This window comes from Hypanus sabinus, unplaced genomic scaffold (genome assembly GCF_030144855.1).
Source record: "Hypanus sabinus isolate sHypSab1 unplaced genomic scaffold, sHypSab1.hap1 scaffold_553, whole genome shotgun sequence".
Classification (NCBI taxonomy): Eukaryota; Metazoa; Chordata; class Chondrichthyes; order Myliobatiformes; family Dasyatidae; genus Hypanus; species Hypanus sabinus.
Window position 1 is genome coordinate 49 of NW_026781414.1, and position 72089 is coordinate 72137.

The 72089-nt window shown below is 44.6% G+C and overlaps 2 protein-coding genes across 4 annotated transcripts; both read right to left on the reverse strand.

The window, feature by feature from the left end:
- Positions 1-527: 527 nt before the first annotated feature.
- LOC132389385 (probable G-protein coupled receptor 139) lies at positions 528-2832 on the reverse strand. The gene is made up of 2 exons (XM_059961912.1): positions 2688-2832; positions 528-1360 (listed from the first exon to the last, which is right to left on the reverse strand). Exons 1-2 carry the CDS (start codon positions 2752-2754, stop codon positions 1008-1010), a joined length of 420 nt encoding a protein of 139 aa, XP_059817895.1. The 5' UTR covers positions 2755-2832; the 3' UTR covers positions 528-1007.
- Positions 2833-18729: 15897 nt separating this feature from the next.
- On the reverse strand, positions 18730-46761 carry LOC132389384 (zinc finger protein 16-like). Of its 3 annotated transcripts, none has more exons than XM_059961909.1 (4): positions 46615-46761; positions 40986-41162; positions 30238-30363; positions 18730-21307 (listed from the first exon to the last, which is right to left on the reverse strand). In XM_059961909.1, exon 4 carries the CDS (start codon positions 20780-20782, stop codon positions 19643-19645), a length of 1140 nt encoding a protein of 379 aa, XP_059817892.1. In that variant the 5' UTR covers positions 20783-21307; positions 30238-30363; positions 40986-41162; positions 46615-46761; the 3' UTR covers positions 18730-19642. The 3 variants fall into 3 exon arrangements, with proteins under 3 accessions (XP_059817892.1, XP_059817894.1, XP_059817893.1); XM_059961911.1 differs by having other exon boundaries at positions 40986-41158; positions 46615-46758; XM_059961910.1 differs by lacking the exon at positions 30238-30363.
- Between the last annotated feature and the right edge of the window lie 25328 nt (positions 46762-72089).

Sequence of the window (72089 nt, forward strand, 5' to 3'; positions counted from 1 at the left end):
ATACCATCAGCTAACTCTCTCTGCGGTGCTGCCTGCTCAATCTGCGCAATCCGAGCCGGTCCCGATCTGATCTCCGGTCGCTCAGTGAATTCCGCCCCATCTCCGGATGACGGCAGTATTTCCGCTCGGAGACTCGTTTCCTTTCCGTCGCCGAGATGCAACGGCTTTGTAGGTCAGATGAGCGTTGCGTATTTACGCTGTGATGAGGGATACATTATTAAAAGAAGGATGGCGGTAAGGAGAGCGGGAACATGGAGAAAAATAAAGGTAAGAAATTTAATGAGATTAATAACTGGTAGGGGGTCGGCGTCGCCGGCTGCGGGTCTTTTCCCGTGCTGTGTCTCTCGGGCACGAAACCAGTTTTATGCTCCCTGCAACCCCACTCTCCTGTGACAGCCCGTTCTACAGTGTGCAGATGGACAACACTGCGATTGCCTCTGAGAAGAACTTAAATAGTTTGTTTATTAATTAGTTGAATAATTGACATGAGCGGATGCTTCGCAGCGCTGATGAACTGCTCTCTAAACTTGTTCTGAGTTATTCCATAAATAAAAGTGTTTGTGCAGCAACTGAACACCAGCAGTATGTGTCCAGAGTGTTCAAATATGTATTCCGAATCATTGTAATTATTCTGATCCAATCCGGCGATGGTGTAATAAAGGAATTCGGCAACATTCACCGACCACAGGATGATGAAGCTTCCGGAGATGGTGAGAAGTAAGATCACAGACCTCCTCCTGCTCTCCATCTCCGGGTCACTGCGGTTCTCTGTCTTGTTCTGACCCCTCAGCTGCTTACGGACGCGACTCGTTACTAAAATGTGTCTGACTGTCAGCGCGTTGAACAATAGTATTAACACGAATGGAAGTAACGGCGTCAGAACGATAGAAAAGCATCTAAATCCCACCCACCTGGGGTCCGTATAGTAGCCCGGCTTTGTAATACAGTCCCAGGGTATATTGCCGATCACTTTCAAAGGACGATATCGAAAGAAGTAGGGCACATCCTTAAAAAAAGAGCAGGACGCCGGTTGTTGTCAGGACTACAGCGGCAGTTTTCCCGGTACAATATTTTGCTTTCTGATTCTGACAACAGATGGCGACAAACCGATCAAACGTAAAGCTGACGGTGAACCAGACAGAACAGTCGGTGGCTGCCTTTCCCAAGGCGGAGATCACACTGCACACGGGGGTGATGTCCAGGAAAGTCCCGGGGAAGTAATAATAACTGACTCGCCAAAATATGACCTCAAAGATGATGGTTAGTAGATCCGCCGTCGCCATGGCTACCAGGTAGCGAGTGGTGCAGGTAGAGAGGCCGCACTTTCCCCGGGACAGGATCGCAATCGCCACTAAATTCACTGAGGGAACAACAAAAAGAAAGAGTGAATTACTGTCTCTCCGTTCCGTGGGTCTCAGGGCAGAGACAAGCTGGAACTTTGGACTCTATTCATTTCTGGAGGTTTAAAGGTTGCAAAGCGGGAGACGCAGATGCCACACACGCGTGCCTGCTGGGTGAAAGGTAACAGTTTTCTGTACTGGATAAAGAGCTGCGTTTGGGAAGGATGCATTGTCAACTGATCGCTGAGTGTGCGTTGGAGAAATAAATATAAATCTCCTGCCATCAGTTTTTCGACTGATGTGTAAAGGCTGGATACCTCGGCAACTTTCTCAGGGGTTGTGTTCAGATCCCCCTTTCCTTACACATTCTCTATACGGCGGAGTCCCTCCCCCTCCGCCTCGGTCGATTTACAAAATTCAAAGCGTTGATTTCACCTGTTCGCATGTCTTCGTCTCCTCCTCGACTCTCCTTTCTCCCCCACCCAGAGGCTCGCTTCTTTTAAATTCTACAACTGCTCTTACCCGCGGTTCCTTCTCATTGTATCAGAAAATTCCCAGTTTCGTTTTTTAAATATTCTGGACTTTTTAGACATCTTTCATTTGGTGGTTAAAGCATCTAATTTCTGAAGCAACGCCAATGTAGATGCTTCGCAGCAGCTTCTCCTTTGGAGTTTGCCTCAAAACACTGCAGATTATTCTAAATTATTTTATTTTCTGAGCCGAGTATCACATGTAACACAGACCGTCTGACCTTTAACAAACACCGCTGGTTTGGCTCTTAACTCCCACCCCACTACACGAAAAATAGAATATGCAAACTAACCCTGTTACAGTAAAACACCCACAGACCCTGATTTGAATTTTCTATGCTCCCGATGTTTCGGAGTTTGAATCACAAACGATGTTTACCGGTCTCCCCTGAATCCCGCCGGTGATTTGCTTTACCCGTTCCATTCAAACTTGCAGCAATTCCTTAAAAACAGCGCAATACATTTAAAATTGAATTTGAAGCACATTGCTTGATCAATACGAAATAACACCAAGGAGCCGTAAAGGTACCGGTCACGATGAACTATCAGAGTTTACTTTGCCAGCGAATTTCCATTGATAAATCAAAACTGTCTTGCATGAATCCACTTGCCAAATCTTCCGCTCTACATCTCTTTAAGCTACCGGTTTATTTTCAGCCGAGAGCACTGCAAGGGGACTGCTGAACGAACATGCAGTTTGGCCGCAGTGTCTGCACCGCACTCACTGATACACCGGCATCACAACGCTGTCGGTAATTGACCGAGTCCAAGTACTGTGCCCACAAATCTGCAAATGTTAGTTCGCCTCTGTCCTTACCAGGAACACCGATAACGGAAACGATCAGGTAATATATCTTTCTCACACGGTAAAATGTTTCAATCATGCCGTGTGAGATTCAGCCTGTCTTCCAGCCGCCCGCGATCTCGCTGAAGAAACTCCGAGCTGATGAACCTCCACGGTCATTCATTTATACTCGATCCAGCACACTGAATATTCAATACTGCACAAGGCTGACGTTTTATTGCCCAACAGATAGGGTAAAAATAAACATGATTTCATTCAAGTGAAATCCCAATTGTGATGAGGTGTGGGTAGCTTGACACAAAATTGCAGAATCTCATAAGACGATTCGAGAAGTCAGTGAACGTTGTTGGGAAACGCTGTCCGGCTCATCTCTCGGTTTCAGTATTGTTGCTCATCTGGTCCCTTCCAAGGCTTTGCTGTCCATCGATTTCGTCATCAAAGTTGTAACATCATGGTTTGCTCTGTTTCACTCCGGAAATTGCTTCTGTTACAGGCGACAACAATAGAAATATGGCGTTTGTATGTTGCTGTTAATGCAATAACCAACATAAACTCTCGTTCCTCTGAATGAGGAAACAAAGAAATAGCGGACGAATTCAATAACTCCTGCCTTTTCCCACCGTGAGAGACGCCAGCCCTATGCCAGTCGAACGAGACTATCAAGCCATAGAAGTTGCTATTACTGAGGAGAAGGAGCCTGGGAGGCTGACAGATGTGGAGTTAAATTTGTCATCTGGACCAGACGGAAGAGACTTTAGTATTTCGAAACAGGGATCTGCCAGACTGTGGAAGCATTAGCGGCGAACTTTCAATACCAATTGGAATTTGGAATAGTCCACATCACTAGAATGTAGGAAACGTCAATCCACATAACTTGTTACGAAGAGAGATAGTCAATAGACAGAACATTATACGGCAGGTAGCCTGACCTCAGAAGTTGAAAAGACGAACCTTTATGAAGGATGAGGTCTCGGTGACATGGAGACACATAATAAAATCGGCCGTATTACGGAAAGTCCGGCCTGAAAGCTGTTGGAATTCTTTGTCAACAATAAAAGGCAGATGAGATAAACGGAGATCAATGGATGTTGTTTCATTGGATTTTCAGAAAGCCTTTTACAAGATGCCACACACGAGAGTGCTAAAGAAGGTAGAACGCCATAGGTATTACTGGAAGATGCAATGGTGCATAGAAGATTGGCTGAATGACAGGAAGCAAGGAGAAGAAATAAACAGGACTAATTCCTGTCGGCGTCGTTTGAGAAACGGTCAGCCCTGAAACGCCGAGAACGGGTCCCATTCCTCGAAGAACCGAAGTCAGCGTGTAACTCCACGACAGGGTCTTCAAAATATTCTGAAAGGAAAAGAATAAAGACATTAAAGATGGAAATAGAACTGTTTCCGAAGATGCAAGCAAATGATTCGCCGTTTAGAGCCTCCTTAACTTCGCCACGTATTCTCGATTTACTCTGGAGCATGCGTCGCCGGCTCTCGTAACCTTCCATCATCGCAAATGTACGTCAGTTCATCGATCTCTGCCTTCAGTGTGTCCAACCAGCGGCTCTGTTACCTCCTGCGGTGCCCAGCAGTCCCTCGACCTCAAACTCACTCATCGCCATGGATTTCATAATGGGATTAGTACCTTCTGATGGGGCCACGTGGTCATGAGAGTGGTAGATCAGTCGTTCAAACCGGCCATTTAATTGTCCTACCCAGGCTTCCGTCAGCCGATGAGACGGTGATCTTAGCTCTACATTTAGCACACCTCCATTGCTTCCGTCAGGACAGTATGCAGTGCCGACGCTCCGAATTCGTCTCCGATCCAGAGAACCTTCTATTTCCTCCTCCGACATCAGTGGAGTTCTCCTCTGGTGATTATCCGCCGACCAACGGTCAGTCAGAATGAACAAATCAGCAATTGCATGCGTTTTTCAATGATATACCGTCTCTGACCTTTCACATGGAAGAAGTATGTTCCCTTCACCGAGCAGTCCCACAGGCAATACGCCTACTCTGAAACTTGTATATCACCCTTTGATGTCTTCCTGGCTACCAGCCTCCGCTGTTCCCTGCGGAGGAGCCCGCGTTGGAGGTTCCGTTAGCCAGAGTCCTGGTACGCTGCTGCTCAGTACTTCGATGAGGACATGGAGGGCCATTCCAGCTGCCATCTATGCCTACTGCCGCCATGACAATTGTTCTGCCGCCCATCTAGACCTAACAGGCTTGGGGAATTGTCTGGCTGTCCACTTGATATCCGCCCCTGCACAACTACTTTCTCTCTCGTTTGAAGATAATCCAACGCATCATCCCAGTCACTTACCGTCTCCAGCCGGCACCGTCCCTCAAGATCACACCTAACAACCTCAAGGTCTACCCCAAGCCAGCTGTCTACCCCAAGACGGCCCAACCTACCCGATTCTGCACCTCCGGAACCTCGGACGGTTAAATGTGCTCCAGTGTACACGACTCACAGGTTGTTGGATGATCAAATAGAAGGGATGGTGTTTATTGGGTGCCGTTGTTGCATCTTGGATCCTTCGCTCAACGATGATTTCCATCGAATGGATCCGGTATATCCTGGAACGTTAAGGATCGGCCGTCGTTCGTTGCGGGGATCCTACCAATTCTGCTCCCGATGACATCTCCAAGCCTAACTCTTACTTGAGCTGTTATTTGCGCTATCGCTTGCGGCAGTAATGCCAATGCGAATGCCGAGAAGTAAAGCCATCGAAGACAATAACGAGAAACAGAAATGCCTAAAATACAGGTATGAACTTAGTTGATCTCTTTGATCTAGCTCATGGACGATCAGCTGACTGCAACAATCGTTCACGGATTTGTATAAATCACTAGCTGAATATTCTACAAAGAGGATAAATTTAAAATATGGATTCTTAGGACTGCATTTCGGTGAATGACCAGCGTACGCTGTGACATCATCACTTTGGTCAGCGACTGTGCAGGAGAAAACATTATCATAATGGTCAACAATGGGCGTGGATTAGTAATGACGCCGTCATCTTTGCCAGAAATGATATCATCATCTCAGCTCATCATCATCATCATCTTCAGCAATAGCAGCAGTGATAACATCAGAGTGGCAAGTGACGTGTTAATCAAAGCGCGGTGCAGACCATTCAACTTATATAACGGAAGTATCTATATGAGCAATAAACCAGACACGTAATCATTCAAACAGTTCAATAGTACAGTCAGGGTGTCGGCTTTATGTCAGCTGTCGTGCTATCCCTGTCCAGGTAGTGATACTCCAGAGAATCAGACAGATGTGGGTGAGTGCGCTCGCTGGACAGTTTAAGCACCTTCATCAAATTGTGTTTCACTTCAATCCCCATCTGCAGAGACCACTTTATTCTATTCATTTTCTCTAATTACAGCAATATTTACAAATTATTTCAAGATCTTTCACAAAATGCATGGAGGTCGGTGATCAGTGAGGTGCCTCAGGGATCTGTTCTGGGACTCTTACTCTTTGTGATTTTTATAAATGACCTGGATGATGAAGTGGAGGGATAGGTTAGTAAATTTGCTTATGACGCATTGGTTAGGGGTGTTGTGGATACTGTGGAGGCCTGTCAGAGGTTACAGCAGGACGTTGATCGGATGCAAAACTGGGCTGAGAAGTGGCAGATGGAGTCCAACCCAGATAAGTGTGAAGTGGTTCATTTTGGTAGGTCAAATATGTTGGCATAATATAGTATTAATAGTAAGACTCTTTGTAGTGTGAAGGATCAGAGGGATCTTGGGGTCCGAGTCCAGCCGTGCAGGTAGACTCTGTGGCTAAGTATGCATACGGTGTATTGAACTTCATCAACCGTCGAACTGAATTTAGGACCCGAGAGGTAATGTTGAAGCTCAATTGGACACCGGTAAAAACCCACTTTGAGTTTTGTGCTCAGTTCTGGTCGCCTCACTACAGGAAAGATGTGGAAAGGCTGAAGAGGAAATTTGCAAGGATGTTGCCTGGATCGGGAGCATCCCTTATGAGAATAGGTTGAGTGAACTCAGCCTGTTTACCTTGAAACGACGGAGGATGAGAGGTGACCTGATAGAGGTGTGAACGATGACGAAATGCATTGATCGTGTGGATAGTCAGAGGCATTTTCCCGGGGCCGAAATGGCTGCACAAGAGGCCACAGTTTTAAGGTGCTGGGGTGTGGGTACAGAGGAGATGTCAGGGATAAGATTTGTTTCGCAGAGAGTGGTGAGTGCGTGGAATAGGCTGCCGGCAACGGTGGTGGAGATAGGGTCTTTGAAGAGACATTATTTGTTTATAATATACATACATGATCTGGATGATGGAGTGGTAAATTGGATTAGTAAGTATGCCGATGATACTAAGGTAGGAGGTGTTGTGGATAATGAGGTGGGTTTTCAAAGCTTGCAGGGAGATTTATGCCGGCTAGAGGAATGGGCTGAACGTTGGCAGATTGAGTTTAATGCTGAGAAGTGTGAGGTTCTACATTTTGGCAGGAATAATCCAAATAGAACATACAGGATAAATGGTAGGGCATTGAGGAATGCAGAGGAACAGAGAGATCTAGGAATAACTGTGCATAGTTCCCTGAAGGTGGAGTCTCATGTCGATAGGGTGGTGAAGAAGGCTTTTGGAACGCTGGCCTTTATAAATCAAAGCATTGAGTACAGAAGTTGGGATGTAATGTTAAAATTGTACAAGGCATTGGTAAGGCCAAATTTAGAATATTGTGTGCAGTTCTGGTCACAGAATTATAGGAAAGATATCAATAAATTAGAGAGAGTGCAGAGACGATTTACTAGGATATTACCTGGATTTCAGCACTTAAGTTACAGAGAAAGGTTGAACAAGTTAGGTATCTATTCATTGGAGGGTAGAAGGTTGAGGGGGGATTTGATCGAGGTATTTAAAAATTTGAGAGGGATAGATAGAGTTGACGTGAATAGGCTGTTTCCATTGAGAGTAGGGGAGATTCAAACGAGAGGACATGATTTGAGAGTTAGGGGGCAGAAGTTTAAGGGAAACACGAGGGGCTATTTCTTTACTCAGAGAGTAATACCTGTGTGGAATGAGCTTCCTGTAGAAGTAGTAGAGGGCAGATCAGTTGTGTCATTTAAGGTAAAATTGGATAGGTCTATGGACAGGAAAGGAGTGGAGGGTTATGGGCTGAGTGCGGGTAGGTGGGACTAGGTGTGATTAAGAGTTCGGCACGGACTAGTAGGGCCGAGATGGCCTGTTTCCGTGCTGTGATTGTTATATGGTTATATGGTTATTTAGATAGGTACGTGGAACTTAGAGAAACGGAGGGCTATGGGTAAGACTAGTAATTTCTAACGGGATATGTTCGGCACAACTTTGTGATGCTGTAGTTTTTTCGTTTCTATGTTCCTAAAATAAATCTGTTTGCTTGTTCTACGTATCCATACTATAAGGATTTAACTACGTCGCTTCTTGACTGTAATTAATCTGATTAGGATTGTGCAACAATTCTCCCTTGATGTTGTTGCTACACATCCTGTTTGGAATCACAAAAACTTGTATATTTATCGCAGCATACAATATACATTTGTTCAAATGTTAACTGTATTAATCGTCTAGTAAACATGGTTGAAAGTTGTAAATGATGTCGTCTCGATATTCTAATGTTCTCCGATGGTTCCATTATCAGCAACACGGCGCACCTATTTTCTTAAATTATGTTCTTTATCCACTGAATAATGCCGCGGTTTGCATCGAGCCCGGAGCCCGCAAATATATGAGCGTAAGACGTCTTGAAAATAAATGAATAACACCGAATTTCATTTAGATATACAAAAATAAAAATATACCGGAAGATCACTCTCTTTCTCTGGTGGCCTCGAAATGTAAGCACGGCCCAAAATGATGACACAAAGAAAAAGAGTATTTTCGCTAACCACCTGGTCATTCTTTAAAATAGTAACAAAATGCAAGTTCAATGTCTTTATTTTCTGCTGTCATTTTGGTCGATCGTTGGTACATTGTCCTCACACCTCTGCCTCTAAACTGTATTACCGGTAAACTCCAATCGAAATCGACACGTTCCACGGGATGGAAATTCTGCCTGTCATCTCCTTCTTTGCAGCCGATCACGAGTTCCATGTATGGCTGTAGTTTTGAAGTATTGATTCTGCAGTTTGTGAGTTTTGGCATTGCCAGCATTTTTATTCGCTGTCAACGGAGCGGGAATGACCAATAAATTCATGACCAATGTGTGCCAATATCGAGTGTCAGTGTGATCAGATGACTGGGCATCATCGCTGACAGTGTGATTGCGTTGAGGAACATGCTTATAAAGAGGGATATTTTCGCTATGTCCATCAACAGACTGGACGAGCTACGAAAGTACAAATTTTGCCAGAGGGGATACTGAATATGCAATGACATTCTCTCTGTGTCCAGCAGTGAGACTCAATAACATTGCGTTACTGAGGGAACCGGACAAGCAGGGACATTATCTGTGTGGTTGCTGACAGGTCCGAGTAAGCAGTGATAATACCAGTGTGGCCAGTGATGTACCACTGGAGCGGCAACAGTTCTGTTCATTCCCGTAATGGAGACACCTGAAGGAGGGAAATAACCAATCTATTATCCTTTGCAATCAATGGTGAAATGCCATGATTTTTTTGGGGGAAAAAAATTCTCATTTGAGCGGTCTATCCATAAGTATTATTGTCATGTTAAACGAAGACTGGTGAATGACACCTGTTCGGTTTTAATTAGCAGACCCACAAGCCTCTGTAGCAGGTCAGGAACAATCACACTATTGGAAGTATTCCATGGATACCACACTCCTTCTCTGCCCTCCCACCCCGGAGTGACCATGTGGGGTTTGGTATCACACAATGAACCGGATCAGGTGACAAGTCTCTCCGTTGCTGAGCATATCGGACACAGTAACCACAACTCCCTAACATTTCCCGTTTGGGGACACACTTTGGGGGTGATAAATAAAGCTCCACACTGTATCTGACCATGTCCCAGGGGTAGTCGCCCTCAACACCTTCCAACATTCGGCGCAGGGGATTTCACCGTTTAAGTGCTAATTTGTTTACCGACTGCCTCTCCTTTTGGAATAAGAATCCCAGGTTAGGTTCCCTGCGGCCGAAGATCTCCTCCAACGCTGCAAGCACAAAATGATTCGGGGAAGAGCGATTTTGCTGTCTGCCCGTGGAACGGAGACTAATGAAAACCGATTGAGAAGTCGGGGACTGATTTATAAGTCTGTGACTAGTAGCGTGCAGTAGGGATAGTTGTTGGGTCCTGAGGTTTGAGCGGTACAAATTGCTGATGAACCTGAGTATCATATACACTCCACCGCGTATCAAACATAATGCTATTAGATGACGTGCCGAATCTTTGCAAACGTCTAATAAAACAGAAAGGCTGCACTGGCTTCTTTATAACTGATCAATAAGACCATAAGATGACGATGGCATTCGTCTGTATCGAAGGACAATTGCTATTTGTGCTGAACAAACCAAATGGAAATGTGGTCCAGAGCTGACCACCCCCCCACCCCAGGAACTATGCTGCTGATGAGAGACAGAGAGATGAAGAACAGGGGTAGAGGCAACTGCTACAGATAAGAGAGAGACGAATGATTTAAGTATTATGGCTTCTTCACTGATGGAAATGTAAACAATCATTTGCTACAAGGACACTTCTTTGCTCGTTAACATTCTTGCTGAGACAGCAGGGAGTGGCCGAGTTTGATGGACATGGTCATTTGAGTTGATGGACGGCTGATACACCATCAAGGGGAGTTAAACGACGGTTCTGCGGAGACACAGATAGACAGACCAGTGGACACTGAAAGAGTGTTGGGCACCCACAGGAAGGTGGGGGACTGAAGGATCGGTTCAGGAGAATCGGTCCGGAGCACGGTGGATGAAGGCAGACCGGTGGGGACTTGTGTGCGTCCGCCCTTGCCTGGGTGACGAGTCCGTCACTGAAAAACGGTCTAGCCTGGAACGGAAGGGTCATAACCGATGACCCCCAACCGTACATCGGAACAAGAAGACTACGGAAGGTTTGCCTGCTGCAGCTGCTCAACTCTCGCTCTCTCTCTCTCTCTCTCTCTCTCTCTCTCCAACATTGCAACACAACAACAACTACCTCAGCACGAACTGAACTGAACTGAACTTTATATTCTTCTATGACAATTCATTTACCCCGAGACATTGATAGAGCTTGTTTCTTATTATTGATTATTATTCCTACACTTCTATGTTTATTATTGCCAACCTGTTTTATAAGTATATTTGCATTATTGACACTGTTTTGCTTATTTTACTAACAAACACCTCTAGTGACGGTACCACCAGACTCCAACGTATCATTCCTTTCCTGCTGGTCTGTTAACTCAGTCACGGGGTACGTAACAAATTGGTGCATCGTCTCGGGTTTTGAATTCGCAAATTGGGGTGCCGGTGAATCTGGATAGATTTCCCTTATCTGATCTGGTTGTGTGAAAAACCAGAAAGGCAGGCAACAGAAATGGATGTTGACGAGTGTCTGTCAAGTCCGAACCCTGTGGGTTTAAAGACGGCTAAAAAGTCTGAGTTGTGGGAAACGCTGGAGTCCTTGGAACTCACGGAGGTGAAGAAAGGGATGACGAAGGCTGAGATACAACGTAAGATAGCTGAACATTATGTCACGATGCAGATATTCAAGGCGGAGGTGTTAGAACACTTTCCCGCAGGGAAAGGGGAGGTCCAGTTACGTCTAGAATAGATGCGACTGGAGAGAATTAAGTTGGAGGGGGACGAAGCAGAAAAACAGCGACAGTTCGAGAGGGAGAAATGGAAACGTGTGGATAGCGGGGCAGACCGTGGGGTAAGTTTAATTCAACATTTCCAAGACTGTTATTGACACAAAATGCACATTTTAATATTGATCATGACACAATGTATTTTATATATCGTTAATGACATAAAACATATTTACAGATTGTTACTGACAGAGAATCGTATAATTTGTGTTCCGCATATTATCTGAATGTACTTGCCTGTGATGCTGCAACAAGTCAGTGTTTCTCTGTCCCTGTACCTTCCCGTACTTGTGCACTTGGTAATAAATTCAACAGGACCTGAGAAATCTCAGTGAGATTTGATTAGTGATGATCATCTTGGCAGCTCGGTAGGTCGAATGTATGAGACAGTACACTGTTGAATGCAAAACCCTGAGCATTGTCGATGATCAGAGGGATCTTAGACTCCAAGTTCATCGCTCCCTGAAAGAGACTGCACAGATTGATCGGGTGGTTAAGAGGGCAAATGACATGGTTGTCTTTATTAGTTGAAGCAGAGTTCAAAAGTCGGGAAGTTGTGTTGCGGCTGTTTCGAGCCTGCGGTGGTACTGTGACTGTTTCTTTAAGAGCGCCGGCGTGAGGAGGCGGGGCTATGACGTCAGTCACAGGCTGACAGCGCTGACTGGACTGAACCATCAGAGAGAGAGAGAGAGAGAGAGAGAGAGAGAGAGAGAGAGCGAGAGCGATCTGCAGACAGGCAGTCGGCCAGGAGAGAGGGAGAGAGGGAGAGAGGGGGAGAGGGGGGAGAGGGGGAGAGGGGGAGAGAGAGAGAGAAAGACTGGAAAAGCTGATCGCTTCAGTTAGTCGCAGCGAGGATTGGAACTCTCCTATGCCCGCAAGAGTGGGTTGATCATCGGTACAGAGAACCGCAACGAACGTGTGTGGCTGTCACTTCGTATAATCCATAGGAGTGGGTTTTGGAATATCTTGTGTTAACCCTTGCCTGGGCATGTTCTTGTGGTAACCCCTGGAAGACGGTATTCCTGTGATAGGTCACTTTCGCTGATGACTCGTATCTGGACAGATTCAGCGGATAAGAACTTCGACGGCGGTTGGTTGAAGTAACGGCCGTTTCTCTACGTTTCACCCTGGATTACAAATATCTCTCTCCCATCATTTATTCCGTGGATTACTGAACTTTCCTACTTTTCCATCTCAAGACTCTAAGCTTTGTTCCCTCAGTCTCGATAGTCTGGGAGATATATTTACACACATATACACATAACACTGATAACTTCCCTTCATTTCGTTAAGTTACTATATTATAAGTCGATACTACTAAAGATAATGGTTTTAACATCAAAACCAGACTCCAGTGTGAACTCCAGTGCTGCTGGTTCGTTTCTAAAACGCCACAGTTTGGAACACATTTTTATAAAACTAGTTAGACCACATCTGGAGTGTTTCATACAGTTCTGGTCGCCCCCATTCTCGGAAGGATGTCAGGGCTTTGGAGAGGGCGCAGAAGAGGTTTACCAGGACACTGCCTGGATTAGAGGGCATGAGCTATAACGAGAGGCTGGACAAACTTGTGTTGTTTTCTCCAGAGCGGCGCAGGCTGGGGTGAGACTGGATGGATGTTAATAAGATTACGAGAGGAATAGATAGAGTGGACAGTCGATATATTTTCCCTGGGGGTTGAAATGTCTAATACATTTAAGGTGAGTGGAGATGTGAGCGGCGTTTGCGTCTTTCCACAGAGTAGTGGGTAAACGGACATCTGTCTGGGGGTGAGAGACCAAAGCGGCCACGTGATCCCGTTTCCTGTTCACGTTTCTCTGCAGATCTGCAGCATCTGCGGGTCACTGCTCTACCTATACGTGTAGCTTCATCTTTCCCCGTTCAGACAAGGCAGTGAGATCCGGATCTGTCACGTCCTCTCGTTGTGGTGGACAATATGGTTTTTTTTCGGCAATATTTTCAGCATGTTTCATTCCACTGTTTTCACCTGCTGAAGTGCTGCCGATGTTTCTGGGTGTCTGACCCACTTATGTGAGAATTTAGCTTTTTATAATTATCTGAGCTTCTCATCATTGTGTAAAGTTCAGTTAAGCTTCACTCCACTACTTCCAAAGCAACAACCCAGTCAGTCAAACAGTCGGCACAGTTAAAATAGTTTATTACATCTTTTTTTTCATTTTGTACTATTTATATAATTTAACAATGTGATATTTATATTCTTATATTAAATCACAATTGTTAAAATCTATGGTTAAAAATTAGGTTCTACTTCTGAACGTATTTCATGACATATGCCGGTGCTATTAAACCTGATTCTGATATTAATATGGGAGACCCACCACCAGTCACCTGATCTCACTTACAGCAGATCGTAATGAGAGATTAAAGCCTTTTCTATTTACTTGCGTTCCTCAGAAAGAGAACTGTTCAGTTTCCTTCTGTGGTTCCAGAGCAGAAGCTCAGTCTGTCTAATATTTGCACACAATTAAAATGGGGAATTTGTTTATTATCATCATGTACTGAACGACAGTTCAAATCTTCCCTGACGTACCATCCACACAGATCGATACATTACAACGGTACATCGAGCTGATATACGATAAAACAATAACTGTAACAAAGCATTATTGCTGCAGAGAAAGTGCAGTGCAGATAGACATATGGTGCAGGGTCACGTCGAGTTACATTGTGAGGTCGAGTCCATTTTATCATTCAGTTGGCTTATAACTGCAGACAGGAAGCCATCCTTCAGCTTGGTGTTACACAATTTAAGGCTTTTGTATCTCTTCCCCGATGGGGGAGCGGGTTTGCAGCGAGAATGTCCAGGTTATGAGGTTCTTTGAGTGCATGGCCTGCTTTTCCAAGGGAGGGGAAGTGTAGGGAGAGTCCATGGAGGGGAGGCTTGTTTCCCTGATGTTCTCTGCTCTCCAAAAAGTTCTCTGCAGTTCCTTGCAGTCATGGGCAGAGAAGTAGCCAGACGAAGGCGTGAAGTATCGACATGGAGCTCAGAGACCTCGGCCTTCACCCTGCCTTGTGTAGCTGAAACCTGGACTTCCTGTCAGATCGCCGGCAGGTGGTAAGAGTGGGCTCCATCTCCTCTGTCTCTCTGACCCTCAGCACATATACCCCACAGGGTTGTCTCTTTGGCCCACTCCTTTACTCTCTGTGCACCTATAACACTGTGTTGCCACCCACAGCTCCAACCTGCTAATGAAATTGGCTGACAGCACTACATTGATTGGCCTAACCTCAAATAATAACTTTCAATCGATCAAATGCCTCCCGACAAGGTTCGGTCCAAACATACTTTTCACGCTTCTTCAGGAGATTGGTCAGAGAAAGAGCGATAGCAGAAAAGTTCTTACGAAAATATCCATCCATTCCCAGAAACCTTCTAAGAGCCTTCTTAGCAGTCAGAATAGGAACTTGAGAAATTGTCTGGACTTTTGCCCGAACAGGAGCCAACTTGCTTTGACCAACAACATAGCCAAGACAGGTCACAGTGGCATGGCCAAATTCACTCTTAGCTAACTGTAAGGTTGTCCTGAGAAAGCCTGTCAAACGGCTTCTCGACTGCAGTGATATGCTTTTCCCAAGTGCCACTCCCTGTGGCTAAGTCATCAATATAGGCATCTGTATGTTCTAACCCTCGAATTAGAGAATCAGTCATTCTCTGGAATGATCCTGGACCATTTTTCCTTCCAAAAGAGAAAACATTGTATTCACACAACCCAGAAGGTGTCACAAATGCAGAAATTTCTCTAACTCTGTCCGTCAATGAAACACACCAATACTCTTTCAACAGATCAATCTTTGTAAGAAATTTAGCTTTTCCAACCTTAATGATGCAATCATCCTCCCTAGGGATAGGAGAGGAATCTCTTTGTTACTGAATTTACCTTCCCATAATCAGTGCAATATCTAACACCACCATCAGGATAAGGCACAATAATGCAGGGTGAGCTCCAATCTGATGCTGAAGGACTCATAATACCATTTTCAGCATATATTCAATTCCTTGCTCAGCCAATTTAACATTTTTCAACGTTCATACAATATGGGTGTTGTTTAATCGGTTTGGCTTGACCAATATCTACATCATGTACTGCGACCGTGGTTTGCTTGGGAACATCGGGAAATAAATCTTTAAACATCAGGCTTACTTCCTTCAGCTGTTGTTGTTGCCTTGGCTGCAGATGAGCCGACTTGTTAACAATGTTTTCTGGAACAACTGAGTTCATTAGCCTAACTGGGACCATGTTTGGCTTGTGAAAAGTCTCAGACAAGTCAATTGTTTCATTCTCAGGGTTGCCAGATCCATATGATTTGACAACAACACTCACAGATGGAGCCTGCTTGTCAAAATAAGCCTTTATCATATTTATGTGCACCACCTGTGTTAGTTTACGTTGGTCAGGTGTTTTAATAGCATTATTCAGATCATTAATTTGAGAGACTATTTCATGCGGTCTATTGAACTTAGCCTGAAGTGGATTCATCAATATTGGAGATAAAGCAAGCACTTTATCCCCAACCTGGTATTTTCTTTCCAAAGCCAACTTATCAAACCAACACTTCATTTTGTTTTGAGAAATCTTTAAGTTTTGTCTCACTGGACTATAACTTGTAGTTTATTCTTGAACTTCTACACAATGTCTAACAAGTTAAGATGTACATCCCCATCAATCCACTGTTCCTTTAACAAGGACAAAGGACCCCTCACTATAAATTTTAAAAAGGGTTCACCGAATGCAGGTATAGGGCAGAGTGAGGCCACTAGCGTGACCTGATTCGGTTTACCCACAACTTGACAAGTGTGACAGATTCTGCAAAAGGTCACAACATCTTTCCTCAAATTAGGCCAGTAGAATTATTTCATAACTGTTTACAGTTTTATTCACTCCAAAATGTCGACCTGATGGCATACTGCAGGCCAAAGTTAAAATTTCAGCCATATAACTTTAGGAACTACAACTTGGTGAACAATTGCCCATTCCTCACTCGCTGGTATAGCAGGTGGCCTCCACTTCCTCATTGACACTCCATCCTTGAGATAATACCCTGCTGGCACTTTCTTAATCTCATCATCTGAGAAAGTTGTTTCTTTTAAAGCTTCAATCTCAGGGTCTCGGTTCTGTTCTGCTATAAACTCCTTCCTACACAGGGATAAATCTTTCTCATCAGACTTACGACCTGAATCCTGTTGAAACAATGAAGGCAGAAATTCCCTGACATCATAACCTGAATCCCGATTTTGGCTATCATGGGTATCAGAATCATGCTGCACAGAACCGTCTGCATCGGCAGACTTCTTAGCCATACTTCGAGTTCCTGCGCAGGAAGGATAAATGTTAAAATCCATCTGTGGGTCGTCAGCGGTTGTCTTAGTTGTCAATAGCACTGCAGGAACAATTTTAGGTCATTCCCTAACAGCAAACCAACATCTTCCAATGGTAAAATGGAGCATAATCCGATTTTAACAGGTCCCAAAACCAACCCTGACAGTAAAGTTACCTTGTACAACGGCACAGAAACCATGCCACCCCCAATGCCTTTAATAAGATTTACCTCACCAGTGTTAAGTCTCATCACCAAACTTTAGAATGCTGTCTAATATAAGTGACTGAGAATCGCCAGTAACTTGAAGAATTTTCACTGGTTCTTGGGTTCACCCTTCCTTTACTAATACAAACCCATTTAACATAAAATGATCAACTACTTCTTAATTCGGTCAGATCTCTCAGTCCATAACTGAGCCTCAACAGAATGTTCAGAACCCTGTGGGTTTATAGGTGCTTCAACATACTGAACACAGGCATTTGGGACTGCCTCCTTTTCCTTTTTCTTCTTCAGGACAGAACAATTAGCCATCATATGACCAGCTTACTTACAATAGTAACAAGCAAGACCAGAATATTTCTCTTTCAACTGCTTCCCTTCATCCTTACACTTGTCACTAGTCCCAGCTATAATTTCGCGTTTACCCTGGTGACCCTGCTACTCTTTTGGAAGCTCCTATTCTGGGTAAACTTAAACTTATGAGTTAAAGCAAACTCATCTGCTAATCTAGCAGACTCCTGCAAAGTGGCAGCATCCTTTTCATCTAAATATATTTTTATGTCATCAGGGACACACTTTTTGAATTCTTCAATTAAAACTAACTCTTTCAAGCTATTAAAAATCATCATTTATTTATCATCATCATATATATCATCATATATGTGCACCAGTGATCAAAACACACAGACTTCTCATAAGCAAATTAGATACGTCCGGTTCACAGATTTCCACAAATTTCTAAACTTTTGCCTGTATGATTCTGGGACCAACTCATAAGCTTTGAGCACAGCCTGTTTCACTATGTCACAATCAGCTGCTTCATCAACTGTCAAAGCAGAATAGGCTTGCTAAGCCTCCCCCTTTGTAAGAGAACCAACCCTCTTTTGGCCACTTTAAATTCTAAGCAACCTTCTCAAAATGCTGGAAGTATTCATCAACCTCTTTCTCATCAAATGGAGGTACCAATTTAATTTCCTGACTGGCCTCAAACTCATCACCAGAGTCTAACGCTAGACCCCTTTGCTGCAACCACTGTATCTTTTCCAGCTCGAATAGCCTCTGTCTTTCTGCTTCCTCCCTATTTTTCTGCCTCCTCTCTGTTTTTCTGCCTCTATAGCCTCAAACTGCCCCTGCCTTTCTGCAGCCTTCATCTTTAATTTTTCTCACTCGTACTGGAGCTCAAGCTCACGAGGTTTACTTTCAGGAAACACCTCCAAGTCCTCCACTTTAAACACACCCTCAGATACATAATGTTCAGCTGTTACCCTCTGCGTCTGTGCCCTCCTCATTGTCAATTTCAACATAACAAATTTTAACCTTCTAACAAGACTCAACAACTCAATCCGTCTGGCATCCTCTAATGCCTCAGAGGTTGCTGCTTCCAAACAATAATCAGCATCCGCTGCTGATTTTCCACACACAAATAAATCAAAAGGGACTTCCCCAATGAAATCGATAATTAATGACTATGCCCTCATAGCTGTTCATATCCCAGATGCAGGCCCCAATTTTGTTATGAATCGTAATGCTTTAGAAACGAATCAGCACAAATAGACTACACCTGGAACAACACACACAAAATATTGGTGGAACACAGCAGGCCAGGCAGCATCTATAAGGAGAAGCACAGTCGACGTTTCAGCCGAGACCCTTCATCAGGACTGCCTGAGACTGCCTGACGAAGGTTCGCGGCCTGAAACGTTGACAGTGCTTCTCCTAATAGATGCTGCCTGGCCTGCTGTGTTCCACCAGCATTTTGTATGTGTTTGAATTTCCAGCATCTGCAGATTTCCTCGTGGAGACTACACCAGGAGTCTGTTTTTGATCTTAAAACTATCTTTATTAGAATCTACTTATAATATAGTAACTTAAGCAAGATAAACAAAAGTTAACAGTGTTATGTGTATATATGTGTGTAAGTATAAATCCGAAACTATTGAGCTAGGGGGAAACAAGGCTTGGAGTCTTCAGATGGTAAATTATGAAAGTTCAGTTCAACCACGGAATATCTGATGAGAGAGATATTTGTAATCCAGGGTAAATGTCGATAGAAGGCAATTATGTCAAATTCCGCAGGTTCCATGGTGGTAAAACAAGAGAACAGTCACTGTAGATTTTATCTGTCATCCTTCCAAATCCACATACTAATTATCACCCAAAGTGACTTGTCACAAGGCATATCGTCTTCAAGTGAATTACCACACCACACCCAGGCAAGGGGTAACACATCAGTGGTCTTCACAGGATACCCCAAATCAGATCCACTCCTATGGATCAAACGAGGTGACAACCACACATTCGATGTACAATGAATCGATAATTAACCCACACTTGTGGGCATAGGAAAATTCCAAACAGTGACCCTTGGCACCTATTTCCCTTGTTTCGATCCTTCCATTTTTCCTCATTCATCTCCGTCTGACTCTGAGCGTCTGTGTCCTCAGTTAAAACTGAACAAGCTGGGAGTGATGTAAACAAGCTGCAAGTCAGACTGATTCACCTTCCTAATCTCTCTCTCTCTCTCTTAAAATGACAGTCCACAGCAAACAAAACCTAGGGATTCATAACAACTGACTGGTGTGCTAGTAGTTGGGATGACTGAGTGAATCCTTTCCCACATTCTCAGCAGGTAATTGGCTCCTCTCCAGTGTGAACTCGCTGATGTCTCTGTAGTGTGGAAGAGCGAGTGAATCTCTTCCCACATTCTGAGCAGGTGAATGGCCTCTCTCCAGTGTGAACTCGCTGATGTTCCAGTAATCTGGATGAGCAAGTGAATCTCTTCCCACAGACTAAGCAGATGAATGGCTTCTCCCCAGTGTGAACTCGCTGATGACTCTGTAGGCTGGATAAATGAGTGAATCCCCTCCCACAGTCTGAGCAGGTGAATGGCCTCTCTCCAGTGTGAACTCGCTGATGTTCCAGTAATCTGGATGAGCGAGTGAATCTCTTCCCACAGACTAAGCAGCTGAACGGCTTCTCCCCAGTGTGAACTCGCTGATGACTCTGTAGGTTGGATGGATCAGTGAATCTCTTCCCACAGACTGAGCAGGTGAACGGCCTCTCTCCAGTGTGAACTCGCTGATGACTCTGTAGGTGGGATGAGTAAGTGAATCCCTTCCCACAGACTGAGCAGGTGAATGGCTTCTCCCCAGTGTGAACTCGCTGGTGACTCCGTAGGTGGGATGACTGAGTGAATCCCTCCCCACAGACTGAGCAGGTGAACGGCTTCTCCCCAGTGTGAACACGCTGATGTACCAGTAGGTGGGATGACAGTGTGAATCCCTTCCCACAGTCTGAGCAGGTGAACGGCCTCTCCCCAGTGTGAACTCGCAGATGACTCTGTAGGTTGGATAACTCACTGAATCCTTTCCCACATTCTGAGCACGTGAATGGCTTCTCCCCAGTGTGAACTCGCTGATGTCTCTGTAGTTGGGATGACTGAGTGAATCTCTTCTCACATTCTGAGCAGGTGAACGGCTTCTCCCCAGTGTGAACTCGCTGATGTCTAAGTAGGCTAAATAACTCACTGAATCCTTTCCCACATTCTGAGCACGTGAATGGCTTCTCCCCAGTGTGAACTCGCTGATGTCTCTGTAGTTGGGATGACTGAGTGAATCTCTTCTCACATTCTGAGCATGTGAATGGCTTCTCCCCAGTGTGAACTCGCTGATGTCTCTGTAGTTGGGATGACTGAGTGAATCTCTTCTCACAGACTGAACAGGTGAACGGCTTCTCCCCAGTGTGAACTTGCTGGTGAGCCATTAGGTCAAATGACTGAGTGAATCCTTTCTCAGAAATTCAACAGATCACCAGCTTCTGCCCAGTGTGGTGTGAACTGACTGATGTGTCCACAGGTCCAACTGAATCCTTTCTCACACACAGAACAGATGAATGGCCTTGCCCAGTGTGAACTTGCTGATGTACATTCAATTGTGATAACCGAGTGAATCTATTCCCACTGTCTGAGCAGGTGAACAGCCTTTCTTCTGTGTAAAATGACTGGCTTGCTATTTGGTCAAATGATCAATTGAATCCCTCCCCACAGTCTGAGCAGGAAGGATGACCGAGTGAATCCCTCCCCACAGTCTGAGCAGGAAGGATGGTCGAGTGAATCCCTCCCCATAGTCTGAGCAGGAAGGATGATCGAGTGAATCCCTCCCCACAGTCTGAGCAGGAATGATGATTGAGTGAATCCCTTGCTCCACTTCTTAAATATCCAGACAGAGACAGCAAAACTAGCGTGTTGTGTTTGAGATTCCCGGCGACAAATTCCTTCTCGTTTTTAACCTGTGGAAAGATTTACAAAATCCATCAAAGGGTTTAGGACAACATTTCAGATGAGATTACTTGAGTTACCAAGGTTTGATTTGGTATCACACGGTTACAGTGAGGTTCAACCCAAGTTGGACAGAGAAATCATCTCCTGACTGGGCAGAGTGCTGGCATCTGGAATGACCATCAATTCCCTGATGCTCTTCGTGTCTCTATAAGAATGGGGTATTTCTGCCGTCTCCAATCTGTGCCTTGGCTCAGTTTGACTCTCTCCATTGGTATTATTCCCTGTTCCTGCTGAGCAGTATGGGTGCCTGGCCCCACAGTAACTGAAACAGTCTCACGCAAATTGTCTTTGTGGATGTGCATCAGGGATTTTCTTTTATGTATTATTAACTTAAGGTGCTACAGTTTTAACACCATATAAAAAAATTCGTGCTGAGATGAATGGTTGGTCGGCACAGCTGTTAAAAGGGGTTAGAGTGAATTTTTGTAATATTTCAGGTTCTTGTAGAAAAGTACAACACAGAAACAGGTCCTTTGGGCCATCTAGTCTGTGCTGAACTATTTAAATTGCCCCTCCCACACCCCTACCATCCAGGTACCTACACAAACCTCTTAAATGTTGAAATCGAGCTCGCATGCACCACTTGTGCTGGCTGCTCATTCCAAACCAAGATGACCATCTGCATGAAGAAGTTTCCCCTCATGTTCCCCTCAACATTTCACCTTTCACCCTTGACCCCTGGCCACTGGTTGAAGTCCCATCCAATCTCAGTGGAGAAAGCCAGCTTGCATTGACACTATCTGTGCCCCTCTACCACAATCAAATCTCACCTCAATCTTCTACATTCCAGAGAATAAAGTCCTGACCTGTTCAGTCTTTCCTTATAACCCAAGTCCTCCAAACTTGGCAACATCCTTGTGAATTTTCTCTGAAATCTTTGAATCTCTTTTAAATCTTTCCTGTAGGTAGGTGACCAAAACATCACACAATACTCCAAATTAGGCCTCTTTTACAAGTCAACATAATATCCATCTATCGTCAGTATTTGTTTCTTGAAAGCCAATGGGCTAAAATCTTTCTTTCCGTCACTATCTAACTGTGATACCACTTTCAGTGAATTAAGGACTTGTATTCCCCGGTCCCTTTCTTCTACAGCACTCCTCCGTGCCCGACCAGTCACTGTGAAAGACCTCCCTTGGTATGTCAGACTAAAGTGCAACAACTCACACTGGTCTGCATTAAATTCCCTTTTCCATTTCTCAAACCATTTTCCCAGCTGGTCCAAATCACACTGCAAGCCATGATAGTCTTCCTCGCTGTCCACTGCACCACCAGTCTTGGTGGTCATAAATCTGCTAATCCAGTTAACCACACTATCATCCAGATTACTGATCTAGATGACAAACCACAACAGATCCAGCACTGATCCCTGTGGCAACCACTAGACACAGGCCTCCAGTCACAGAGGCAACCATCTGCTACCACACTCTGGCTTCTGCCAAAGACAGTGTCTCATCCAATTTACTGTCTCATCTAGAATGCTGAGTGACTGAACCTTCTTGACCAACCTCCCATATGAGACTTTGTCAAGTGCCTTGCTAACATCCATGTAGACAACATCCACTGCCTTATCTTCATCCACTATCCTGATAACTTCCTCGAGAGACTCTATAAGATTGGTTAGACATGACCTATCCTGCGCAAAGCCATGTTGCCTATTCTTAATCATTCCACATCTATCCAAATACTTATATTTCCGGTTCCTGCTCATACGTTCCAGTAACTTTCCCACTATTCACTACTAGTCACCACTCCGTGGGTTTGGAGATTTCCCTTGAATTTCATAGAATGATAGAAATCTATAGCACATTACAGACCCTTTGGCCCACAGTGCTGTGCCGACTATGTAACTTACTCTAGAAGCTGCCTGGAGTTTCCCTAGCGCATAGTCCTCTATTTTTCTGAGCTCCATGTAACTATCTAAGAGAGTGTTAAAAGTCCCTGTTGTATCCGCCTCGACATCCGCTGCTGGCAGTGCATTCGACACATCCAACACTCTCTGTGTAAAAAACCTACCCCTGACATCCCCTCCGCATATATTTCCAAGCACCTTAAAACTATGCCCCCTCCTGTTAGCCATGTTAACGCTGGGAAAAAATCCTCTGGCTATCCACACACTCACTGCCCCTCATCATCTTATACACCTAAAAAAGGCTCTAAACATTAACAAGGAAATTAAACATTGCTTTGAGGATTTGTTAGAAGTAAACAAAATTATGAGGTTAAAGATAGGGTAAATGCAAACAGCTTTTTCCACTGAGGTTGGGTGGGATGACAACCAGAGGTCATGGGTAAATGGGGAAGGTGAAAATTTAATGGGAACATGTGGAAAAGCTCTTTGCTGAAATGGTGGTGAGAGTGCAGAATGAGATGTCAGCACTAGTGGAGATTATGAGCTCGATTTCACCATTAAGAGAAGTTTGACAGGTACCTGGATGGTAGGGGTATGGAGGGTGATGATCCCGGTGCAGGTAGTTGCATTAGAGAGATTAAATGTTTTTGGCATTGACTAGATGGGCCAAATAGCCTGTTTCTGTACTGAACTTCTCCATGTTTCTGTGACAGAGAAGCTGGCCAAACTTGTTTGGAAGAGAAAAGGTTGGAGTGACAACAGAGCAACAATGGCTGGAGTTTCTGGGAGCAATTCGAGAGCTGAGTGATCGATACATCCCAAAGACGTGGAAGCATTGGAAAGGCAGCAGGGCACAACCGTGGGTTAAATGAGAAACCAAAACCAACATAAAAGCAGAGGAGAGGGCAAACAAAAGAGCAAAGGACCATAAGGAAGCTTTTAGAATCCAACAGAAGACAACTAAAGGAAAGTCAGATGAGTTCGGGAGTGGAATTATGAAATGGTTGTCATTAATGAGTTTTGGTTGCACCCAACAGTCCGCGGCATTTAGAGGAACGAGATATCCAGGGCCTCATTATCTCTTGAAAACCAAGATTCCCTGCACTAGTTACCATTCAACTTTTATTTTGACAGACACATACAAACTCTACACCCTTAAAATTTCTTTCTGAAGAACTCCCACTTACCAAGTTCTCCTTTGCTAAAGAACATCCTGTCCCAATCCACACTTGTCAAATCCTTGCAAATATCATAAAAATTGGCCTTTCTCCAATTTAGAATCTCAAGAGAGGTCCAGGCCTCTGCTTTTCTGTATTTACTTGGAATCTCATTATCAGTAGATACAAAGTGTTCCCATACACTCATTTCTGTCACTCGCCCTAGATCACTTACCAATAGCTTATTGCACACTTCTACATCGGGAATTTTACATACTGATTAAGGTAGATTTAATAAGCCCTACCCCATCTAGTCCTTTTACAGCCTAGGATTCCAGTCAATAAATGGAAAGTTAAAATCATTCACTTTATCAACCTTTGTTTCTTGGCATAGTCCGCAATCTCTCTACAGATTTGTTCCTTGAAATCCCTCAGACTGTTGGGCGCAAGCAAGTCCAAGTAATGGCTACAATATCATAATTTCATGTCCTGAGGTCTGAATGACATCTGTTTGGTATCAAAAAAAGAACCTTGCCCTCAATGTCACTGAAACAAAGGAGCTGGCTGTAGACTACCGGAGAAATGGAGACAGGCTGACCCAGGATCTGGGGTTGAGAGGGTGAACAGCTTTAAGTTCCCTGGCACACACAACACCGAGGATCTCACCTGGTCTGTACATACTGGCTGTGTGGTGAAAAAGGCACAACAGCACCACTTTCACCGCAGGCGGTTCAGGAAATGTAGGATGGGGCTTCAAATACTAACAACTTTCCACAGGGGCACAATTGAGAGCATCCTGACTGGCTGCATCACTGCCTGGTATGGGTGCTGTACTTCACTCAGTTGCAGGACTCTGCAGAGAGTGGTGCGGACAGCCCAGCGCATATGTAGATGTGAACTTCTCACTATTCAGGACATTGACAAAAACAGGTGTGTAAAAAGGGCCACGGTGTAAAAAGGATCATTGGGGACCAGAGTCACCCCAACCACAAACTGTTCCAGCTGCTACCATCTGGGAAACGGTACCACAGCCAGAAAGCCCGGACCAACAGGCCCAGGGACAGCTTCTTCCACCAGGCCCTCTGATTGATTAATTCATGCTGATACAATTGTACTTTTATTTATCCTGACTGTCCTGTTGTACATACTATTTATTATAAACTATTATAAATTTCACATTGCACATTTAGACAGAGACGTAACATAAAGATTTCTACAACTCATGTATGAAGAATGTAAGTAATAAAGTCAATTCGATTCAATTCACCCTCTCCACTATCTGCTGTGTCATTCTGACTCCAATCCTCCCTGCAACTTTAGTTTAACCACCCACCCCACAGGGTAGCACTAGCAAGCCTTGCCACTAGGATATTCATCCCTTTCTACTTCTGTTCCACTAACTAACAAATCCCCTATCACCCCTTTGACTTTCCTCTGCCAGGTAATTCCCCCCAACAGTTTCTAAAGTGTCCACCTGTTGTTGTGGGGGATGGCAACAAGAGTACTCGGCGATGGCTATTTAACCTCATTCCCCTTCCTGACTCTCACCCAGTTTCCTGTGTCCTGCACCCTGGGTACAACTCACCTCTCTGCACGTCATACCTATCACACCCTCTGACGCTTATATGATGCGGAATTCATCCATTTCCAGCTCCAACTCCTTAAAGTGCAGCTGGATATACACTTTCTACGTGAGGGCGTCAGGGACACTGGAGGTCTCCCTGCCTTCCCACCAATGTCCCCTCTAATTTGTAATGACCAGTGTGTGCAAAAACCTTGTACTGTACAATTTTTACCCAGTGACAACAACATGTGCAAACTGAATTTTATATAGAGAGGTATTCATTTCAACAGCGAGCAAGTCACTGTCAGTAAGAACTTTAATCTCCTCTGGTTGAGTCTTGATTGAGTTCATCAGCACTCTCACACAACCTATGTAACAGGTTAATGAAGGATTTACTCGCCACAGCTTTTGCAAACCACCTATTTGTGATTTTCTTGCTAAATGATGCTTTCAATTTCAGATTTCCAAATATCACTCCTCTTCTTCCCACTTGAAAATTCCCCAGCAACTCTTGCATCACCACAATACACACAGTATTGTACATAAGTATTTCCCCTGAAGTCTCACCCAGGTGACTGAAAGTGGTGAACTCAGTGATGGTAATGCCAAGGAATACTGCCTTTAAGGGTGGTAGTCTGTCTCCCTGGAGTCTGGCACATTTGTGATGTGAAAGCTACTTGTTGGCCAGGGCAAAGGTGTTTGATATCATTATGTAGCCAGACAGAATTGGTGGAAGCATGTTTTCACCCATCCTGATAAATCCCCAGGGTATGGCCAGGAGCTCCCTCGGACCCTGTGGGAGGCAAGAGCAGAAATTGTAGGGGCCCCAGCAGAGATAATTAAGTCATCTTTAGTGACGGGGTGGTAATAGAGGATTGGCGAATAACCGAAGTTGCTTTGCTCCTTCACATAGAACAGAGATATCTAGAGCACATTACAGGCTCTTTGGCCCACAATCCTGTGCCGACCATGTAACCTACTCTAGAAACTGCCTAGAATTTCCCTCGCACACAGCCCTCTATTTTTCTATGCTCCATGTACCTATCCAAGAGGCTGTTAAAAGACCCTATTGTATCTGCCTTGACAAACGCTGCTGGCATACATTCCACGCACCCACCACTATCTGTGTAAAAAAAACCTTACCCCTGACATTGCCTCGGTATCTATTTCCAAGCACCTTAAAACTATGCCCCCTTGTGTTAACCATTTCAGCCCTGGGAAAAAAACCTCTGGTTATCCACACGATCAATACCCCTCATCATCATATGCACCTAAAAAAGGCTCCAAGCATACACAAAGAAATTATACATTGAATTGACGACTTGTTAAAAGCATATAGTACCATGAGAGTATAGAAAGGGCAAATGCAAGCAAGAGCTGAGTGATCAATATATCCCAAAGAAGTGAAAACATTGAGGACACAGCAGTGGCTGGAATGAGAAGCCAGAGCCAACATAAAAGTCAAACAGAGGGCAAACAAAAGAGCAAAAACTATTTGGAAGCTTTTAGAACCTAACAGAAGATGACAACAAAAAAGTCAGATGAGCTCAGTGTGTGGAATTGTGATTTGTAGTCATTACTGGATCTCAGTAGCACCCAACAGTCTGAGGCATTTAGAGGAACAAAATATCCGGGGCTTATTTCTCTTGAAAATCAAGGTTCCCTGGACCAGTTACCTTTCAACTTTTACTTTGGCAGGCACATACAAGCTCTATATCCCCAAAATTTCACTTCTGAACAAGTCCCATTTACCAAGTACTCCATTGCCAGGAAACAGCCTGTCCCAAACCACACTTGTCAGATCCTTTCTGATACCATCAAAATTGACCTTTCTCCAATTTAGAATCTCAACCCGTGGTCCAGACCTCTCTTTTTCCATCTTTACTTTGAATCTCATGGTATGATGTTTAATAAATTCTGTCACCAGAAGCCCTGGATCATTTCCTAACAGCTTATTGCACACTTCTACGTCGGGAATTCTACGTACTGATTAAGGGCACATTTGACAAACTTTACTCCATCTAGTCCTTTTACAGTATGGGAGTCCCAGTCAATATATGGAAAGTTAAAATCACTTACTGGAACAACCTTTGTTTCTTGGCATGGTCTGCAATCTCTCTACAAATATCTCTAAATCCCTCAGACTGTTGTGTGTAAACAAGTCCCAATAACGGCCACAATATCATAATTCCCTGTCCTGAGCTCATCTGGCTTTCCTCCGATGCTTCTTGCATTGTGATATACACAGCTCAGCACATTCATCGCACCATGCTCAACCATTTGATTGCTGACTCTGTCTGAGGTCTGAACAACATCTGACTGGTGTCAAGAAAACAAACTCCCCCTCATTGTCACAAAAACAAAGGAGCCGGTTGTGGATGACAGGAGGAATGGAGACACTCTAACCCCTCTTGACATCAATGGATCTGGGGTTGAGAAGGTGAACAGCTTTAAGTTCCTCAGCATAAACGTCACCAGGCATCTCAGATTGTCTGTACATACCGGTTGTGTTGTGAAAAGAGCACAGCAGCATCTCTTTCACCTCAGATGGTTGAAGAAGTTGTGGATGGGGCCCAAAATCCTAAGGACTTTCTACAGAGCATTGTGACTGGCTGCATCACTGCCTGGTATGGGAACTGTACTTCCCCTAATCTCAGGAACATGCAGAGAGTGGTGCAGACAGCCCAGTTCATCTGTAGATCTGAACTTCCCACTATTCAGGACATTTACAGAGACATGTGCGGAAAAAGGGCCCAAAAGATATTGGGGACCCAATTCACCACAACCACTAACTGTTCCTGCTGCTACCATCCAGGAAACGGTATCACAGCAAAAAGACCAACAGGCTCCGGGACATCATCTTCTACCAGGCTATCAGACTGATTAATTCATGCTAATACAATTGCATATCTATGTTATACTGACTGTTCTATGCACAAACTATTTATTATAAATTACTATAAATTACACCACACATTTAGATGGAGATGTAACATAAAGACTTCTACTCCTCATTTACATGAAGGATGTATGTAAGAAAGTCAATTCAATTCAATTCACCCTCTCCACTATCTGTCCTGTCATTCTAGCTCCCATTCCCCCTACAATTCATTTTAACCACATCAGCACCCCCCTCCACCACACTTGCTCTCGCAGCCGTACCACTAGGATATTAGTCCCCTTCCTGTTCTGTTCCCCTAACTAATGAATCCCCTATCACTCCTTTGACTTTCCTCTGCCAGGTAATCCCCCCTAATACTTTCCAAAGTGTTCCACCTGTCGTTGTGTGGGATGGCCACAAGAGTACTTTGTGATGCTATTTAACCTAATTTCCCTTCCTGACTGTCACCCAGTTCCCTGTGTCCTGTACCTTGTGTGTAACTCACCTCTCTTCCTGTCATATCTATCACCCCCTCCAACTCCTGGATAATCTAGAATTCAACCATTTCCAGTTCCAACTCCTTAAAGTGCCGGGTTACAAGCTGCAGCTGGATGCACATCTTGTAGGTGAGGGCATCAGGGACACTGGAAGTCTCCCCTCCTTCCCACCAACGTCCCCTCTAATTTGTAATGACAAGTGTGCACATAAATCATGTACCGTGTATTTTTTTTACACCAGTTTCTGTGTTGTACATAAATATTTCCCCTGAACCCTCTCCAGATGACAGACGGTGATGAACTCTGTGATGGCAATGCCAATGAATATGAAGGGAAGGGCAGTAGTCTGTCTCACTGGAGTCTGGCACATTTCTGACGTGAAAGTTACTTGTTGCCCAGGGCAAAGGTGTCTGATATAATCATGTACCCAGAGAGAATGGGTCAAAACATGTTCTCGCCTGTAGAAAAGTTCAGAACAAAAGGAGGTGGAACAAACAACACACACACAAAATGCTGAGGAACTCAGCAGGCCGGGCAGCATCTATGGAAAAGAGTTCTAATGCTGAGTTCCTCCGGCATTTTGTGTGTGTTGCTTGGATTTCCAGCATCTGCAGATTTCCTCTTCTTTGTGATGGGAGGTAGAACAAAGGTGATTTTCTCAACTGCTGATGTAAAAGATTTTGTTCCCTTTCTCCGAGTTCCTAATCCTTGCATTTAGATAGCTGGAGCTCAGCTCTGTCTGAGAGATCCATCGGTTCCCATTCCCTCATCAGCCGGAAGCTTCCCGGGGCCCGTGTACGGATCGTGGGGCTGAGAGAGAGGGAAGAGGGCAGGACTGTCCCGGGATTGTTGGCCACGGTCTCCGGATTTCACAGGAATCGCTCTGAAGTCGGTGTTTAAGATAAAAACACGGAGAATCGCTCTTACCTGTAGCCGCCATTTTCAAGGCCTTCTGTGCACTGCGCGCATGCGTGATACTCGGGGACGTCCTCAGCCTGATGCCTGCACATTTCATCGGCGCTTCAGCGCCGGCAGAATTCTTAACGCATGGTCCTATGGGTAATCACAATGCCATTAAACATTTCTGCAAGCACCGGTTCAAAGTCCATACCTCATTTTTTTCGTGTGTATAGAAAAATCTGCAGCTGTTTTAACGCAGAAAGCGGTTTCCATAAGCAATATACTCAATATCAATGTGTATCTAATGCCAAAGTAAAATGCAGTTATAAAACACAGGAGATTCTGCAGTTGCTGGGAATACAGAGACGCACACATACAAAATGCTGGAGGAACTCTGCAGTTCAAGCAGCAACTAAGCAGCGGAGTACACAGGCTAGGCATGCTGAAGGGGCTCGGTCTAAACGTTGCCTTTTTATGCTCTTCACAATTGCTGCCTGACTGTTGATTGCCACCAGTATTTTGCAGAAATTAACCACCTTTTTTTTCGATCAACCAGTTTCCAAATGTTTCTAATCTTTCTTTTGCTGCCAAATCCTGCTGGTCTGATTCCTCTTCCTCCTCTTTGCAGCCCTAAAGTCTGACTCAATCTGGCAGCTCTTTGGTTTCTGACTCTACACCATCGAAGATTCACTCGCTAATCTGCTGTCAGACTTTAGAGGTGCATTGTGTTAGGAGACCGCAGGTTCGTTTACTGTGAGTGTCCCTTTAATTGCCTGAGTGAGGTGGGTCTGTGACGTGAAACACCAACGGAGGGAGAGAGAGAAGGGGAGGGGAGGGGAAGGGAGGAGAGGTGGAGGACAGGAGGGGAGGAGGGGAGAAGGGGAGAGATAGAGGAGGAGGGGAGGGGGGAGGAGGTGAAGGGGAGAGGGGGAGGGGAGGAATGGAGAATGGAGAGGGGGGAGAGAACGTCAAAATCACAGTGGGTTTATCGTCTTATTCAAACCGGAGAAAATCATGCAGGTGTATAAGGTCATGAGAGGCATTGGTCGTGTGGATAGACAGAGGCTTTCCCCAGGGCTGAAACGGCTAACACGCGGGGGAATAGGTTTAAGCTACTTAGAAGTAGGTACAGAGGAGATGTCAGAGCTAAGTTTTGTTTAAGCAAAGAGTGGTGTGTGCGTGGAATGCACTGCCAGCGACGGTGGTAGAGGCGGATACAATAGGGCCTTTTAAGAGGCTCTTAGATAGGTACATGGACCTTAGGAAAATAGGTGGCTATGCAGTATGGTAATACTAGGCAGTTTCTAGAGAATGATGCATGGTCGGCACAACCATGTGGGCTAAACGTATCTGTAATGTGCTACAGATTTCTATGATTCTATGAAATTCAGTGGAAATCCTTCCTCCCACAGAGTAGTGACTAGTTGCAACCTGTCATTTCAGGGTGAGTGAGAAGGGAATGGCCGGGGTAGATTTTGATATTCTGATATGGAACAGAGACATCGGCAGGGACTTCTCTAGTGAGAAACGGAATTTGATACAGAAGTGATTTATCTGTCACAGATCCACAATATTAAACGCCAGTCTAGTTTAAGGCTAACATCAGCAGAACAGACTCCTCCAATGCTCAGTGACCAGGGTTCAGTCCTGGGTGCGATGAGCAGCCGCAAGAACTGCAGAATCTGACAGTAACAGTCCCTCATGAACCTGCAGCTGCCTTCAGTCACCGTGATGGTGAAACATTTAACACGGAGCTGATTTGAACTTCCTCCCTGATGTGAAGTTGCTGGTGTTGCAGCAGCTGGGATGAGTGAGTAAAACTCTTTGCTCACTCCGGACAGAAATGTGGCCTCTATTTACTGTGAACTCACCGGAGCATCACAAGGTGGGTTAACTGAATGAGTCTCTTCGCACACACGGAGCAAGTGAACGGCCGCTTCCCAGTGGGAAGCTGTTGGTGTATCTGCGAAGGCCGACTGAATCCCTTCCAAAATGAGAGCCAGTGAAGACGTCACAGTGCTCTGAACGTCATGGCGATGTATCCAATCAGATCACGGGCATGGACACATGTTCGAGCTCTCCTTGTAGCGAGTGGGGCGCTGTCTTCTCCAGCATCTCCGCCTCCACATTCAAGGATTGGTGGCATTCAAGCGCTGGTGAACTGACAGATACAGCGGAGTGAGTGTCGCTTTAAGTGCCTGAGGGAGGCGCGGCTGTGACGTCACAAACGCGCTGCAGCAGAGACAGAGAGACAGAGGGGAGGGGAGAGAGGGAGGAGAGGGAGGGGGAGAGAGCGAGAGGGAGAGGAAGAGAGTGAGAGTGAGAGTGACTTCAGCTTGTCACTGCTACGCCCAAAAGATTGGGTTGATCATCGGCACGCAGTGCACAACGGATGTCTGGCTGTCACTTCGTATAATCCATATGTGTGGATTTGTTGGAGTGTCCTGTGGTATCACTTTTGTTGGGCCTTGCCTGGAATCAGGGTGTTCTGTGGTAACCACTTGACGATATTCCTGTCACTGTCACTGTCACCTGGTGATCTTTCTAAGTGGATTTCGGAACTAATCGACGGATAAGATCTTCGGCGACTGTTTTCTCGTTTACCCAGCGTGGAATGTGTGTGGAATTCTTCGTAATTGCCTTCTCTCTACGTGTCCGTGAGGATTTACAAATCTCTCCTCTCACTCACTTATTCCGTGGATTACTGAACTTTTCCAATTTACCATCTGAAGACTTTTAGCATTGTATCCCAAGGTTGATAGTTTAGGAGCTATATATACGCATAACACAGTTAATTGCTGTATTTTTCGTTCAATCTTTTAGATTTGGAGTAGATACTAATGAAGAGAGTGTTTTTACCATCGAAACCAGACTCCATGAGTGATCTGTTGCTGCTGGTAGGTAACAATTGCAACAACCCAGCTGTCTGAGGCACAATCCTTTAAAATTCTTGAAAATGACCCAAAAAATTGAAAAGAGCGGGGAAGAAGGAGTTTAACCAACTTCGTCCGGAGCCCTGAACAACGTCACAACCACCGTGAGCTCATCCTCTTGTTCAGCCTGGAGAAAATCATGGAGGAAATTCATGCAGGTGTATAAGATGATGAGAGGCATTGGTACCGTGGATAGCCAGAGGCTTTTTCCCAGGGCAGAAACGGCTAACACCAGGGGGAATAGGTTTAATCTGCTTGGAAGTAGGTACAGAGGAGATGTCAGAGCTACGATTTTTAAGCAAAGAGTTGTGTTTGTGTGGAATGCACCGCCAGCGACGGTGGTAGAGGCGGATACAATAGGGTCTTTTAATAAATACATGGAGCTATGCGGGAGGGTAATTCTAAGCAATTTCTAGAGTAAGTTACATAGTCGGTAGAACATTGCGGGCCAAAGCGTCTGTAATGTGTCGTAGATTTCTATGATTCTATGAAATTCAAGAGAAATCTCCTATCCCACGGAGTGGTAACTAGTTGCAGCCTGTCATCTCAGCGAGAGTGAGAGAGGAACGGCAGGGGTAGATTTTGATATACTGATATGGAACAGAAACACTGCCGGAGCCAGATGGGCCGAGTGGCCTTTCTAGTGTACATTGTGAAGTCAATTCAATTCAATTCACCCTCTCCACTATCTGTTCTGTCATTCTGGCTCCCATTTCCCCAGCAACTTATTTTAACCACCACACTCTCCACCCACACTAGCACTAGCAAGCCTTACCACTAGGATATCAGTCCCCTCCTGTTCTGTTCCCCTAACTAATGAATTCACTATCACCCCTTTGACTTTTCTCTGTCAGGTAATCTATCCTCCCCACCCCAATAGTTTCTAAAGTGTTCCACCTGTTGTTGTGTGGGATAACAACAAGAGTTCTCTGTGATGGCTATTTAACTTTATTCCGCTTCCTGACTCTCGCCCAGTTTTCTGTGTCCTGCACCTTGTGTGTAACTCACCTTTCTTCATGTCATATCTATCTCCTGCTCCAACTCCTGGATGATCCGGAATTCATCCATTTCCAGTTCCAACTCCTTAAAGTGCAGGGTTACAAGCTGCAGCTGGATGCACACCTTGTAGGTGGGGGCATAAGGGACACTGGAGGTCTCCCCAATTTCCCACAATGTCCCCTCTAATTTGTAATGACCAGTGTGCACATAAATCATGTACCGTGCATTTTTTTACCCAGTGACATGTGCACAGTGAATTTTATACAGAGAGGTAATCATTTTCACAGCGAGCAAATCACTGTCGATAAATACTTTGATATCCCCCGGGTTTGATGGAATTCATCTGCACTCTCACACACACTATGTAGCAGGCCTGTAACGAGTAATGAAGAATCATCTCACCAGAGCTTTTGCACATTGTTCATATGTGGTTTGCTTGCTAAATTATTCTTTAAAAAGTCAGGTTTGCAAAGATTACTCCAAGTCTTTCCACTTGCAAATTCTCCAGCACCTCTTGCATTGTCACAATAGACAATAGACAATAGGTGCAGAAGTAGACCATTCGGCCCCTCGAGTCTGCACCGCCATTCTGAGATCATGGCTGATCATTCACTATCAATCAACCAGTCCCTGCCTTGTCCCCATATCCCTTGATTCCCCTATCCATCAGATATCTATCTAGCTCCTTCTTGAAAGCATCCAGAGAATTGGCCTCCACCGGCTTTCGAGGCAGTGCATTCCAGACCCCCACAACTCTCTGGGAGAAGAAGTTTTTCCTTAACTCTGTCCTAAATGACCTACCCCTAATTCTCAAACCATGCCCTCTGGTATTGGACTGTCCCAGCATCTGGAACATATTTCCTGCCTCTATCTTGTCCAATCCCTTAATAATCTTATATGTTTCAATCAGATCCCCTCTCAATCTCCTCAATTCCAGCGTGTACCAGCCCAATCTCTCCAATCTCTCTGCGTAAAACAGCCCTGCCATCCCAGGAATCAACCTAGTGAATCTACGCTGCACTTCCTCAATTGCCAGAATGTCCTTCCTTAAACCTGGAGACCAAAACTGTACACAATATTCCAGGTGTGGTCTCACTAGGGCCCTGTACAAATGAAAAAGGACATCCTTGATCTTGAACTCAATTCCCCTTGTAATAAAGGCCAACATTCCATTTGCCCTCTTCACTGCCTGTTGCACTTGCTCATTCACCTTCATTGACTGACAAACTAGGACTCCTAGGTCTCTTTGCATTTCTCCCTTACCTAACTCTACACCATTCAGACAATACTCTGCCCTCTTGTTCCTGCTTCCAAAGTGGATAACTTCACATTTATTCACATTGAATGACATCTGCCAAGTATCTGCCCACTCACACAGCCTATCCAAGTCTCCCTGCATTCTCCTAACGTCCTCTTCGCATGTCACACTGCCACCCAGTTTAGTATCATCAGCAAACTTGCTGATATAGTTTTCAATGCCCTCATCTAAATTGTTGACATAAATCGTAAAGAGCTGTGGTCCCAATACAGAGCCCTGTGGTACCCCACTTGTCACCTCCAGCCAGTCCGAGAAACACCCATTCACTGCTACCCTTTGCTTTCTATCTGCCAACCAGTTTTCTATCCATGTTGAAACCCTGCCCCCAATGCCATGAGCTCTGATTTTACTCACCAATCTCCTATGTGGCATCTTATCGAATGCCTTCTGAAAATCTAGGTACACAACATCCACTGGCTTACCCTCGTCTAACATCCTTGTTACACCCTCAAAAAACTCCAACAGATTAGTCAAGCATGATTTGCCTTTGGAAAACCCATGCTGGCTCAGCCTAATCCTATTACTGCCATCAAGATGTTTCACTATTTCGTCTTTAATAATGGACTCAAGCATCTTCCCCACGACTGACGTTTTCTCCTTCCCTCCCTTCTTGAAAAGTGGGATAACATTAGCCACTCTCCAATCTTCAGGAACTGATCCTGAATCTAAGGAACATTGGAAAATGATTACCAATGCATCCACAATTTCCTGAGCCACCTCTTTCAGAACCCTCGGATGCAGACCATCTGGACCCGGGGATTTATTAACCTTCAGTCCTACCAGTCTACTCATCACAGTTTCTTTCCTAATGTCAATCTGCCTCAATTCCTCTGATATCTTATGACCCTGGCCCATCCATACATCTGGGAGATTTCTTGTGTCCTCCCTGGTGAAGATAGATCTAAAGTACGCATTAAATTCTGTTGCCATTTCCCTGTTTCCCATAACAATTTCTCCTAATTCATTCTTCAATACACACAGGTAATACCAGTTTCTATATTGGACATAAATATTTCCCCTGAACCCTCCTGAGGAATTGAGGATATATAAACAAAAAACCTATGTAACCTATGTAACCTCTGGCTAAAAGAATAATTGTGACTGAATAGGAATATTTGAACCGAAGTAAACACTGTCTTCAGTGGTTAGCTCAGCCAAGCTCATTGCCAGTTCTCTGTGGCTTGCAGAGAGGCACACTGAGAGCTGATAACATTGTATACTGTACCGTTGTTAGATACCATTATACGTTCTACCCTCATTTGAGTAAGGGGCAGAGGACTCACTGATAAGGACAGGAATGAACATCTGTTTGTAATTAAGTCAGGGCTTTGCAAAGGGAATAAGGATTGGACAGTACATCCATCCATAATTAAAACCTCAATATAACAAACTCTGTTATCTAAGTAATTAAGATTTGCACCAACAAACTTGGTGGGCATACCAGTTCAAATAACATCTTGAAATAGTGATGCATGGGGTGTACTATGTATAAATATACGGCTGTAACCTAAGTCAGACGACTTGTCAGATAGTGGCAGTGCTTACGTGCCTTCCCTTTCACAACTGGGGCTCAAACTCCTGCAGAAGTATGTGCAATAAACTGTGGTGTCAATAAGAAGCTTGTATCTCGAGTTTTATTCAGATTCAGCTTTAACATTTGGCATCACAAACAGGATCTCTATCTACAGAGCACTGAGCAGACGGGCTGAGTAAGCAGCTGAACCACTCTGGGGACTGTGGGGACTGACCGGGAGCCCAATAGGTATTTTACATTTGCCGCTCACTGTTAGTTCCTTTGGATGTATGGTGCCTTGCCCAAGGCTGGTCACATACCTTGACAGGATCGGGAAAAAAATCTGTCAGGAGACTAGTATAAGGTAGGCAAAATTTTTACTAAGTGGGCAGGAGGAAGTATTGGATAAAGTTTACTAAGTGGCCAGGAAGCAGACATGTCAGGTAAATTCATCAATTGAGCAGGAGGTGCCTGCTGGGTAAATTTATCAGATTGTTAATTGAGCAGGAGGCCTTGTGCCTGATAAATTAGTTAGAGATAATCGGTCAATTGCAGTCGATTGATACGAGTGTGCCAGCAGCAGCCCGACACAATTTTGTGTGAGAGTTTTCCGGACGAGGAAAAAGATTTTCAAATGTTTAGTATAGCACTGAGTAAGAAATTGGGGAACAAAATGTGGCCACGGACTGAGGGGGGTAGGGGAAGCCTGGGTTATTACCTCATTAGAACAAGCAGTAAATCTGATATGGAAAAAGAACTGAGGAAAGAAGTGGAAATCATTGAAAAGGGAATGGAAGGAAAAGGCAGATGTAAAATGGAAGTCTGCCAGCTATGCCACTGATGGCTTACTGGCTTCAGAATTGGACTTTGAGGCGAGAGGTCTTGAGTTCGAATCCAGCCAACTCCCTTGCACACTTTCATCCGTGCTGGGTTAGAGCTGGTGATCTCTTAAACAAAACAATTCACCCAGCAGAAGGCAATGGCAAACTACTGCTGTAACTTGCCTTGTACATGTTTTCCCAACACCGCACAGCGGCGTGGAAGGAAATCCTCGGCTAACTGGAAAAAGTTCCGGATGTGACATACGTTTAAAGTGGAACAGTATATTATCAGCAAGTTGGAGAAATAATGGAATGGGATAGAGGTATGTACTGCAGAAGGAATGCCAAAGGTTGGGAGCCGCTAAAAGCGGAGCGTGAATGGGTGGATGTGATTTGTGGCCTGCTACGGCAGTTTCACAGGAGACCAAGCCTTTAAACTGGAGGGACAAATACCCATTATTAATGACTTACTGCTCCAATGCTTACCAACTAAGTTAGCCAACATTATTAAGACAAATAATATGGATTGGCCTGACAATGACCGAAATCGAATGTGACGAGCTTCGACATATTTTTGGGACCCGACTTTCGAATCCCGATCAACCCCGAAGGGAACTAATATTCTCCTGTTTGATTCTTACTAAGAGAGAGAGGGGGGCAGAACTATTTGACTATGCAGCATGTTTACACTTGTTCGCAGCTTGTGTTTATATAGCTCACAGTTTGTTTTATTTAAGCAAGGACAGTCACAAACACAGTCAGCCGGAGAGAAAGAAAGAAGATGGAAGGTTCGAAACAAAGGACCTAGTGGCCAAAGGCCACTATTTGGACTCTACTATGCCCACAATGTGGGTTGACTATTGATCCAGCGTGTACTGAATGTGTGATTGTCACTTTGATCCACTGGAGTGGATCTGTTGGCTTGGGAGTATCCTGTGAGGACCACTTGTGCTAACCCTTGCCTGGGTGTGGTAATTCACTTGAAGAGGTACCCTTGTGACCAATCACTGTTGGTGATAATTCGTATAATCCATATGGGGATGTTGTTGGAGTATCTCGCGGCTACCACTTTTGTTAACCCTTAGCCGGATTCGGGTGTGTTATGTGGTAACCACTAGTGAGAAGGGATATTCTGTGGAAATCACTGTCGGTAATACTTTGTGTGTTGGATCTGGATTGGGAGTACCTTGTGGAATCTACCTGTGTGTCAACCCTTGCTTGTGTGGTAGTTCCTTCTGAAGACAGTACGCCTGTGATAAGCTGCTTCTGGCGATAATTTGTATGTAGATTTAGAACGACGACGGATAGAACCTACAGCGACTGTTAACCTGTCATTTATTCCATGGCTGAACTGAACTTTCATAGTTCACCATCTCAAGACTTTAAGCTTGGTATTCCCTGAGCTCAAAGGTTTGGGAGTTATATTTACACGTATGTGTACTCATAACACTTTTTAACTTTTGATTATTTTGCTTAATTTGTTATATTATAAGTAGATACGAATAAAGAGAGTGGTTTTAACATCAAAACCAGACTCCAGGTGTGGTCTATAGCTGCTGGTTCATTTAAACCAATTGGGTACGTAACGGTGCTGCTCGTGTTTATGTCTTTAAGAGGGCTCACCCCAGCGCCCAGGGGCCCCCATGTTAACACCTTTCTGTCTCTCTGTCACACCTATGCCAAGCAGGTAGAACCAGAGGCCTGCTGGGTTTGTGCTGAAATTCCTCGGTATGGTAAAAGTATGATTCAAATGTCAGTAATCCTGCTCAACTAGAGTGAGGAACTATCTGCCTGGGCTTTTTCAAATAACACCCGGGGAAGAGAGTGAGGAACTGTTGTCCAGTCTGTGATGACCGTGGCTGTCAGTGTTTTGAGGGATGGTGTCTCAGGGCCCCACCAAGCGGAACTTCCTACGCTGGGAAACATGCATCCTGGCCATATCTGCAGGAGCCCAGCAGCCGAGAGGAATAACTGAGACTGAGCGATTTTTGATGATAGTTTTTCTCTCCTATAGCGTAGCCAGAAATTCATGAGAGATAATCAATTTGGCTATAAGAACTTCAGGAGCTGGCCACAATGCTGCAGGGGCCCTGTGACAGAAACACAGGCCCAAGTAACAGAAACATCCATTGAAATGATTGCAATCTGGCAAACAGTCGTACAGAATCGTACGACTTTAGATTTTATCCTAGCTGAGAAAGGGGGAACCTGTGCTATTATTGACACAGAATGCAGCACCTATATCCCTGATGAGTCTACTAACGTTACATCCCTCTCCAAGCACACTGTCAAGGAGACTGACAGCATCAAGAAAGTAGGGCAGGGTTTACACGGGTTCACCGAAGGGTTGAAATGGTGATCTTCAAAGGCCTGTAAGGTAATATGTGGGGCATAGTCCTAATCCTATGTCCTAAAAGTTGTACATATCATTGTTATAATTACTGATGTATGTTGTTTTTCCCCACTGAGAAGTCAAAGCTGTACTCAGTTGTTTTCTCTGTAAAAAAGTTACTGCTTTGTTGATCATGTAATGATCTAAAGAAGGGAATGATAAAGTATGTAAAAGGGTTAACACTTCGTTAATCTATAACAGCCTGTTTTTCTGAAAGAAACTGCTGATGATCAACAGATGTACTAAGCCATGCTGAGCCATATTTCTTCTTGAGGGTAGCTAGCTACGGTTTCAGGATGCTTATCTCCTTGTGCACTCATGTGTAGAGATAGGACAGCTTCTGTCTGTTCTGTGTGTGTGAGCCATTATGACTATTTTGTAATTTGTCTTTAGGGGCTGTCATAGTAAATAACTTTGGCTCCATCCAGTCTTGTGTGGGGGAGTATCTGGACAGATAAATTTATTGTGTAAGGGGAATTGGTGGATAGGGTGGTAGCATTCACAGTCTGTTCCTGTCTGAGTGACTAACTGAGTACGCCCCGGGTGCTTGGAACAAAGAGTTTGTACCATACGGTCTCTGAGTGACTTTATCTGGATTCAACTTCCACAGAATGGGAGTGGTTTTAAAGGGCTGGGCTGCTGGAAGCACATCACCAGACCGGGACTGATTGCAACTGGGTCTGACAGAAGCATAACTGGTTCTTCTGGGGACATTCAGTCTCACTCCAGCTATTTCCTACCTTCCCTTGTACAGGTATGTAATGTCCAAAGGACATGTTTTTGAGTAAATGAGACTCACCAAACTTTCTCCTGACTGAATCACTGGGAAATCCGAGTCTCTTGATGCAGAGTTGTTCTCTCCAGTTGCTGTTCTCAGTCCTCGGGCCAATTCACTTGTTGCTGTTCTCTCGTCTTCAGCTGTGGTTTGCTTCCAGTTGGGGTTTTTCTTCAAATAAACTTCTCACCGCAGGTCTAACTTTAACCAGAGAGATAATGAAGTATGTTAACATTAAAAAGGAGAACCAAACATTTCTGCTCAATGTTACTAAGAACAAAACTCACTGAAATTTAAACATTGAAGGCAGATATAATGATCGCAGTGAACAATTTATTGTCCCTCACACATCACAAAACGATATGGGACAAGGAGGAGCCATCATACAGTCAGGAACAGAATTATGTGATTTGATCCATCTGGTCTGCCCCACCATTTACCATGGCTGATTTTTATTCCAACACCATATTCCTGCCTTCCTCCTGTAACCCTGAGCTACTCACCAATCATGAATATATTACTTTGTGTCATAAATATACAAAATGGCAGCCTCAACCAACCTCTGCAGCAACAAATTCCACAGATCAGACATCTTTTAGCCAAAAAATTCTTCTCATCTCAGTTTTAAAGGGAAGCATCTTTTTTCTGAGACCGTGCTGTCAGATCACAGACTCTACTTCTGATGGAAACATCCTCTCCATGTCCACTGTATCCAGGCTTTTCAGCATTCTGTGCGTTTACTTATCCATACATCCCTCCCACAACTCCCCAATGTCCCTCTGAACTCCATTGAGCACAGGTCCAGAACCATCAAATGCTCCTCATACATAACAATGATTATTCCTGAGATTATTTTTGGAAACCATGTTTACAAGCAGCAATTGTACTGAACACATTTCCAGGAATAAGAGATAAATTGATACCAGGATAATTTACAGAGTAAGTTGAGATTTCTCTATTGTTCTACTAGCACAGAATGAGCCATTTCCATTTCCAGGTTAATTTCTGGAAATATAAACCATTCCAAGGTAAATGTAATAAAAAGAAACTAGAATTATCAGAAATTCTCAGTAGGTAAGGAACAGCTTTGGGAGAGGAACAAACTTTACAATTCAGGGTAATAATGTTTTGTCAGAATGACCAAGCATTTTCAGTTTTTATTGCAGATCTCCAGCAACTTGAGATTCTGCCTGATTTCCACCGAGTGACAGACAGATGACAGTGAAAGGGGGATTTCGAAGCATAGTTTGAACACCAAACTCAGGGTCTATCTCTACTGTTGTAAACACGGAACAGCCCATTTACTCACAGCCTCTCCCTGTGAGGATGGAATGGGAACTCATCCTCTCCTCAGACTGGCAGTCATTGCTTCCAAAGGAACTCCAGAAAGAAACATCTGATCCCAGACGAGAAATACTCGATCAACACCTCACAAGCCCAAACAGCTCGATCCCCGGGTCCACTTTCCCTGGATCAAAAACTATGATATCCCAGGACCCAACCTCACAGAGTCACACAGCTTAATCTGCCACTCACCGACCCTGAGAGTCTCACACATTGTCCCCACATCTCACACTGGGTAGTGCAATCCAGGATTTCCCCACAAGCAATGTCCAGCTGCTCGAAGAAGGACATCCATCCAGCCCCTTCTGTAGAAGCACTAAGCAAAGTCAAAGCCAAAACACCAGCAGTTCCATTTCCCTGGAATGCTGATCACAGGACTAGAGCCCAAGCACCAACTCTCCCAGAACTCTTTGCTGACTGTAATATGATGAAGTGTGTCAGGCAGTCACAGTTCACAAAACAGGACTCCACACCAATGCACAACAGAACTGGCACCTGATGAGCCTCTGGCTTTCCAGCTGACAAAAACTGATTCTGGAAACAACTCAGCAAGGCCGAAGGTGTAAAAGAATACTTCACAATGAAGCCAAGAATGATTGCCGATATATATCACTAAAGAGGTGTGACACAGGGTGGACCAAGGTTGACCCAGATAGTTGATGCATGTCACTGAAGTTGGTGGGAGAGAGACTGGACAGAGGTTGAACAAGATGGGCAGGGAATGAGCAGATGGAATGAGGTGGAGAAGAAATCAAGGACGATCAATTATGGTTCTCCAGCAATACACAGATACTGAATTAATAGTACTCACTACTGTATAAAGGATCTTAAAATGACAAAGTTAGAACAAAACAACAAGAACTTTGCCATATATACTTTGAACCCTCACCAAATTTTTATCAACACACCATAGAAATTTTCCCATTCAGACACTTCATGCTTTTCATGGTAACTGTTCTGCCCGTGACTGTGAGGAACAGCAGAGACCTTTGGACCCAGATCAGCACATCACAGAAACCATTCTAACACTGGACTTTCCAGTCCCTCAGGAAAGCAGGTAGTGAAATCAAAGATCCCCACAACCTGGTACATTCTCCTTCCTCACCCACCCCAGTCCGGGAGAAGACACAACAGCCAAAAAGCTCAAAGACAAATGCGAGGAGGCTCAGGAAGTGAGACAAGTTGGGGGAAGTTAACGGGACTCAGTGGCCAACATCAGATTCCCCAACACAACATGGAGGAAGCATCACCTCACATACGGGGACTCTGACCGCACACCACATGATCTTGAGTCACAAACCAGAGGGCGGGGTAGATCTGTGTTAAACAGCCTCATGTGACCTGTTGGTGGGTCTCCCATTTCAACTCTGTGAAAATAAACAGCCTGGGCTCCTGGTTTGGATCGTTCAATGCAGATTAAGTGACATCTACATATTTTTGAAGAGCCCAGATAATAGGAAAATAAATGAGTAATTGGCCCTCAGTTCAGCACTCACGGCTAACATTGGATCTCCCCACTCGGGATCGGTCTCAATACGCACTGATGGGAAAACGATATCTTCGGCCCGCAGACTGTGATCTGATCCCTGGCTTCCTGACCCAGGAGGGGAGGACCCTTTCCCAATCCCGCAGACAATCCGCTTCAGTACTGAGCAGAAAGGAAAACACCACCCAACCGGAGACAGTGAGCATGCGCGAAGAGTTAGTTACATCTGTGGATAAATGGGAGGGGCAAACAGGATCACGTGACTGGTGGGGTCCCGTTCCCCCCCCCAGGCAGAGAGTCCAGCTACCCACCACTTCTGTGGAAAGAGACAAACTTGCCGCTCAGATTTCCTCTCACCTTAAATGTATTAGACATTTCAACCCCCAGGAAAAATATATCATCTGTCCACACAGATTCATAATCAGGTTTATTATCACTGGCGTGTGGTGTAAACTTTGTTAACTTTGCAGCAGCATTTCAATGCAAGACATAATATAGACAAAAAAGAAAACACAAAACAAAATAATAAGAATTACAGTATATGTATATCTGGGACCATTGCTCATCGTGATTGTTATAAATGACTTGGATGAGGAAGTGAAGCGATGTGTTAGTAAATTTGCTGATGACACAAATGTTGGGGGTGTTGTGGATAGTGTGGAGGGCTGTCAGAGGTCACAGTAGGATACCGAAAGGATGCAAAACTGGGCTGAGAAGTTGCAAATGGATTTCAATCTGGATAAGTTTGAAGTTGTTCAATTTATTAGGTCAAACATGATGGCAGAATATAGCATTAATGGTAAGCCTCTTCACAGTGTGGAGGATCAGCGGGATCTTGGGGTCTGAGTCCAGAGGACACTCAAACCTACTATGCAGGTTGACTCCGTGGTTAAGACGACAAATGGTGCATTGACCTTTATTAATCGTGGGATTGAGTTTAGGAGCCGAGAGGTTTTGTTGCAGCTATATAGGACCCTGGTCACACTCCACTGTGCTCAATTCTGGTCACCTCACTACAGGAAGAATATGGAAACCTTAGAAAGGGTGCAGAGGCACGTTACAAGGATGTTGCCTGGATTGGGGAGCATACCTTATGAGAATAGGTTGAGTGAACTCGGCCTTTTCTCCTTGGAGCGACAGAGGATGAGAGGTGACCTGATAGAAGTATATAAGTTTATGAGAGGAATTGATCATGTGGATAGTCAGAGGCCTTTTCCCAGTGCTGAATTGGTTACCACAAGAGGGCACAGGTTTAAGTTGCTGGGGAGTACGTACAGAGGAGATATCAGGGGTGAGTTTTTTTTTGCCAGAGATTGGTGGGGAGTGGTGTAATGGGCTGCCGGCAATGTTTATGGATGTGGGCATAATAGGGTCTTTTCGGAGATTTTTGGATAGGTACCTGGCGGCACTGGAGAAAAACTAACTTAGAAAAATAGAGGGCAATGGATAACTATAGTAATTTCTAAGGTAGGGACATGTCAGCACGACTTTGTGCGTCAAAGGGCCTGTACTGTTCAGTAGGGTTTCTATTATTCTATGAATAAATTAAAAATCATGCAAAAAGCAGAAATATTATATATTTATATTGAGGTCGTGTTCAAGGGTTCAATGTCCATTTGGCTATCAGATGGCAGAGGGGAAGAAACTGTTCCTGTATCACTGAGTGTGTGCCTTCAGGCTTCTGTACCTCTCTCTCTCTCTGATGGTAACTTTGAGAAAAGGGTAGCCCTGGGTGCTGGAGTTCGTTAATAATGGACGCTGCCTTTCTGAGACACTGCTTCTAATCCTTTGGTAATCTTATAAACGTCTATTCAGTCTCATCCCAGCCGGCACGTCTCCAGAGAAAACAACTCAAGTTTGTCCAACCTCTCGTTATAGCTCATGCCCTCTATTCCAGGCAGTGTCCTGGTAAACCACTTCTGCGCCCTCTCCAAAGCCCCGACATGCTTCAGAGAACGAGAGCGACCACAACTGTATGAAACACTCCAGATGTGGCCTAATTAATCTTATAAAGCTGCAACACAACTTCCAGACTTTTGAACACAATGATAAAGAGAACCACACCATTTGCCTTCTTAATCTGTGCAGATCAATCTGTGCGGTCGCTTTCAGGGAGCGATGATCTCGGACTCCAAGATCCCTCTGATCATCAACACTATTCAGTCTTGCATTTAACAGTGTACTGTCTCTTTACATTCCACCGACCGAGCTGCGAAGGTGATCATCACTAATCAAATCTCACTGAGATTTCTCAGGTCCTGTTGAATTTATTGCCAAGTGCACAAGTACGAGAAGGTACAGGGACAGAGAAACACTGACTTGTAGCAGCATCACAGGCAAGTCTATTCAGATAACACACGGAACACAAATTGTACGATTCTCTGTCAGTAACAGTATAGAAATATGTTTACGTCATCCTGCTAATAGGACCAGAACAACAGGGGCTGAGCGGCAGCTCATCTCAGAGACCTTGTGAGACCTTCACACCGGACCGACACCGGCAGATTCTGTGAAGGAAGCGAGGCGAGGCCGCCAGTCCGGGAAAGTTCATCCCCTCCCCCTTCAGGTTTCACCGATCACCTTCTGTTTCTCTCTCCCTTCCCCACCCCCACCTTTTATTCTCCAGTCCAGCCGAAGGATTTCGGCCGGTTATGTCGACTGTACTCTTTTCTTAGATGCTGCCCGGCCTGCTGAGTTCCTCCAGCATTTTGTGCGCGTTGCTCGCATTTCCAGCAACTGCAGATTTTCTTTGTTTGAGTTCAGGAAAGTTAACTCACTACCCACCGTCAGAACTCCCCGATCGGAACCGGCTTCAATACTCACCGAAGGAAAATTGTTGGTGTTGCCCCGCAGAGAATAATCCGTCTCCGGCTCCCCGTCCAAGGGGCCGAGAACCCACTCCCCATCCCGATCTCACCACCGACCCGGTTTCACAAAGAACGAAAAAACTAGCACTGCCAAGCCCGGGAATGTGAGCATGCGCAATGTGTTAATTGCGTCATCAGGCGGTGGGCGGGGCCTCGGAAACAAACCCGAAGATGCTTCCGATCTGCGGTAAAACGGGATCACGTGACGAGTGGAGGGTCTCTCAAGTCACCCGTTGACTGTTCCTCGCCCTTCACACCCTGCCCTTCCCACCGCCGCATTTCCCACATTATTTTATTATTTCCCTATATTATCTCCAAATTTAAACCAGATATGTATTTAGTTTTTCCCACCATATCTTCCCCGGTCCCGTTCCCTCCAGCCCTAGGTCACAGAGCGCTCAGAGTTAGAGTTTCGATTCCCATCCTGGTCAGAAACTGAACTCAGACCCAAACCGGAAATGTGCAGGTTTCATTTAAATCAGTCTATGTCAGTAAACACTAATTTCTATTCACATTCCTCCGGCCTCACTGATCAGGAACACTGAATCATTAAGTGAGAAACAGCAGCAGGAGGCCATTCAGCCCTTCTAACCATCAACAAAATGGCTGCTGCTCTCCCTTCTTAGCCACAAACTTCTGCCCTATCCTCTTTTCCTCGATTCCCCTCGGTCTCCACACATCTGCTTTTCTCTGTTTTATGTGAGGACGATCACTGAGTCTTCACCACCCTCTGTGGTGGGGATTTACAAACATTCACCACCCTCAGAGTGGAGACATTTCCCCTCATCTCAGTCCCGCACAGTCCATCCCTGTTTCAGAGACTGGGATCCCTGGTTCAACCGGTAATGATGTTGTGCATTTCAATGTGTTCACCTTTCAGTCCTCGCTTCTCTAAATGAAAGGGTTATCACATTTGATCGTTCTTCATATGATGACCCCACCACTCCAGGGATTAGTCTGGTGAATCTTCATTGCATGCTTTATAACAAGTACTCTCTAACCTCTCTGTTAATCCTGTGGAATTAATTTCCATCTTCTGCAGCACCGTGTTGGTCCAACCACTTACTTCCCACCCTTGTCACTATTTCCACCATCCCACCTCCCCCCTCACCTGGATCCACCTCTCACTCCCCAGCTCTTGCCCCATCCCCACCCCTCTCCTCTTTTCTCTGACTATTTCCCGTCTACTCTCAGTCCAGAGGGAGGGTCTCGGGCCGAAATGTTGACGGTCCATTTCCCTCCACAGATGCTGCTCGGCCCACTGAGTTCCTCAGGCAGCGTCTTTGCATCCTGGTAAACTAACAGCCTGACAATGTGGACCATGGATACCCCTTCCTCTAAAAGTCATCGAATCACTCAGACGGCTAATCGCTGACAGGAATTATATTTGTTGGTCATTACATTCCAGCTGGATGGAGTTGATGGGGAGTTCGGCGTGTCCCCGTGAAACAGCCGAATGGCCGAGCTCTCTGCACTGTCCCTCCGGCTCCGGCCAGTGGTGGCGCTGTAGGGACCCCCGGCCAGTGTCTTGAGCATAGGGAGACGCGCAGGCGCGCTGCCGACACTAAGCCTCGCAACTCCGAGCGGCGGTGAGCCGGGGCCGATGTCGGGTTTGTGTAAATCGGGGCCGGTAGCAGTGAGAAAGGGCCTGGCCCGAGCTCTGCCGGGTGGCTGTGGGCTCCAGGCACTCCTCAGTCCCGGTTTTAACTTTGCGACCGAGCCCGGGCTGTGGGATCAATTCCTTGTGGTTCTCCAAGGTGTGAAGGGGATCTGTCCGTGTGTGTGGGTAGAGGTTATCAGTGGAGTGTGGGCGTGGGGTTGTAAGCGTGTTGGGTTCTTTTGCGAGAAAGTGGGATGATTGGACATTCCGTGATAGAGGGAGGAGGGTACCGAGACAAACTAAGTTGTAAACAAGGGATGATCTGGTGAACTGGATCAGACAGCTTAGCTCGCGTGTCCTTTCAGGAAACAACAATTCTCTCTTCATATTAATGACTGTCTAACCTTGCTGTTCACAAGATTATGAGTTACAAGATTGTGTGTCACAGAGCCCCAGACAGCTGTCTCCGTCATGGGCTGCGAATGCAGATTGGGAAGGGGGAGGGTGTGTCAGTGACCCTTGCATCAGGGGACACGGGTTTCTACATCCTCCTGTGAGGTATAAATGTCCTTAGAGTGAATTCGGATATGCTGGCATATCGGGAGTCTGAAAGGGAAAGGGAATCAGGAAGGGGCTCAGGACAGAGTTTTAACAGAAGAACATGTTCAGGGGTAAAGGGGTACAGGAGCTGTCTAATAGATCGTTTTATTTATTTATTTTTTGTTTGTGTGAACTCACAGAAGGTGACTGAGGAAGAAGCTTGTTGACGGAGGATACCCAGAGGCGAGCAGGTCAGGCACAGAATCAGGAATTGAATTGATTTGACTTTATTTCATACATTCATGAGGAGTATGTCTCCATCTAAATGTGCAAAGTGCAATCATAGTAATTTATAAGAGTTTATAATAATTAAAACAGACAATGTAATATAGAGTACATTCAAGTCAGCGTCAGTTCATCAGTCTGATGGCCTGGTGAAAGAAGCTGTCCCAGAGCCTGTTGGTCCTGGCTTTTATGCTTTTATGGTGGTAGCAGCTGGAATAGAGTGACAGAGATGTTATTTCCTATGTCACGGGTACAGACAGTCGTCTCAAGTGAGGAGTTTGTGTGGAGATGCAGCTTCCCTGGAGGTGGAGGAAAGAGGACACACCAACAGGTGGAACCAGCTGTGGGAAGACATGGTTTGTCAGGTCTGACGATGAGCTGAATGTACCATAACCTTCAGACTGAATCAGAAAACCATTCTGAGGGTATTTGAAATGTCAGAAGCAGGGGAGATTTGATCACATATGCAGAGGGCAGGGTTTGTGTCTACAGAACCTCAGTGAGATGGTTCAAGTGCAGGGTTGAAAGCACAGTGTTTGGTGCGGGATTTAATCACTGATTGTGACACTGTGAGAGGGTTAGTTTTGCTGTAAGGCAGCAACATTAATGGAAGACACAGGAACTTCATCAATTGCCAGTTATTTAGCAGAAGTGACCAATCTCAATGCTACCTTGACAGAAACAGATACTTCCAAAGGTGACAAAGGGGTTCAGTCTGGATTATTTTAGGTTGGAGAGGGGTGTGGAGTTTTGCAATCAATGCCTTGCGGTGCCACCATCGGTAATTTACCATGTCCGGAGTGGTGGATCAAACAGCACGGAAACAGGCCATTGCCGGCCATACCTATTCTGACCATCCACTCACTGTCTACCCTGGTCCCATTTATCAGCACATGGTTCACAGCCGACTGTATCTCGGCAGTTTCAATGCTCATCCTCTTCGTAAATGTTGTGAAGGGACCTGCCTCCACCACCACCTCGGGCAGTGAGTTCCAGATTTCAGCTATCCTCTGAGTGACAAATCTCCTCCTCAGATCCCTCTGAACCACTTCATCCTCTGATTAAATCCATGCCCTCTGATCGGTGACACCTCTGTCCCAGGATCGTGGCCGATATGGGCATCAGTGAGTTCTTTCATACGGTTCAGCATGGTAAGTTGCTGTCGAAAGTTAGATCACACGGGGTCCAGGGAGAGCTGGTTAACTGGATGCACAGTTGTCTTGATGGTAGGAAGCAGAGAGTGATGGTGGGAGGCTGTTTATTGGACTCGAGGCCCGAGCCCAGTGAGGTTCCCCAGGGTTACACCCCATTGCTCTCATTATTCATTGATATTTAATTATATTTGGATTTGCATAGTTGGTTGAATTCTGTGCTCTACTTGATCTTTCATCGATCATGTTACTATTCTAAAGATTTGCTAAGTATTCTTGTAGGAAAAGATATCTCAGGGTTTTATGTGGTATCTGACTATATAAAAGTTATGTACTCTGATAATAAAATTTACTTTGAACATCAACCATTGCTACTTGTCATCTGGATCAGTAATCTGGTTAAGATTATACAGGATATGGAGAGTAGCTTTGCAGCAAGTTAAAACGATTAATTTTTCTCAAAAAATATTAAGTATAAACACTCCGCTCTGTTTCCCTCTCCACATTCAACCACCCCTCCCTTTACTGTCTTCCCTCTCTGCCCCGTCCACTCTCCCATCCTGACATTTCACATAAGTTCCGTGTGAAAGTGAATTATTTTCAGGGAATCTGAAGGGGAATTCTTCACTTTGGTGAAGAGGTTGGTGAGAGTGTGGAATGAGCTGCCAGTGGAAGTGGAGGATGTGGGTTTGATTTAGACACTAAAGAGGGATTTGGGTGAGGACGTGGGTGGGAGGTGTATGGAGGCTCTGATGCAGGTAGCTGGAAATGGGCAGTAACAACAAAAACAGGTCAGCATTGACTAGAAGGGCTGATAGGCCTGTTTCATTGCTGCTTGGCTCTGTGATTCTAATAATATTGTGGTTTGTAATTTCCACAGTTAGTACATTGCTACTAATGTCTGAACCCAGAAATTTGCCCAAACAAGAATTGAAAGACTCTTAGCTGGCTACAAATAGTGTCTGCAAGCTGTGATACTTGCCAAAGGGGGTGCTACTGAAAATGTAGGGCGCCCAAACATTTGCTTCTGGCCCTTTTCCTTTTTTTGTTATTTTGAAACTGTAATAGATTAAAATAAAAATGTAATCTTGCTTAAATATTAAAGAAATGTGTCATCTCTAACTTTACGCCTTTTGGAAATCAGGTCGTCTTTTACTCGCTGATCTATTCACACTAGCAGAACTTTTGACAGGGGGTGAAAAGCAAGGAAAATCATTGGGAAAATCAGATCGCTACTGGAAGAGTGGATTGGGAAAATCAGTTCTGCATTGGATCTCAAGAAAGAGAATTTCTAGAATGTCTATGAGATGGCTTTTTAGAACAGCTTGTTGTTGAGCCCACTAGGGGATCGGCTGTACTGGATTGGGTATTGTGTGATGAAACAGAGGTAATTAGAGAGATGGAAGTGAAGGAACCCTTAGTGATGACAACATGATTGAGTACACTGTGAAATTTGAGAAAGAGAAGCCAAAATCAGATGTGTCAGTATTTCAGTGGAGTAAAGGAAATTACAGTAGCATGAGAGAGGAACTGGCCAAGGTTGACTGGAAAGGGACACTAGCAGGGAGGACGGCAGAGCAGCAACGGCTGGAGTTTATGCGAGAAGTGAGTAAAGTGCAAGACAGATATATTCCAAAGAAAACTAAGTTTTCGAATGGATAAAGGATGTAACCGTGGCTGACAAGAGAAGTCAAAGCCAAAGTAAAAGCAAAGCATAGGGCATACAAGGAAGCAAAACTTAGTGTGAAGACAGAGGATTGGGAAGTTTTTTTAAAAACTTACGAAAGAAAAGTATGGTCATTAATAGAGAAAAGAAGAACTATGAAAGAAAGATAGCAAATAATATCAAAAAGGATACTAAAATCTTTTTCAAGTATATAAGGAGTAAAAACAGGTGAGGTAGATATAGGACCGAAAGAAAATGATGTTGGAGAAATTGTAAATGGAGATAAGGATATGGCGGAGGAACTGAACTGACTCCATGTGTGTATATGCAATTATGATAAGAAATACAGACCATAAAGCTTAAATGACAAGCTGGCTCAGAAAAATAAATCATCACTCTGGAAGAAAACATTAACCAGTGAAATGTGTATGACCCTCCATGGGAGACATCCCAATGAGCTGAGCAGACGAGATGGTGACAAGGAAGCATCGAGCACCTGACTGAGAGTTGGAGACTTCTTCCCAGAAACAGAGGAGTTCCTTGCGGAAATACAGGACGAGGTGGGTAACAAAAGTAAAACAAATCGAAACTTCATGAAATACAAACAAACAAGGCAGTAAGTGCAGAAAAGGCCAAGAGAAACCAGACACAGTCCAACACTTTCTAGGATCCTGCATGAGTTTAACTCAATCTGATTACTTACGCAAATACAATCAAGTGGAAAATATCATTCACCAAAATCTTGCTTTAAAATACAAACTCATGAATGCCCTCCATCACCTCATGAAAACACCATAAATTCAAGCCTGATCCAGTTTTAGAGCCAAAATCTTGCAAATTATATGATCATCAATACATTATTTCAGATAGGTCAATCCATCTGGTTATAATATTACAGGATAAACAAGCAGGAACAACTCCCCAATAGATAAAACCATTCCTAACACACATGTTCCTCAACCAGTGGAACACCTCACCACAGGTAGTGTTTGTGTCGTCAGTCAGATAACCTAATTACTTTCTCTGTCAATCTGCTTCCAAATGTCATTCGTTGACATGCCCTGTTACTGAATCCCCTCTCCTCATCATACGTTCTTACCCCGAACATCGTCCAGGGCCCCAAACTCTGCTCTGTGCAGACCTGCCTCTGGTTTCTGACCCAGCTTCGTTGAAAATCCAATTGATGGCTTCCCAGTCTGCTTTCAGTCTTTAGAGGACAGTGGTGTTCGCTAACAACATTTTAGAAGTGGGGAAAGTGACCCATAATGTGGACATGAGTCGTGATTAAGGAGGTTAACTCCCAATGTCATTCTTCCTCAGCCCAGAGATTAGAGGGGCAAAGAACATCTCAGACAGATGCGCAGTCAGCTCGACTTCTTCAGTCTGCAGGAAATTCAAGGGAAACATATTCACCCACAGAGTGATGACTATTTGGACCTCATCCCAGGGAGAATGAGAGGTGAACAACAGGCGAGGATTTGAAAGATCTGTTGTGGAACGGAATCACTGGCAGGGTTCAGCCGGCCTGAGTTGACTCTCTACTGCACACTAGGTGTGTTATAAATTCACTAAGTAACAGAGACAGTGCTTAAGATAGAACTGATTCATTTGTCACAGATGTAGTCCCATTAAAGGTGAATATGCAGCAGAGGAAACTCCTCCCATGCCCAGTGACCAGGGTGCAGAACTGGGTGTGGTGAGCAGCAGCAATAATTGCAGAGTTCAACACTTACAATCACTCTCAAAATAGCATTCAGCAATGGTGATGGACAAATATCCAGCATGAAGCTTATTGAAACTTTCTCCCCTGTGTGAACCCGGTAGTGTGTTGTAAGTGTAACACACTGTAAGGTTTCACTGCTAATGTAATGACCTCTCTGTAATGTTTCACTGCTGAGGTAGTGGTTTCTCTGCAGCAGCAATGTTTAGGATACAACTAGAGATAACAGGGTTTTGGAGTGCTGGGCTGTCCAATGACAGAAATGTTCTTTCTTGTGAGTCTGGATGAGAGAATTTCATGGGCTTTTGCTGTGGAGAGATGAGAAGCCACAAATGGGGAGAGTGGGCCCTTTTTTTTACTTTACTAACCCTATAGTCAAAGTAAGAATTATGAATCACATCTTGTGTACTGTTTGTTATTTTGGGGTATTGATTTGTAACAGGGGACGCGGCGCAGCATCCACACACATTTGGCCGAGCTAGGGGGCTATCACCCCCTATATTAAGCTGCTAGCCGGAGTGAGAGTTACATAAGGTTAGATGACTGAGTGAATACATTCCCACATTAACAGGAGGTTAACGGCCTCTCTCCAGTGTGAACTGACTGGTGTGCTTGCAGGCCAGATAACTGTGTGAATCCCTTCCCACAGAATATGCAGGTGAACGGCTTCTCCCCAGTGTGAACTGACTGGTGTGCTTGTAGGCCAGCTAACTGTGTGAATCCCTTCCCACAGTCTGAGCAGGTGAATGGCCTCTCCCCAGTGTGTACTCGCTGATGTACCTTCAATTGAGATGACCGAGTGAATCCCTTCCCACAGTCTGAGCAGTTGAATGGCCTCTCCCCAGTGTGAACTAAATGGTGTGCTTGTAGAGTAGCTAACTGAGTGAATCCCTTCCCACAGTCTGAGCAAGTGAACGGCCTCTCCCCAGTGTGAACTCGCTGATGGACTTTCAGTTGAGATGACGAAGTGAATCCCTTCCCACAGTCCAAGCAGGTGAATGGCCTCTCCCCAGTGTGAACTCGCTGATGTACCTTCAGTTGAGATGACCGAGTGAATCCCTTCCCACAGTCTGAGCAGGTGAATGGCCACTCTCCAGTGTGAACTGACTGGTGTGTCAGTAGGCAAGATGATAGAGTGAATCCCTTCCCACAGACTGAGCAGGTGAATGGCCTCTCGCCAGTGTGAACTGACTGGTGTGCTTGCAGGCCAGATAACTGTGTGAATCCCTTCCCACAGTCTGAGCAGGTGAACGGCCTCTCCCCAGTGTGAACTCGCTGATGTACCTTCAGTTGAGATGACAAAGTGAATCCCTTCCCACAGTTTGAGCAGGTGAATGGCCTCTCTCCAGAGTGAACTGACTGATGTACCTTCAGTTGAGATGACCGAATGAACCCCTTCCCACATTCTAAGCAGTTGAACGGCCACTCTCCAGTGTGAACTGACTGGTGTGCTTGTAGGTTAGCTAACTGTGTGAATCCCTTCCCACAGTCTAAGCAGGTGAATGGCCTCTCCCAAGTGTGAAGTCGCTGATGTACTTCAGTTTAGATGATGAATTGAATCCCTTCCCACAGTCTGAGCAAAAGGACGGCCTCTCCCCACTGTGAACTGACTGGTGTGCTTGTAGGTTAGCTAACTGTGTGAATCCCTTTCCACAGTCTGAGCAGTTGAACGGCCTCTCCCCAGTGTGAACTCGCTGATGTACCTTCAGTTGAGATGATGAAGTGAATCCCTTCCCACATTCCGAGCAGGTGAACGGCCGTTCCTCAGTGTGAACTCGCTGGTGAGCCATTAGATCAGATGACCGAGTGAATCCTTTCCCACAAATTCAGCAGATGACCAGCCTCTGCCCAGTGTGAACTGACTGGTGTGTCCACAGGTGGGAAGACGACTGAATCCCTTCTCACTCACAGAACAGGTGAATGGCCTTGTCCCAGTGTGAATTTGCTGATGTACATTCAGTTGAGAAGACCCACTGAATCCATTCTCACAGTCTGAGCAAATGAACGGCCTCTCCCCGTGTAAAATTTCCGCTTTGCCAGTCGGTCAGATGACCAAGTGAATCCCTCCCCACAGCCTGAGCAGGAAGGATGATCGAGTGAATCCCTTGCTCCACTTCTTAAATATCTGGACAGAGACAGCAAAATTGGCATGTTGTGTTCGAAATTCCCGTAGATAAATTCCTTGTTTTTAGCCTGTAAAAAGATTTACAAAATCCATCAATGTGTGTGGGGCAACTTTTCATATGAGATCACTTGAGTTGTCACGGTGTGATCTGGCAACACACTCTTACAGTGAAGTTCAACCCAAGTTGGAGAGAGAAATCATCTTCTAACTGGGCACAGTGCTGGTACCTGGAATGACCATCAAACTCTCTGATGCTCTTCCTGTCTCTTTAAGAATGGGGCATCTCTCCCATCTCCAATAGTGACCTGGCTCAGTTTGACTCTCGCCATTGGTATTGCTCCCTCTTCCCACTGAGCAGCACGGGCTCCTGGCCCCACAGTAACTGAAATACTCTCACACATTCCATGCACCCACCACTCTCTGGGTAAAAATCTTACCCCTGACATCCTCTTGGTATCTATTTCTAAGCACCATAAAACTATGCCCCTTCATGTTAGCCATTTCAGCCCTGGGAATAAACCTCTGCCTATCCACATGATCAATGCCCCTCATCATCCTATACACGTAAAAAAGGCTCTAAACATAAACAAGGACATTGTACATAGCTTTGGGAAATTGTCAGAAGTATACAAGATTATGAGGGTATAGATAGGGTAAATGCAAGCAGCTTTTTCCACTGAGGTTGGATGGGATGGCAACCAGAGGTCATGGGTAAGTGGGGAAGGTGAAAACTTAATGGGAACATATGGAAAAGCTCTTTACTGAAATGGTCGTGAGAGTGTGCAATGACATGTCAGCACAAGTGGTTTCACCATTTCAAAGAGGTTTTGATGGAAGCCTGGATGGTAGGTGTATGGAGGGCGATGGTCTTGGTGCAGTTAGTTGCAATAGACAGCTTAAATGTTTTTTTGGCATTGACTAGATGGGCCAAATGGCCTGTTTCTATTTTGAACGTCTCCATTATTCTATGACAGAGAAGCTGGACAAACTTGTTTGGAAGGGAAAAGGTTGGAGTGACAACGGAGCAGCAATGGCTGGAATTTCTGGGAGCAATTCAGGAGCTGAGTGATCGACATATCCCAAGGAAGTGAAAACATTGGAAACCAGGAGTACATAACCATAGTTGAATTGAGAAGCTAAAGCCAACATAAAAGCCAAAGAGAGGGCAAACAAAAGAGCAAAAGCTATTGGGAAGCGAGAAACCAACAGAAGACAATGAAAATGTTCAGATGAGCTCAGGGCATGGATGATGATTAATGAGTCTTGGTAGCACCCAAAAGTCTGAGGCATTTAAAGGAACGAAATATCCGGGGCTTCAATATAGCCAGAAAGCCAAGATTCCCTGCACCAGTTATGTTTCAACTGTTACATTGTTAGGCACATAAAGTCTCTACACCCTCAAAATTTCACTTCTGAAGGCCTCCCACTTACAAAGTACTCCTTTGTCAGAAAACAGCATGTCCCAATCCACACTTGTCAGATCCTTTCTGATACCATCAAAATTGACCTCTCTCCAATTTAGAATCTCAACCCATGGTCCAGACCTCTCTTTTTTCATCTTTATTTTGAATTTCATGGCATTATGAACACTAATTTCTGTCACCAGCCCTGGTCATTGCCTAACAGCTTATTGCACACTTCTACATCGGGAATTTTACGTACCAATTAAGGGCACATTTGACAAACTTTACCCCATCTAGTCCTTTTACAGTATGGGAGTCCCAGTCAATATATGGAAAGTTAAAATCGCTTACAATCTCAACCTTTGTTTCTTGGCATGGTCTGTGACCGCTCTGCAAATTTGTTCCTCTAAATCCCTCAGACTGTTGGGTGCAACCAAGCCCCTATAATGGCCACAATATCATAATTCCCTGTCCTGAGCTCATCTGGCTTTCCTACAATGCTTCTTGCATTGTGATATACACAGTTCAGCACATTCATCGCACCATGCTCAACCATTTGATTGCTGACTCTGTCTGAGGTCTGAACAATATCTGACTGGTGTCAAGAAAACAAACTCTCCCTCATTATCACAAAAACAAAGGAGCTGATTGTGGAGGACAGGAGGAGTGGAGACACAGATAAGGGCATCACCCTGGGGCCAGTGACCAAACGACAGCTTCCCCAGTTTCCGAATCCCCAGTAGTGGGCACTTAATCTGGACTCCACCGCGTTTGAACCCCTTCCGTCAGCGGCCGACCCTCATGTGATTCTGTGCTATGACACTAGGGGGTGCTCATTGAGGAAAGCCAATATTATGCACCCCTCGAGCGAGAGAAGTTCCCAGTCATGGTGATTGGACAGGATTAAGGAAAAGAGGGCAGCACATTACTGGCCAAATTTCCGGATTTCCTTTGGTGGCAGGCAGGACTGGTGGCTCCCCGTACCATCGTTAGGGTTTGCCCTGGGTTCAAGTCAAAGAGCCCAGAGTTCCTTGCCTTCACCCTGAGGAAACAAGCCTCCAGCAGCAAGGGAGACTGGCAAGACTTGGCCGTGGGCCAACTCCGATACTGGAAGGACATTGAGGTGAAGACGGGACATCTGGTAAGACTCTCTTTTAAAATTGACTGAACCCAAGACATTGCACACAATCTCTGCTCAATTTCAGGCAATGAATTTGACTGCACCAACTGCCCCCTGTCTGGATCACCGTAAAAGAAGGACAGACTCTCCCATCCCTTCCTCAAAACCCCCTCTAGCCTGAGGTAACGTTCCTTGAGGATGGAAGCTCTTTTGTGGATCCAGCAGGAAAACGATATTCTGACTATACAATAGTGACGGACAGTGAAGTAATTGAGAAGGCCTCTTTTGAAGCAGCTGTCTCTGCCCAGAAGGCTGAACTGTTTGCTCTGACTCGTGCCTGTATCCCAGCAACAGACTAAAGTGGGAACGTTTACACAGACTCCCGTTATGCATTTGGAATTGTACATGACTACGGGGCTCTCTGGGAACATGGGGATTCCTGTCTTCCTCTGGCCACCCCATTAGTAATGTCACCTTTGTAAACAACTTACTCACCGCTCTACAGCTACCTCGAGCTTTGGCTGTTATTTAATGAGCGGCCCACACCCACATGTTGACTGAGTCACTAAATGCAATGCTTTAGCGGATGAGACAGCGAAAAGTGTGGCACAATCCTGGTAGTTGTAGTCTCCTCGGGTTCCCATCAGGCAACCCTCTGTGTCATAAGCAGAACAGGTTTGCCAGACATGTGGGAGGTACATACTTTTCATGGGGACATCTCTGAGCAGCAGCGCAAATTGTGGTCCCAGATGGGGTGCTAGAAAGAACCCAACCTAGCTATTTGGATTACTCCAGCGGGACAGGTTTGTGTTCCTACACAGTTTTTACCAATATTGGTCGATCATATACATGATTTGACACACCCGGGAAAGGGGGGAATGGTTGGTAACCTGTACCCTGCACACTGGGTACGAGTCCCTTGCCAGGTGTCTACAAGTTGATTTTATTGAATTGCCTAGAGTACATTGCTATAGATACTGCTTAGATATTATAGATGTGTTTAGTAGATGCATTGAAGCTATTCCAACTACCAATAATACTACTATGTCTGTTGTGAAGTTATTATTATGGGAAATAATTCCCAAGTATGGCCTGCCAGAGATGCTGAGCTCTCACAATGGCCCACACTTTGTGGTGAAAGTATACGAAGGGGTACCAAACGAACTAGATATCAAGCAACAATTCCACGGTGTACACCACCCACGGGCCGCTGGCAGAGTGGAAAGAGCCAATGGCACTCTGAAGAGTAAACTGGCCAGACTAACAGCGGAGACTGGACTCACTTGGTTGAAGTTCCTACCATTAGCCTGATTCCACATGAGGGTTACCCCACAGGGGAAAACAGGGTTGTCACCAGCTGAAATCATTTCCAGATGGCCCATGAAGACACCCTGGGAACTAAAGCCTTGTGTACCATTGCTCCCAGAAAGTCTACCAGCAAAATTGGATATGCATATCTGAAGGGAAGAGATTGGGAAATATGTATGCCAACTAACCAAAATTTTCCAAGAATTACATTCACAGGTATGACAGGCTTACAAGGAAGAGAACTACCCCACAGAGAGGAGTGACTATCCCACCATAGAACCTGGGAATTTTGTCCTAATCAAGAACTGTGATTGAGGAAAACTCTGACCTCAGTGGACAGGACCATATCAGGTGCTACTGACCACTCCCACGGCTGTGAAACCGAAGGGGCAATCTCGATGGACACATTGAACAGACTGAAAATGTGTTACAGAAGGAACTGAGTAGAAGAGCTCTCTCGGACTGAAGGAAAATGTATTCGTTGATAGTGGTCTTTGTATTTTGCCTTATTGCTCAAACGATATCCGTGGGCCCCCATGTTAACACCTTTCTGTCTCTCTGTCACACCTATGCCATACAGGCAGAACTAGGGGCCTGCTGCGTTTGTGCTGCAATTTCACAGCATGGTAAAACTATGGTTCCAATGTCAGTAATTCCGCTCAACCAGAGTGAGGAACTCTAAGCCTGGGATTTCTCAAATAACACCCGGGGAAGTGAGGTGAGGAACTGCGGTCCAGTCAGAGATGACAGTGGCTGTCAGTGTTTTGAGGGATGGTATCTCAAGTTCCCATCAAATGGAATTTCCTACACTGGGAAACATGAATCCTGGTCTTAGTTGCAGGTGCCCAGCAGCAGAGAGGAATAACAGATTGAGTGCTTTTGGATGATCGCTTTTCTCGCCTATGGAGTAGCCAGGAATTCACGAGAGACAATCAATTTACCTACAGCACTTGAGGAGCTGGCCACAACACTGCAGGGGCCCTGACAGAAACACAGTCCCAAGAAACAGAAATATCTACTGAAATGATTGCAATCTGGCAAACAGTCCTACAAAATTGTAGACTTTATCCCAGCTGAGAAAGGGGGCACCTGTGCTATTATTGACACAGAATGCTGCACCTATATCCCTGATGAATCTACTAACATTACATCCCTCTCCAAGCACACTGCCAAGGTGATTGATAGCTACTAGATAGAAAGCAGGGCATGATTTACATCGGTTCACTGAAGGATCGAAGTGGTGGTCTTTGAAGGTATGTTCAGTAATACATGTAACAGGATATTGCATTATGACCTAATAGTTGTCCATATCATTGTTATAAATACTGTTGTACACTGTTTTTTTTTCCCACTGATAAGTCAATGTTGTACTCATTTGCTTTCCCTGCAAAAAATTACTGCTTTGTTGATCATGTAATGATCAAAAGGAGGGAATGATAAAATGCATAAAAGGGTTAACACTTTGTTAAAAAATAGCAGCCTGTTTTTCTGAAAGAAACTGCTGATAATCAACAGATGTGCTAAGCCATGCTGAGCCATATTTCTTCTTGAGGGTAGCTAGCTAGGGTTTCAGGATGCTTATCTCCTTGCACATTCACATCTAGAGATAGTACAGCTTCAGTCTGTTCTGTGTGTGTGTAAGCCATTATGACTGTTTTGTACTCTGTCTTTAGGGGCTCCAGCTTGTCATGTAGTAAATAACTTTGGCTCCAGCATGTCTTGTGTGGAGGGTATCTGGACGGATATATCAGTGGTGTAAGGGGAATTGTTAGTCAGTTAGTGGATTGGGTGGGAACAGTCATCAACTGTTCCTGTTTGAGCGACTAACTGAGTAAGCCCGATGCTTGGAATAAAGAGTTTGTACTTATACAGTCTCTCAGTGACTTTATCCAGATTCGACTTCCACATAATGGGAGTGGTTTCAAAGGGTTGCTGGATGCACATTACCAGACCTGGAGTGATTGCAACTGGGTCTGACGGAGGCATAACTGGTACTTCTGGACATGTTCAGTCTCACTCCAGCTATTTGCTACCTTCCACTGTACAGGTATGAAATGTCTAAAGAACAGGAAGTAAGACTCACCAAAATTTCTCCTGACTGAATCACTGGAATCTCCGAGTCAGTTGGGTTCTCTCCAGTTGATGCTCTCAGTCCTCGGGTTGGTTCACTTGTTGCTGCTCCCTCGTCATCAGTCGTGGTTTTCCTCCAGTTGGGGTTTTTCTTCAAATAAATCTCTCACTGCAGGTCTAACTTTAAATTGAAAGATAATGAAACATATTAACAGCAAAAAAGAGAACCAAACATTTCCGATTCATGTTATTAAGAACAAAACTCACTGAAATTTAAATATTGAAGGCAAATATACAGTAATGATCTCAGTGAGCAATCTTTTATTGTCCTACACACGTCACCAAACGATATGGAATCAGAAGGAGCCATCGTTCAGTCATGGTCAGGCAGAAGGAACAGAATTAGATGATTCGATCCATCTGATCTGCCCCATCATTCAACTATGGTAGATTTTTATTCCAACACCATATTCTTGCCTTCCTCCTGTAACCCTGTAGCTACTTAGCAATCTTTAATGTATTAAACTCCCTCATAAATATACCCAAACGGCAGCCTCAACCAAACTCTGAAGCAACAAATACAGCTGTATGGATCCGCTGATCCATAGACGTGTATCTGATTTGAGGTATCCTGTGAAGTCCACTTATGTGTTAACCCTTGCCTGGGTGTGACGTGGTCATTCATTTGAAGATGATACCCCTCATGACAAGTCACTTTCGGTGATAATTCGTATGTAGATTTGTAAAGATGATGGATAAAATCTACAGCAACTGGTCTCTCATTTTACCACTGTGGAACCTGTAGAACAGACAGACAGACAGACGTACTTTATTGATCCTGAGGGAAATTGAGTTTCATTTCAGCCACACCAACCAAGAATAGTGTAGAAATATAGCAATATAAAACCATCAATAATTAAATAATAATAAGTTAATCTTTGCATGTGGAAATAATTCCAGGACCAGCCTATTGGCTCAGGATGTCTGGCACTCCGAGGGAAGATTAGAAAAGTTTGATGGCCACAGGCAGGAATGACTTCCTGTGACGCTCAATGTTACATCTCGGTGGAATGAGTCTCTGGCTGAATGTACTCCTGTGCCTAACCAGTATATTATGGAGCGGATTGGAGTCATTGTCCAAGATGGCATGCAACTTGGACATCATTCTCTTTTACGACACCACCGTCAGAGAGTGCAGTTCAACCCCCGGAACATCACTGGCCTTACGAATGAGTTTGTTGATTCCGTTGGTGTCTGCTACCCTCAACCTTCTTCCCCAGCACACAACAGCAAACATGATAAGACTGGTCACCACAACCTCGTAGAACATACTCACCATCGTCTGGTAGATGTCAAAGGACCTCAGTCACCTCAGGAAACAGAGTCGGCTCTGACCCTTCTTGTAAACAGCCTGTGTGTTCTTTGAGCAGTCCTGTTTATTGTCAATTCGTATCCCCAGGTATTTGTAATCTTCCACCATGTCCACAATGACCCGTTGGGTGGAAACAGGGGTCACCGGTGCCTTAACCCTCCTCAGGTCCACCACCCTCCTTAGTCTTTTTCACAGTAAGCTGCAGATGATTCTGCTCGTACCATGTGACAAAGATTTCCACCATAGCTCTGTACTCAGCCTCATCTCCATTGCTGTACGACATAACTGCCTTCTCTCGACATTTACCCTGAATTACAAATATCTCTCTCATCACCTATTTTGTGGATGAACTGAACATTCATACTTTACCATCTGAAGACTCCAAGCCTTGTTTCCCCTGAGCTCAATAGTTTGGGAGTTATATTTACACACATATATACACATAACACTGTTAATTTTCATTTAATTTGCTTAAGTTACTATAGTATAAGTGGATACTAATAAGCATTCTGGTTTTCACATCAAAAACAGACTCCAGTAGTAGTCTGTTGCTGCTGGTTCGTTTCTGAAGCGTTAAGGTTCTTAACAAAATGGGGCCTGCTTCTGGGATATGATCAAATTTGAGGATTGATTAATTATCAATTTCATTGGGGAAATCTCTTTTAATTTATTTCTGTTTGGAAAATTTGCAGCAATGGATGTTGATCAATGTCAGGAAGCGCCAACCTCTGTGGCATTAGAGGACGCCAGAAGGGTTGAGTTGTTGAGTATTGCTGAAAGGTTAAAACTTGCTAAGGTGAAATCGACAATGAGGAGGGCACAGATGCAGAGGATAATAGCTGAACATTATGTATCTGAGGTTGTGTTTAAAGTGGAGGAGTTGGAGGTGTTTCCTGAAAGTAAACCTAGTGAGCTTGAACTCCAGTACAAGTGAGAAAAATTAAAGATGGAGGCTGCTGAAAGGCAGAGGCAGTTTGAGGCTAGAGAGGCAGAAAAATAGACAGAAAATTGTCTCATAAAGTGTAATAAAGGGAAAGGCTTAGCATGCCTATTCTGCTGGGCTATAAATGTGCAGGAGCTGTGTGTGGTTCAGTGCTTTGCTCAAAGCCACTCATACTGCCTTGGCTGAGGCTTGAAATCATGACCTTCAGATTGCTAGTTCAACACCTTAACCAGTTGGCCATGTACCACACATTATGACGTAGTGAAGCAGGCTGTGCTCAAAGTTTATGAGTTGGTCTCAGAAGCATACAGGCAAAAGTTTAGAAATTTGAAGAAATCTGAGCCAGACTTATATGGAATTTGCTTATGAGAAATTTGTGTGTATTGCCCGGTGGTGCACATATAAAAATGTAAATGATGATTTTAGCAGCTTGAAAGAGTTGGTTTTAATTGAAGAATTCAAAAAGTGTGTCCCTAATGACATAAAGACGTATTTAGATGGAAATGCTGCTGCCACTTTGCAGGAGTCTGCTAGATTAGCAGATCAGTTTGCTTTAACTCATAAGGTTATGTTTACCCTGAATAAGAGTTTTGAAAAGAGTAGCAGAGATAACCAGGGTAAACCAGAAATTAATGCTTGGATTTGTCACACTAGTCAAGTTTTGGCTAAAACTAATCAGGTCATCCCAGTGGCCCCACTCCGGCCTATACCTGCATTTGGTGAACCCTTTTCCAAAGTTATAGTGGATTCTGTTGGCCCATTGCCAAAGACTAAAGCTGGTCATCAGTATCTGCTAACTATTATGTGTACTGCGTCCAGATTCCCAGAGGCAATACCTCTCAGAAATATTAAAGCTAAAAATGTATCGAAGGCTCTTACCGAGTTTTTTTTTACTTTATTCGATTTACCTCAAGAAATCCAGTCTGATCAAGGAAGTAATTTTACATCTGGGTTATTCCAGCAGGTAGTTTATGAACTGGGAGCAAAACAAATTACATCGTCTGCGTACCATCCAGAATCACAAGGGGCTTTAGAAAGATTTCAATATACCCCCAAAACAATGATTAAGACATACTATATTGAAAATGGAAACGACTAGGATGAAGGAATACATTTGCTTTTGTTCGCAGTAAGAGAGTCGGTTCAAGAATCATTGGGCTTTACTCCATTTGAACTCGTATTTGGACGCAGAGTGAGGTGAGCTTTGACCTTGTAAAAGGAATGGTGGATTGATGGGGATGTACATGTTAACTTGTTCGACTATGTATTAAATTTCAAAAATAAACTACACCAATTCTGTGGTCTAGCAAGACAAAACTTAAAGATTTCTCAAAACAAAATGAAGTGTTGGTTTGATAAGCAGGGTTGCGAAAGAAAATACCAGGTGCGAGATAAGGTGCTTGCCTTATGTTGACGAATCCACTTCAGGTGAAATTCAATAGACCGTTTGAAATAGTCTCTCAATTTAACGATGTGAATTATGTTGTTACAACACACGACTGAAGTAAACTAACACAGCTAGTACACATAAATAGGATAAAGCCTTATTTTGACAATCAGGCACCATCTGTGAGTGTTGTTGTCAAAATATATGAATCTGGCAACCCTGAGAATGAAACCATTGACTCATGTGAGACTTTTCACAAGCCAAACGTGGTCCCAGTTAGGCTAATGAACTCCGTTGTTCCAGAAAATATTGATAACAAGTTGGCTCAACTGCAGCCAAAGCAACAACAACAGCTGAAGGAATTAATTCTGAAGTTTAAAGATTTATTTCCCGATGTTCCCAAGCAAATCACGGTCTCAGTACATGACGCAGATATTGGTCAAGCCAAACCGATTAAACAACACCCATATCGCATGAACGTAGAAAATGTAAATTCGCTGAGCAATTGTTGTAAGTGTGGAAACAGATTCAGTAGGTCTCAGAGGCACAGATTATGGGAAGGGAAATGCAGCAACAAAAACAGTTGCCTATCTTATCGCTAGGATAGATGATTGCATCAATAAAGTTGGAATAGCTAATTTCTTACAAAGATTAATCTGTTGAAAGGGTATTGGTGTGTTCCATTGATGGAGAGAGGTAGAGAAATTTCTGCATTTGTGACACCATCTAGGTTGTATGAATACAATGTTTTGCCTTTTGGAAAGAAAAATGCTCCAGGAACATTCCAGAGAATGATTGATTTTGAAATTCGAGGGTTAGAACACACAGATGCCTATATTGATGACTTAGTCACAGGGAGTGACACTGGGGAAGAGCATATCTCTGCAGTAGAAAAACTGTTTGACAGGTTTTCTCAGGACGACCTTACAGTTAGCTAAGAGTGAATTTGGACATGCCACTGTGACCTGTCTTGGCTATGTTGTAGGTCAAGGCAAGTTGGCTCCTGTTCAGGCAAAAGTCCAGGCAATTTCTCAAGTTCCTATTCTGACTGGTAAGAAGGCTCTTAGAAGGTTTCTGGGAATGGATGGATATTATCGTAAGTTCTGTAAGAACTTTGCTGCTCTCGCTCTTCCTCTGACTAATCTCCTGAAGAAGGGTGAAAAGTTTGTTTGGACTGAACCTTGTCAGGAGGCATTTGATCGATTGAAAGATATTATATGAGATTAGGCCAATCAATGTAGTATTCTCAACAAATTTAATTAGCAGATTGGAGCTGTGGGTGGCAACACAAGTCATGGCTGCACAGAGAGTAAAGGAGAGGGACAAAGAGACAACCCTGTGGGTTATGTGTGCTGAGGGTCAGAGAGACAGAGGAGATGGAGCCCGCTCTTACCACCTGCCAACAATCTGACAGGAATTCCAGGATCCAGCTACTCAAGGCAGGGTGAAGGCCGAGGTCTCTGAGCTCCTTGTCGATACTTCACGCCTTTGTATGGCTTCTGCTCTGCCCATAACTACAAGGAACTTCAAAGAGCTTTGGAGAGCAGAGAACATCAGAGAAACAAGCCTCCACTCCATGGACTCTCCCTACACTTCCCCTCGCTCGGAAAAGCAGGCCATGTACATAAAAAACCTCATAACCTGGACATTGTTGCTGCAAACCCACTCCCACATTGGCAGAGAGATACAAAAGCCTTAAAGGTATACCTGGTGTACCACCAGGCTGAAGGATGGCTTCCTGTCTGCAGTTATAACCAAAATGAATGATAAAATGTACTCGGCCTCACAATGTAACTCGACGTGACCCTGCACCATATGTCTATCTGCACTGCACTTTCTCTGCAGCCATAATACTTTGTTACAGTTATTTCTTTGTTGTCTATGAGCTCAATGTACTGTTGTAATGTATCGATCTGTGTGGATGGTACATCAGGCAAGGTTTTCACTGAAGCTCAGTACGTGATGATGATAAACAAATACGCCACTTTAATTGTGTGGAAATATTAGACAGACTGAGCTTCTGCTCCGGAACCACAGAAAGAAACTGACCAGTTGTCATTTCTGTGGAACGCAAATATATGGAAAAGTCTTCAATCTCACATTACGATCTGCAGTAACTGGGATCAGGTGACCGGTGATGGGTCTCCCATATCAATATCAGAATCAAGTTTAATAGCACCAGCATATGCCATAAAATTCGTTGTCTCTGCGGTAGCAGTAGAACCTAATTCTTAACAAAAGATTTTAACAATTGTGACTTAAAGTGTATATATATATATAGTACAAAAATATAAAAAAATGTAATAAGCTATTCTAATTGTGTAAATGTAATAATCTATTTTAATTGTGCGGAGCTATTTGATCCGGATCTCACTGCGTTGTCTGAAGGGGACAAAGGTGAAGCTACACGTACACGTAGAGCAGTCAGCCTCCCTTCACCTCCCTCACAATACATTTCCTGCTCATACCATCCTCCCTGCCACCGTTATCTCTTCAGAAGCCATGCTGTTGTATATATGTACATTTCTGCTCACTAGTATTGCTAATGCGAAACAGGTGTTCTTTAACTGCCACAGTATGTTGCTAAGAGAATACAAGGTACCGAGTAAAAAATACATAGCAAAATGTGTCTAGTAAAATAATACATGGTAATATTCAGTACATAAGAGTGATTACATTGTTTTACAGACATTCACAACCCTCGGAGTTTCCCCTCATCTCAGTCCCGGACAGTCCACCCCCTTTTTCAGAGACTGGGATCACTGGTTCAACCGGTAATGATGTTCTGCATTTCAATGTGTTCACCTCTCAGTCCTCGATTCTCTAAATGACATTTAGAGTTATCACATTTGATCTGTCTTCAGGTTATGACCCCACCTCTCCAGGGATCAGTCAGGTGACTCTTCATTGCACTCTGTATAACAAATACTCTCTAACCTCATTGTTCATGGAATTAATTTCCATCTTCTGCAGCCCCGTGTTGCCCCAACCACTCAGCTCCCACCCCTGTCACTATTTTCACCTTCCACCTCCCCCCTCACCTGAATCCACCTCTCACTCTCCAGCTCATGCCCCATCCCTACCCCTCACCTCTTTTCTCTGACTATTTCCCGTCCACTCTCAGTCCAGAGGGAGGGTCTCGGCCCGAAATGTTGACGGTCCATCTCCCTCCACAGATGCTGTCCGACCCACTGAGTTCCTCCGGCAGTTTGTTCTTTGGACTGTATAACCCGTGTTAATATGGGGAGCGGGATTTAACACCATATTGCAGGGTTAGGGTTAATGGACTTTTCGGTGAGACGACAACATTAATGACGGGTTTCATCACTGAATCCAGTGTTGTGGGATGTAAAGTCCCCTGTTATGTGTACGGCTGTGCCGTGTTGTTGGTGGAGTGGGCAGCGTGGTGTTTGTCTCGATTCGGGTCATAACACCAGAATTGCCAGCGGGGTCCACACACAGTGTATTAGTCAACAGAAAACCTCTCGTCCCTGCAGTCTTTGTCTCCTGGTAAACTCAACACCCTGACACTGTGGACCATAGATACCCCTTCCTCTCAGAGTCAGGGAATCATTCAGACAGCTAATCGCTGAGAGGAATTATATTTATTGGTCATTAAAGTTCACCCAGATTCATTTGGACGGATTTGATGTGGAGTTCGGGGTGTCACAGTGACAGGGCCGGACGGCCGAACTCTCTCCGTTGTCCAAACATCCTTCCAGGAGCGGCGACAATTCACCTGTGAATCTTCCGGGGTCGCCTGTTGTGTCCGCTGCTCCCGATGCGGCCGCCTCGACACTGGTGACACCGGCTCCTCCGCAGTTGTGCGGGGTAGGGGTGTTTTTTTAACGGGTGTCGATATTTTTCTTCCCTTTTGTGCGGGAGGGGTGGGTTTTGGGGGTTGATGATCGGGATGCCGTCCTTTTGATGCGGGGGGTGGGGAGGGAGTTTCAGTTTTTTCTCTCTCTGAACGACTTTCACGATTTCTTTGTTTCGTGGTTCTCTGGAGAAGGAAAAAAAAACTCAGCGTTATTTATGAATTCCTGCTTTGATAATAAATTAATCTTTGAACCATCCACTCCGAGCGGGACTTCCCGGTGTCCAAACATTTCAATTCCGATTCCCATTCCCGTTCCGACGTGTCATCCCATCCCTTGCCAAGATGAGGCCACCCTCAGGGTGCGGGATCAGCAACTTGTATTCCGTCTGGGTGCCCCCACCCACCCTGATGGCATGAATATCGATTTCCCCTTCCGGTGAACAAATTTACCTCACACCCCTCCGTCCCACTCCCTCTCATCCTCTCTGTCTTTGTACGTCCTCTCACCTGCTTATCACTTCACTCTGGGTCCACTGCTCCATCCCTTTCTCAATATATTGAAGTGTACCTGTGAGTGTCGATACTCAAAATATCCTCACACGTCTGGTGTTACATGGTTCGACCTTTATACATCCTGTTTAGTGTTTAAATATATAAAAAGTTAAAGAAGCTAGAATCTTTACATAAATTATTATCGCAACTATACGAATAGAAAATATTGTATTTTGGAAGTGACAAATGTTAATGGGAGGAGAGCAACCATTTGGGAGGTTTGGAAATGCATTTCATCTCGTTCATTGCCTCACTAAGTTACTCTTTTTCCTATCAACACAAAGAGAAAAAAAGCCTCTTTTCAATCAACTACAGTTGGTGGAGCGAGGCCAAGGAGTTAATCAGCTACTAATGATATGAAATGACGTAAAGCTCTCTTGTAGCCTCGAATTTTTTTTTCCATTTGGCTTCCAAAACAAAACTAAATTTATCCAGGTGTAGAAGAGGATTTTGGATGATTAGCTTGTGTATTTTTCTTTCATTATTTTCGACTCTTAAGCATGGGTTTCGATGTTCATTCCGTGCTTAATATAGCTCCTTCCTGGAATCCAATGGTATCCATTGGAAAGAGCGGAAAAATGCTTGCATTTGTGTACAGGTATTTCCCAAATTCCTTGGACAACGGGACGAGCGAGAAGGAATTTCACAAATACCTAAATAAAAAACAGTCACAGCTCCAGGATTTCACCAAAAACAATCAAATATCCTAATGTTATTAGTGGTATTTCTCCCCACCAGCCAACACCCCCGCTTCTGTAAAATTCGCTCTATTTAATATCCGGGGTTGTTAAATTCCGCGCTTGTTTATATTGACTTTTTTACAGAGGTGTCAGAGCGGCGCTGCTGTGAGCTCTGGTAGCACTGCACCCCTGAATGTATGAGACAGTACAGTGTTAAATGCAAAACCCTGAGCAGAGTCGATGGTCAGAGGGATCTTAGACTCCAAGTTCATCGCTCCCTGAAAGAGACTGCACAGATTGATCGGGTGGTTAAGAAGGTAAATGGCATGGTTGTCTTTAATAGTTGAAGCACTGAGTTCAAAAGTCATGAAGTTGTGTTGCAGCTTTGTAAAACTTGTTAGCTCACATCTGGAGTGTTTCATACTGTTCTGGCCGCCCCCCATTCTCGGAAGGATGTCCGGGCTTTGGAGAGGGCGCAGAAGAGGTTTACCAGGACACTGCCTGGATTAGAGGGCATGAGCTAATTCAAGAGGCTGGACAAACTTGTGTTGTTTTCTCCAGGCTGGGGTGAGACTGGATGGACGTTTACAAGATTACGAGAGGAATAGGTAGAGTGGACAGAGGGTATGTTTTTTCCTGGGGGTTTGAAATGTCTGACACATTTAAGGTGAGAGGAGATGTGAGGGGCAAGTTTGTTTATTTCCACTGAGTGCTAGGAAGCTGGAAACTATGCCTGGGATGTTAGACCCCACCAGTCACGTGATCCCATTTAACCATAGATGTAACAATCTCTTTGTGCATGTTCACAATCTCCAGGTGGGTGGTCACGCATCCTCCATGTTGTGTTGGGGAAATCTGATGTTGGCCCCGAGTCCCGTTAACTTCCCCCGAACTGGCCTCGTTTCCTGAGGCTCCTCACATTTGACCTGGAGCTTTATGGCTGTTGTGTCTTCTCCCGGACTGGGGTGGGTGAGAAAGGAGAACGTCCCAGATTGTGGGGATCTTTGATTTCACTGCCTGCTTTACCGAGAGACTGGGAAGTCTCGGGGTGAGAATGTTTCCTGTGATGTGCTGATCTGGACACAAGGACACACATGCAACCTCTGCCAAGGCTCGAACTAGCAACCTTCAGATCTCTAGATGAACGCCTTAACCACTTGGCCACGCGCGAACACATGTGATAGTAGAACACAAAAGAAAGCACAATGTTCCCTTTAAATTATCCTGGTACCAATTTGTTTGTTATTCCTGGAAATGTGTTCAGTACAGTTGTTGCTAACAAGGTGTACATAAGTAATCTCAGGAATGATCGGCTTTATGTATGAGGAGCATTTGATGGTTCTGGACCTGTGCTCAATGGAGTTCAGAGGGATGGTGGGGGTGGTGGAGGGATGTATGGTTAAGTAAACCGACTGAATGCTGAAAAGCCTCGATACAGTGGACATGGAGAGGATGTTTCCATTAGACAGCGAGTCTGTGATCTGACAGCACTGTCTCAGAGTAAAGATGCTTCTCTTTAAAACTGAGATGAGAAAAAAAAATTGGCCTTAAGGTGTCTGATCTGTGGAATTTGTTGCCACAGAGGTTGGTTGAGGCTCCAATTCGGATATATTTGTGACAGATTAATATATTCATGATTGCTGAGTAGCTTCAGGTTTACAGGAGGAAGACAGGGATATGGTGCTGGAA

Excerpts from the sequence above, each read along its gene's own strand:
- LOC132389385 (XM_059961912.1), bottom strand. The coding sequence starts at position 2,754 with ATGATTGAAACATTTTACCGTGTGAGAAAGATATATTACCTGATCGTT. Across the intron at positions 1,361-2,687 it reads TTCCGTTATCGGTGTTCCTG|TGAATTTAGTGGCGATTGCG; the intron begins GTAAGGACAGAG and ends TTGTTCCCTCAG.
- LOC132389384 (XM_059961910.1), bottom strand. The coding sequence starts at position 20,782 with ATGGCTCACCAGCAAGTTCACACTGGGGAGAAGCCGTTCACCTGTTCA.